The sequence below is a fragment of the Saimiri boliviensis genome, chromosome X (genome assembly GCF_048565385.1).
Source record: "Saimiri boliviensis isolate mSaiBol1 chromosome X, mSaiBol1.pri, whole genome shotgun sequence".
In the NCBI taxonomy this organism is placed as follows: Eukaryota; Metazoa; Chordata; class Mammalia; order Primates; family Cebidae; genus Saimiri; species Saimiri boliviensis.
Window position 1 is genome coordinate 105,470,297 of NC_133470.1, and position 72,089 is coordinate 105,542,385.

Here is a 72,089-nt window from a genome sequence, read left to right on the forward strand (position 1 = left end):
ATATTTTGAACAGCCAACTCTTTATTTGATGTGTGTTTTGCAAATATTTTTTCCCAGTCTGTGGCTTGTCTTTTCATACTCTTAACAGTGTCTTTCACAGAGGATAAGCTTTTAATTTTAATGAAGTCCAGCTTATTCATTTTTCCTTTCATCGATCATGATTTTGCTGTTGTATCACCAAACCCAAGGTCACCTAGAATTTCTCCTACATTATCCTCTGGAAGTTGTTTGGTTTTGAATTTTACATTTAGCTCTATAATCTATTTTGAGTTATTTTTTGAAGTATCTAGGTTCGTTTTGGGGAGAGGGAAGGTGTTTATCCAGTTGTTCCGTCACCATTTCTTGCAAAGGCTGCAGTTTCTCTACTGAATTGGTATTGTTCCTTTATCAAAAATTACTTGATTATATTTATGTGAGTCTATTTCATGGCTCTCTATTATGTTTCATTAATAAATTGTTCATTACTTTGCCAATACCACACTGTCTTAATTACTGTGGCTTTATATTAAGTTTCCAAGTTGGGTAATGTGAGTCCTCTTACTGTTTTTCTCCTTTAATATTGTGTTGACTATTCTGAATCCTTTGTCTTTCCATATAAACTTTAGAATCATTTTGTTGATACCCACAAAATAACTTTCTAAGATTTTTATTGGTATGGCATTGAATCTCTAGATCAAGGTGGGGAGAACGGAAATCTTGACAATACTGAATTTTCCTATTCATTTGCATGGAATGTCTCCATTTATCTAGATTTCCTTTGATTTGCTTAATCAGTTTTGTAGTTTTCCAAATATAGACCTAGTATACATTTTGGTAAAATCACACCTAAGCATTTCATTATTTTGTGTTCATGTAAATGATAATATGTTTTTAATTTCAAATTCTAATTTGTTATTGTTGGAATATAAGAAAGCAGTTGACTTTTGCATTTTGGCCATGTATCCTGCAACCTTGCTATAATAGTTTATTATTTCCAAGTTTTTTTTTTTTTTTTTGGTTGATTCTTTGGGATTTTCTATATAGACAAACATGTTATCTATTAAAAAACGACAATTTTATTTCTTCAATCCCAATCTGTATACCTTTTATTTCCCTTTCTTGTCTTATTACACTAGGTTGGACTTCCAGTATGATGTTGAATAGTAGTGGTAAGAGGGATCAACCCTTATCTGTTCCTGATAATAGGAAGAATGCAGCTGATTTGTCACCATTAAGTCTGGTGTTAGATGTAGGTTTATTCAAGTTGAAGAAGTTTTCTCTATTCCTACTTTTCTGAGAGTTTTTATGATTAATCAATGATGGACTTTGTCAAATGCTTTTCCTGTATCTAATAATATGATCATATGATTTTTCCTTTTTTTTTTTTTTTTTGCCACAAATGCATGGTATTTATTTTCAGTTAACCCCACAAAGGAAAAAGAAAAGATAAAGAAACCTTATATGTACCTTTAGGAAACTATCCTCACACAAAATCAGGTACTATTTATATCTAACAGATTTATATCTAACAGACAATGAATATCCTCTTGAATGACATATGCAAAGACACTTCATATAGAGCAAATAGAACATATGTTTCATTGTTCTTCCGAAATGCATTATTTCTCTTTTCTTTATCATATAGACATACTACTTATTTTCAGCTATAATGTTAGGGATATTTCTGTAATTCCTCTCCATTAATGTAAATAACTTCCTGACTATTCTTCCTTTTAAATGTCTCTAAAATCCATCCTCTTCTCCCCAACCTTCTTTTCATTGTCCACCATCTCCTGCCTGGACCTATGCAGTAGTCTTTTACTGTGTCGCTGCCTCTGATCTTACATTACCTCTAGAAGGATTTTTCCATTGACAGATTATTCTTGTGCTACATTAGACTAATTTCCGCTCTTTTAATGGGTATTGCTACCTCACACATTTCAGCCTTTATGTATTTGAATCTTTCTGCCTGGCATGCTATTTTATTTTTTTATTGCATTTTAGGTTTTGGGGTACATGTGAAGAACATGCAAGATTGTTGCATAGGTACACATGTGACAGTGTGACTTGCTGCCTTCCTCCCCATCACCTATATCTGGCATTTCTCCCCATGCTATCTCTCCCCAACACCCACCCCCCACTGTCCAGTAAGGGGATTGCTGGGTCAAATGGAATTTCTATTTCTAGGTCCTTGAGGAATCGCCACACTGTCTTCCACAATGGTTGAACTAATTTACACTCCTACCAACAGTATAAAAGTGTTCATCCTCTCCAGCATCTGTTGTCTCCAGATTTTTTAATGATTGCCATTCTAACTGGCGTGAGATGGTATCTCAATGTAATTTTGATTTGCATTTCTCTAATGACCAGTGATTATGACCATTTTTTCATGTTTTTTGGCCTCATATATGTCTTCTTTTGTAAAGTGTCTGTTCATATCCTTTCCTCACTATTTTTTTTTGGGGTGTACTTATAGTTTGTTTATTCTCTTTTTTTTTCTTTTTTTTTATTGCATTTTAGGTTTGGGGGTACATGTGAAGAACATGCAAGATTGTTGCATAAGTACACACATGGCAGTGTGGTTTGCTGCCTTCCTTCCCCTCACCTGTATCTGGCATTTCTCCCCATGCTATCTCTTCCCACCTCCCCACCCCCCGTCCCTCCCTCATTTCCCCCCAACATACCCCAGTGTGTAGTGCTCCCCTCCCTGTGTTCATGTGTTCTCATTGTTCAACACCCGCCTATGAGTGAGAACATGCAGTGTTTGATTTTCTGCTCTTGTGTCAGTTTGCTGAGAATGATGGTTTCCAGGTTCATCCATGTCCCTACAAAGGATCTTTGCTCACTTTTGAATGGGCTTGTTTGTTTTTTTCTTGTAAATCTGTTTTAGTTCTTTGTAGATTCTGGATATTAGCCCTTTGTCAGATGGGTAGACTGCAAAACTTTTTTCCTATTCTGTTGGTTGCCGATTCACTCTAATGACTGTTTCTTTTGCCGTGAAGAAGCTGTGGAGTTTGATTAGGTCCCATTTGTCTATTTTGGCTTTTGTTGCCAATGATTTTGGTGTTTTGGTCATGAAGTCCTTGCCTATGCCTATGTCCTGAATGGTTTTGCCTAGATTTTCTTCTAGGATTTTTATGGTGTTAGGTCTTATGCTTAAGTCTTTAATCCATGTGGAGTTAATTTTGGTGTAAGGTGTCAAGAAGGGGTCCAGTTTCTGCTTTCTGCACATGGCTAGCCAGTTTTCCCAACACCATTTATTAAACAGGGACTCCTTTCCCCATTGCTTGTCTTTGTCAGTTTTGTCAAAGATTGGATGGTTGTAGATGTGTTGTGTTGCCTCTGAGGCCTCTGTTCTGTTCCATTGGTCTATATCTCTGTTTTGGTACGAGTACCATGCTGTTTTGATTACTGTAGTCTTGCAGTATAGTTTGAAGTCTGGTAGTGTGATGCCTGCAGCTTTGTTCTTTTTGCTTAGAATTGACTTTGCTATGCAGGCTCTCTTTTGGTTCCATATGAAGTTTAAGGTGTTTTTTTCCAGTTCTGTGAAGAAGATCATTGGTAGCTTGAGGGGATAGCATTGAATCTGTAAATTACTTTGGGCAGTATGGCCATTTTCATGACATTTATTCTTACTAACCATAAACATGGAATGTTTCTCCATCTGTTTGTGTCCTCTCTTATTTCGTTGAGCAGTGGTTTGTAGTTCTCCTTGAAGAGGTCCTTTACATTCCTTGTTAGTTGTATTCCTAGGTATTTTATTCTCTTTGTGGCAATTGTGAATGGGAGTTTGTTCTTGATTTGGCTCTCTTTAAGTCTGTTATTGGTGTATAGGAATGCTTGTGATTTTTGCACGTTGATTTTGTATCCTGAGACTTTGCTCAATTTGCTTATCAGTTTCAGGAGATTTTGGGCTGAGATGATGAGGTCTTCTAGATATACAATCATGTTATCTACAAATAGAGACAATTTTACTTCCTCCTTTCCTATTTGAACACCCTTTATTTCTTTTTCTTGACTGATTGCTCTGCCTAGAACTTCCAGTACTATACTGAATAGGAGTGGTGAGAGAATAGGTCTGGTGCCATATTTCAGAGGGAATGCTTCCAGTTTTTGCCCATTCAGTATGATATCAGCTGTTGGTTTGTCATAAATAGCTTTTATTATTTTGAGATACATTCTGTCAATACCTAGTTTATTGAGGGCTTTTAGCATAAAGGGCTGTTGAATTTTGTCAAAGGCCTTCTCTGCATCAATTGAGATGATCATGTGGTTTTTGTCTTTGGTTCTGTTTATGTGGTGAATTATGTTTATAAACTTGCATATGTTGAACCAGCCTTGCATCCCCGGGATGAATCCTACTTGATCATGGTGGATAAGCTTTTTGATGTGCTGTTGCAATTGGTTTGCCAGTATTTTATTTGAAGATTTTTGCATCTATGCTCATCATGGATATTGGCCTGAAGTTTTCTTTTCTTGCTGAGTCTCTGCCGGGTTTTGGTATCAGGATGATGTTTGTCTCATAAAATGATTTGGGAAGAATTCCCTCTTTTTGGATTGTCTGGAATAGTTTCAGAAGGAATGGTATCAGCTCCTCTTTGTATGTCTGGTAGGATTCAGCTGTGAACCCATCTGGACCCGGGCTTTTTTTTGGGTGGTAGGCTCTTAATTGCTGCCTCAACTTTAGACCTTTTTATTGGTCTATTCAGGCTTTCAACTTCTTCCTGGTTTAGGCTTGGGAGGATGCAAGTGTCCAGGAATTTATCCATTTCTTCCAGGTTTACTAGTTTATCTGCCTAGAGTTGTTTGTAATAATCTTTGATGATGGTTTGTATTTCTTTGGAATCTGTGGTGATATCTCCTTTATCATTTTTTATTGCATCTATTTGATTCTTCTCTCTTTTCTTTTTTATTAATCTGGCTAGTGGTCTATTTTGTTGATCTTTTCGAAAAACCGGATCCTGGATTCATTGATTTTTTGAAGGGTTTTTTTGTGTCTCTATCTCCTTCATTTCTGCTGTGATCTTAGTGATTTCTTGTCTTCTGCTAGGTTTTGAGTTTTTCTGATCTTGCTCCGCTAGCTCATTCAATTTTGATGATAGGGTGTCAACTCTAGATCTCTCCTTGCTTCTCATGTGGGCATTTATTGCTATATATTTTCCTCTAGACAGTGCTTTAAATGTGTCCCAGAGATTCTGGTATGTTGCGTCTTTGTTCTCATTGGTTTCGAAGAACATCATTATTTCTGCCTTCATTTCATTGTTTATCAAGTCAACATTCAAGAGCCAGTTATTTAGTTTCCATGAAGCTGTGCAGTTCTAAGTTAGTTTCTGAATTCTGAGTTCTAACTGGATTGCACTGTGGTCTGAGAGACTGCTTGTTATGATTTCCGTTCTTTTGCATTTGCTGAGGAGTGATTTACTTCCAATTATGTGGTCAATTTTAGAGTAGGTGTGATATGTTGCTGAGAAGAATGTATATTCTGTGGATTTGGAGTGGAGAGTTCTGTAAATGTCTATTAAGTTTGCTTGGTCCAGGTCTGAGTTCAGGTCCTGAATATCCTTCTTGATTTTCTGTCTGGTTGATCTGTCTAATATTGACAATGGGGTGTTAAAGTCTCCCACTATTATTGTGTGAGAGTCTAAGTCTCTTTGTAAGTCATTAAGAACTTGCCTTATGTATCTGGGTGCTCCTGTATTGGGTGCATATTTGTTTAGGATCATTAGCTTTTCTTGTTGCATTGATCCTTTTACTATTATGTAATATCCTTCTTTGTCTCTTTTGATCTTTGTTGGTTTAGAGTCTATTTTATCAGAGACGAGAATTGCAACTGCTGCTTTTTTATGCTATTTGCTTGGTAAATCTTCCTCCATCCCTTTATTTTGAGCCTTTGTGTATCCTTGCGTGTGAGATGGGTTTCCTGGATACAGGACACCAATGGGTTTTGGCTTTTTATCCAATTTGCCAGTCTGTGTCTTTTGATTGGGGCATTTATTGCATTTACATTTAGGGTTAATATTGTTATGTGTGAATTCGATCCTGCCATTTTAGTGCTAGCTGGCTGTTTTGCCCCTTAGTTGATGCAGTTTCTTCATTGGGTTGATGGTCTTTACCATTTGGTATGTTTTTGGAGTGGCTGGTACTGGTTGTTCCTTTCTATGTTTAGTGCCTCTTTCAGGAGCTCTTGTAAAGTAGGCCTGGTTGTGATGAAATCTCTGAGTACTTGCTTTTTCTCAAAGGATTTTATTTTTCCTTCACTTACGAAGCTTAGTTTGGCTGGATATGAAATTCTGGGTTGAAAGTTCTTTTCTTTTAGGATGTTCTATATTGGCCCCCTCTCTCTTCTGGCTTGTAGGGTTTCTGCTGAGAGATCTACTGTGAGTCTGATGGGCTTCCCTTTGTGGGTAACCTGACCTTTCTCTCTGGCTGCCCTTAGCATTTACTCCTTCATTTCAACCCTGGTGAATATGATGATTATGTGCCTTGGGTTTGCTTTTCTTGAGGAATATCTTTGTGGTGTTCTCTGTATTTCCTGGACTTGAATACTGGCCTGCCTTACTAGGTTGGGAAAGTTTTCCTGGATAATATCATGAAGAGTATTTTCCAGCTTGGATTCATTCTCTCCATCACATTCAGGTACACCTATCAGACGTAGATTAGGTCTTTTCACATAGTCCCATATTTCTTGGAGACTTTGTTCATTCCTTTTTATTCTTTTTTCTCTAATCTTTCCCTCTCATTTTATTTCATTGAGTTGATCTTTGACCACTGATATCCTTTCTTCTGCTTGGTCAATTCGGCTGTTGAAACTTGTTTATGCTTTGCAAAGTTCTAATGTTGTTTTTCAGCTCCATCAATTCACCTACATTCCTCTCTAAGTTGTTTCTTCTCGTTAGCATGTCGTGAAATCTTTTTTCAAGGTTCTTAGTTTCTTTGTATTGCGTTAGAACATGTTCTTTTAGCTCACAGAAGTTTTTTATTACCCACCTTCTGAAGCCTGATTCTATCAATTCATCACACTCATTCTCCATCCAGCCTTGTTCCCTTGCTGGTGAGGAATTGTGATCCCTTGTAGGAGGAGAGGGGTTCTGGTTTCGGGTGTTTTCATCCTTTTTGCACTGGTTTCTTCCCATCTTTGTGGATTTATCCACCTGTTGTCTTTGTAGTTGTTGATTTTCAGATTGGGCCGCTGAGTGTACATCCAGTTAGTTGATGATGAAGTTATTTCTTTCTGTTTTGTAGTTTTCCTTCTAACAGTCTGGCCCCTCTGCTATAGGACTGCTGAAGTCTACTCCAGGCCCTGATTGCCTGGGGATCACCTGCAGCGGCTGCAGAACAGTAAGGGTTGCTGCCAGTTTCTTCCTCTGCTATCTTTGTCCCAGAAGGATACCTGCCAGATGTCAGTCTGAGCTCTCCTTTATGAGGTGACTCTTTGGATATACGGGGGTCAGGGAGCTGCTTGCAGAGACAGTCTGTCCTTTATAGGAGATGAAATGCTGAGCTGTGAGTTCCTTCATTCATTCAGAGCTGCCGAACAGGTACGTTTAAGTCTGCTGCAGCAGAACTCATAACCCCCCACTTTTTCCCCCCAGGTGCTCTGTCCCAGGGAGTTAGAACTTTATTTATGAGTTTCTGTTGTGCTGCTGCCTTTTTTCAGGGCTGCCCTGCCCAGCGAAGAGGCAGCCTAGTCACTGCCTGGAGAGGCTTTGCTGAGCTGCTGTGGGCTCTGCCCAGCTGCCACGTGAAGTTCCCTGCAGTCCTGTTTATATGGGTATAGTTAGAACTGCCTTGGCAATGGGGGGCCACCTCTGTAATGGCAGACTCTCTCTGTAGTGGCGGGCTGCCTCGGCAATGGCGGGCTGCCTTGGCAATGGCAGGCTCCCTCAGCAATGGCAAACCACCTCCGTAGTGGTGGAGTGCCTCAGTAATGGTGGACGCCCCTGCCCCACAGAGCTGGAGCTTTTCGGGTTCAGCTGTGCTTGCTGTGAAACTCTCAATCCAGAGCCTTTCCAATTGCTGTTTTTTTGTGGGGGTGGGACCAGCTGAGCCTGATCACCTGTCTTCCTGCCTCAGAGCCCCCCCTTTTTTTTTTTAGTTGAATGGTCGACTGTCTCCCAGGTGTTCCAGTCGCCTGTTAAAAAGGTGCCAAGATCTGTGTATTTTCCCATGCGGCAACCCACAGTGCCAGCTGAAACAGCAGCGAGGAGATTTGTGGCGCTTTTTTGCCTGGAAATCTCCTGGCCTGGCTCCCTGTTTCAATGCCCTTTTTAATCAGATGAATGGGTGACTCTGCCTTCCTGGAGCTCCAATAGACAGCTAAACTGATGCCCAGACCTGTGTGTTTTGTATGGAGAACCGCCGTGTAGGGGTGCTGGCAAAATAGCCATGGCAGCCAAAACAGCTGCACAGGCCAAACCAGCCACGCTGGCAACTCATGGGGCTCCTCTGCCTGGGAATCTCCTGGTCTGTGGGCAATAAAAATCCATCTGGAAATGTGGCATCCACTCAACCTCTGCACTTTCACTGGGAGCTGCAATCCTGAGCTGCTCCTAGTCAGCCATCTTGGATCACTACCATGATTTTTCTTCTTTAGCCTATTGATATGATCAATTACATTGATTTTTTAGTCTTGAACCAGACTTGTATATCTGGAATAAATCTCACTTGGTTATGTTGTATAATTGTTTTTATACATTGTTACATTCAATTTGCTAATGATTTTTGAGTATTTTTGAATCTATGTTCATCAGAGATATTGGTCTATAGTTTTCCTCTTTCTGAAATGTCTTTTTCTGGCTTTGATATTAGGGTAATGCTGGCTTCATACAATGGGTTAGGAAGCATTTTCTCTGCCTCTATATTCTGTTAGAGATCGTAGAGAAATAGTATAATTTCCTTCTTAAATACAAAGTAGAATTTACTGCTGAACCTATAAGGACGTAAGTGAGGTTTAACTGGCTCATGGTTCCACAGTCTGTACAGGAAGCATAGTTGGGGAGGCCTCAGGACACTTACAGTCATGGTGGAAGTTAAAGGGGAAGCAGATACATCTTCACATGGCTAAAGGAGGAGGAAGAGTAGGTGAAGCAAGAAGTGCTATACACTTTTTAAAAAACGAGATCTCATGAGGACTCATTCACTATCACAAGAACACAAAAACAGCAAGGTGAATGTCCACCCCTATGAGTCAATCAGTTCTCACCTGGCCCCTCCTCCAACACTGAGGATTGCAATTCTAAATGAAATTTGAGTGGGGACACAGAGCTGAACCATATTAACATGTTTCTTCATTAGTTTACTTTTGTCTGTGTCTTTATATTTAAAGTGGGTTTCTGTAGATAACATATAGTCAAGTATTGTTTTTTTTTTTTTTTTTTTATCAACTCTGGCACCTTCTTTTTAAATTGGTATATTTAGACTATTGACATTTAAAGTAATGATTGATCTAGTTGGATTAGTATCTGTTATATTTGTTACTGTTTTCTGTTGGTTACCCTTTTTTTATTGCATTTTTGGTTTTGGGGTACATGTGATGAACATGCAAGATTGTTGCATAGGTACACACTTGGCAGTGTGGTTTGCTGCCTTCCGTCCCCTCGTCTGTATCTGTCATTTCTCCCCATACTATCTCTTCCCACCTCCCACCCCCCGCCCCTCCCCCATTTCCCCCCAACGGACCCCAGTGTGTAGTGCTCCCCTCCCTGTGTCCATGTGTTCTCATTGTTCAACATCCACCTATGAGTGAGAATATACGGTGTTTGATTTTCTGCTCTTGTGTCAGTTTGCTGAGAATGATGGTTTCCAGGTTCATCCATGTCCCTACAAAGGACGTGAACTCATCGTTTTTGATGGCTGCGTAATATTCCATGGTGTATATGTACCACATTTTCCCTATCCAGTCTATCATCGTTGGGCATTTGGGTTGGTTCCAGGTCTTTGCTATTGTAAACAGTGCTGCAATGAACATTCGTGTGCACGTGTCCTTGTAGTAGAATGATTTATAATCCTTTGGATATATACCCGGTAATGGGATTGCTGGGTCAAATGGGATTTCTATTTTTAGGTACTTGAGGAATCGCCACACTGTCTTCCACAATGGTTGAATTAATTTACATTCCCACCAACAGTGTAAAAGTGTTCCTATTTCTCCACATCCTCTCCAGCATCTGTTGTTTCCCGATTTTTTAATGATCGCCATTCTAATTGGTGTGAGATGGTATCTCAATGTGGTTTTGATTTGCATTTCTCTGATGACCAGTGATGATGAGCATTTTTTCATATGTTTGTTGGCCTCCAGTATGTCTTCTTTTGTAAAGTATCTGTTCATATCCTTCGCCCATTTTTGAATAGGCTTGTTTGTTTTTTTCTTGTAGATCTGCTTTAGTTCTTTGTAAATTCTGGATATCAGCCCCTTGTCAGATGGGTAGGCTGCAAAAATTTTTTCCCATTCTGTTGGTTGCCGATTCACTCTACTGACTGTTTCTTTTGCCGTGCAGAAGCTGTGGAGTTTGATTAGGTCCCATTTGTCTATTTTGGCTTTTGTTGCCATTGCTTTTGGCGTTTTGGTCATGAAGTCCTTGCCTACACCTATGTCCTGAATGGTTTTGCCTATATTTTCTTCTAAGGTTTTTATGGTATTAGGTCTGATGTTTAAGTCTTTAATCCATCTGGAGTTAATTTTGGTGTAAGGTGTCAGGAAGGGGTCCTGTTTCTGCTTTCTGCACATGGCTAGCCAGTTTTCCCAACACCATTTATTAAACATGGAGTCCTTTCCCCATTGCTTGTTTTTGTCAGGTTTGTCGAAGATCAGATGGTTGTGGGTATGTTGTATTTCCTCTGAGACCTCTGTTCTGTTCCATTGGTCTATATCTCTGTTTTGGTACCAGTACCATGCTGTTTTGATTACTGTAGCCTTGTAGTACAGTTTGAAGTCCGGTAGTGTGATGCCTCCTGCTTTGTTCTTTTTGCTTAGAATTGACTTGGCTATGCAGGCTCTCTTTTGGTTCCATATGAAGTTTAAGGTGTTTTTTTCCAGTTCTGTGAAGAAGGTCATTGGTAGCTTGATGGGAATAGCGTTGAATCTGTAAATTACTTTGGGCAGTATGGCCATTTTCACGATGTTGATTCTTCCTAACCATGAACATGGAATGTTTCTCCATCTGTTTGTATCCTCTCTTATTTCGTTGAGCAATGGCTTGTAGTTCTCCTTGAAGAGGTCCTTTACGTTCCTTGTTAGTTGTATTCCTAGGTACTTTATTCTCTTTGTAGCAATTGTGAATGGCAGTTCGTTCTTGATTTGGCTCTCTTGAAGTCTATTACTGGTGTATAGGAATGCTTGTGATTTTTACACGTTGATTTTGTATCCTGAGACTTTGCTGAAGTTGTTAATCAGTTTCAGGAGATTTTGGGCTGAGATGATGGGGTCTTCCAGATATACAATCATGTCATCTGCAAATAGAGACAATTTGATTTCCTCCTTTCCAATTTGGATACCCTTTATTTCTTTTTCTTGCCTGATTGCTCTGGCTAGAACTTCCAGTACTATATTGAATAGGAGTGGTGAGAGAGGGCATCCTTGTCTAGTGCCAGATTTCAAAGGGAATGCTTCCAGTTTTTGCCCATTCAGTATGATATTGGCTGTTGGTTTGTCGTAAATAGCTTTTATTGTTTTGAGATACGTTCCGTCAATACCTAGTTTATTGAGGGTTTTTAGCATAAAGGGTTGTTGAAGTTTGTCAAAGGCCTTCTCTGCATCAATTGAGATAATCATGTGGTTTTTGTCTTTGGTTCTGTTTATGTGGTGAATTACGTTTATGGACTTGCGTATGTTGAACCAGCCTTGCATCCCCGGGATGAATCCTACTTGATCATGGTGGATGAGCTTTTTGATATGCTGTTGCAATCGGTTTGCCAGTATTTTATTGAAGATTTTTGCATCTATGTTCATCATGGATATTGGCCTGAAATTTTCTTTTCTTATTGAGTCTCTGCCGGGTTTTGGTATCAGGATGATGTTTGTCTCGTAAAATGATTTGGGAAGGATTCCCTCTTTTTGGATTGTCTGGAATAGTTTCAGAAGGAATGGTATCAGCTCCTCTTTGTATGTCTGGTAGGATTCAGCTGTGAACCCATCTGGACCTGGGCTTTTTTTGGGTGGTAGGCTCTTTATTGCTGCCTCGACTTCAGACCATGTTATTGGTCTATTCAGGGTTTCAGCTTCTTCCAGGTTTAGGCTTGGGAGGATGCAGGTGTCCAGGAATTTATCCATTTCTTCCAGTTTTACTAGTTTATGTGCATAGAGTTGTTTGTAATAATCTCTGATGATGGTTTGGATTTCTGTGGAATCTGTGGTGATATTCCCTTTATCGTTTTTTATTGCATCAATTTGGTTATTCTCTCTTTTCTTTTTTATTAATCTGGCTAGTGGTCTATTTTGTTGATCTTTTCAAAGAACCAGCTCCTGGATTTATTGATTTTTTGAAGAGTTTTTTGTGTCTCTATTTCCTTCAGTTCTGCTCTGATCTTAGTTATTTCCTGTCTTCTGCTAGGTTTTGAGTTTTTTTGATCTTGCTCCTCTAGCTCTTTCAATTTTGATGATAGGGTGTCAATTTTAGCTCTCTCCTTTCTTCTCATGTGGGCACTCATTGCTATATATTTTCCTCTAGAGACTGCTTTAAATGTGTCCCAGAGATTCTGGTATGTTGTGTCTTCGTTCTCATTGGTTTCGAAGAACATCTTTATTTCTGCCTTCATTTCATTGTTTATCCAGTCAACATTCAAGAGCAAGTTGTTCAGTTTCCATGAAGCTGTGCGGTTCTGAGTTAGTTTCTGCATTCTGAGTTCTAACTCGATTGCACTGTGGTCTGAGAGACTGTTTGTTATGATTTCTGTTCTTTTGTATTTGCTGAGGAGTGATTTATTGCCAATTATGTGGTCAATTTTAGAGTAGGTGTGATGTGGTGCTGAGAAGAATGTATATTCTGTGGATTTGGGGTGGAGAGTTCTGTAAATGTCTATTAGGTTTGCTTATTCCAGGTCTGTATTCAGGTCCTGGATATCCTTGTTGATTTTCTGTCTGGATGATCTGTCTAATATTGACAATGGGGTGTTAAAGTCTCCCACTATTATTGTGTGGGAGTCTAAGTCTCTTTGTAAGTCATTAAGAACTCGCCTTATGTATCTGGGTGCTCCTGTATTGGGTGTGTATATATTTAGGATCGTTAGCTCTTCTTGTTGCAGTGATCCTTTTACCATTATGTAATGTCCTTCTTTGTCTATTTTGATCTTTGTTGCTTTAAAGTCTATTTTATCAGAGATGAGAATTGCAACTCCTGTCTTTTTTTGCTCTCCATTTGCTTGGTAGATCTTCCTCCATCCCTTTATTTTGAGCCTTTGTGTATCCTTGCATGTAAGATGGGTTTCCTGGATACAGCACACTGATGGGTTTTGGCTTTTTATCCAATTTGCCAGTCTGTGTCTTTTGATTGGGGCATTTAGTTCATTGACATTTAGGGATAGTATTGTTATGTGTGAATTTGATACTGTCATGTTGATGCTACCTGGCTGTTTTGTTGGTTAGTTGATGCAGATTCTTGATTGTGTTGATGCTCTTTTACCATTTGGTGTGTTTTTGGAGTAGCTGGTACTGGTTGTTCCTTTATATGTGTAGAGCCTCTTTCAGGAGTTCTTGTAGAGCAGGTTTGGTGGTGATGAAATCTCTGAGTGCTTGCTTGTTCACAAAGGATTTTATTTTTCCTTCGCTTATGAAGCTTAGTTTGGCTGGATAGGAGATTCTGGGTTGAAAGTTCTTTTCTTTAAGGATGTTGAATATTGGCCCCCAATCTCTTCTGGCTCGTAGGGTTTCTGCTGAGAGATCTGCTGTGAGTCTAATGGGCTTCCCTTTGTGGGTAACCCGACCTTTCTCTCTGGCTGCCCTTAGCATTTTCTCTTTCATTTCAACCCTGGTGAATCTGACGATTATGTGCCTTGGGGTTGCTCTTCTTGAGGAATATCTTTGTGGTGTTGTCTGTATTTCCTGGATTTGAATATTGGTCTGCCTTGCTAGGTTGGGGAAGTTTTCCTGGATAATATCCTGAAGAGTATTTTCCAGCTTGGATTCATTCTCTTCATCACATTCAGGTACACCTATCAGACGTAGATTAGGTCTTTTCACATAGTCCCACATTTCTTGAAGATTTTGTTCATTCCTTTTTGTGCTTTTTTCTCTGTTCTTGCCTTCTCTTTTTATTTCATTGAGTTGATCTTTGACCTCTGATATCCTTTCTTCTGCTTGGTCAATTCGGCTGTTGAAGCTTGTGCATGCTTCACGAAGTTCTCGTGTTGCGTTTTTCAGCTCCATCAATTCACTTATACTCCTCTCTATGCTGTGCATTCTCGTCAGCAGTTCATCCAATCTTTTTTCAAGGTTCCTATTTTCTTTGCGTTGGGTTAGAACATTTTCTTTTAGCTCACTGTAGTTTCTTACTACCCACCTTCTGAAGTCTGATTCTGTCATTTCATCACCCTCCTTCTCCATCCAGTCTGGTTCCCTTGCTGGTGAGGAGTTGTGATCCCTTTTAGGAGGAGAGGTGTTCTGGTTTCGGGAGTTTTCATCCTTTTTGCGCTGGTTTCTTCCCATTTTTGTGGGTTTATCCACCTGTTGTCTGTCTCTGTCCCAGGGAGTTGGAGCTTTATGAGTTTCTGTTGCACTACTGCCTTTTTTGATTTTTCTTTCAGGTCTGACCAGCCCAGCTAGCAGCAGGCCTAGCTACTGCCTGCCTGCAGGGGCTTTGCTGAGCTGCTGTGGGCTCCACCCAGCTGCCCTGAGCTCTTCCCTGTAGTCCTTTTTATATGGGGGTAGTTAGAACTGTCTCGGCAATGGTGGCCCCGCCTCTGTTATGGTGGACTCTCTCTGTTTTGGCGGGTTGCCTCGGCAGCCTGCCTCCTTGGAGGTGGAGAGTCTCAGTAATGGCGGAAGCCCCTCCCCCATGGAGCCAGACCGTCCTGGTTCAGCTGTGCTTGGTTTGGAGGGCTCAACCCAGAGGGTTTCCAATTACTGTTTTTGTTTTCGTTGTTGTTGGGGGTGGAGGGGTGGGACCAGCCCAGCCTGATCACCTGGCTCCCTGACTCAGAGTCTTTTCTTTTAAGTTGAATGACCCTGCGTTCGGGTCGCCTGCTGAAAAGGCGCCGGGATCTCCCGTGCTGCGACTCAGGGAGTCAGCTCGAACTGTGGCGCCGGCTCCTGGCAGATTTTTTGCCTAGGAATCTCCTGGCCTGACTCGCTATTTCAGATGAATGGGCAACTCTGCTGTCTCAGGGCTCTGCTCGCCAGCTAAGAGGGCTCCCAGACCAGTGTCTTTTGTATGGAGAACCGCAGCTACAGGGCGTGGTCACAGCAGCCGCGCGGGCGGAATCAGCCTCACGGGGGCCAAAACAGCCACACCGGCTGCGACTGCGACGCTGGCGACCCCTCTGCCTGGGTATCTCCTGGTCTGTGGGCAATAAGAGTTCGTCTGGAAATGCGGCGTCCACTCACCCTCTGCACCTTCACTGGGAGCTGAAGTCCTGAGCTGTTCTTAGGCGGCCATCTTCCCAGCATTCCCCCTGGTCACTCTTGTTCTTTTATCTTTTTTATCTTCCACTGGTTTTCAGTCTTCTCTGGCTTTGTTGAGTTTTTCATATAATTCCATTTTTCTCATCAATTATAATGCTTTGTAAAAACTATTTTAGTGATTACTCTTGAATTTGTAATACAAATTTTACAAATGATCTATGTCCTCTTTTAAGTAACCATATACCACTCCACATTTAAAGAAAATACTGTGTAACAAAGTAGCTCTGAATTCTTCCTCCCATGCCTTATAACATTACCAAAATTCATTTCACATTTCATAAGCAACGAACACTGAATACATTATTGCTAGAATTTTTTGAACAAACTGTTATAACTAAAAATAAGAAAAACAACATTATTTTACCTTCATTTATTCCTTTGTAATGTTTTTAATTTCTCTCTATAGATGCAAGTTTTCAACTTACATAATTTCTCCTCTTTCTGAAGAATTATTTTAATACTTCTTGCAATGCAGTTCCACTGGCAACAAATTACCTCAATGTTTGTTTGTCTGAGAAAGGCTTTATTTCCCTTAACTTTTGAAGGCAAATTATTCTGGCTACAGAATTTTGGGTTGGTGGTGTTTTTCTCTCAATATGTTAAATATTTTACTGTATTCTCTTCTGGCTGGTATGGTTTCTATGGTTTCTGAAAAGAAGTTCAATGTAATTTTATCCTTGTTCTTCTGTAGGTAAGGTGGATTATTTTAGCTCTTTCTGGCTTCTTTAAAGATTTTCTCTTTGTCATTGATTTTCTACAGATTAAATGTGATCCATCTAAATGTTTTTGGTATTCATTATGCTTGTTTTCTCAGCTTCCTGGATTTGTGGTTTGGTGTTTACCATTAATTTGGGGAAAATTGTTAGTATTGTTTCAAATAATTCTTCTGGTTGTTTCTCTCATTTTTCTCAATCTTATATTCCTATTATGTACATTTACTAGTTGTCCTAGTTTTTGAATAACGTGTTCTGTCTTTTTCTCTTTGCCTTTCCATTTTAGAAACTTCTATTATTATTCTTCAAGCACCTCAGTTTTTTCCTTGCCTGGGTCCAACCTACTGATAAGCCCACCAAAGATGGGCTATCAAGAAGAAGTAAAGATTCTTTACTTCTGTATTAGTGTTTTTGATTTCTAACTTTTTCTTTTGATTCTTTCTTAGAGTTTCCACGTCTCTTTTTACATTATGTATTATTGCATTTGTATATTTTCCCTATAAAGCCTTTAGCATGTTAATCATAGTTGTTTTAAATTTCTTGTGATTATTGCAATACCTCTGCTATATCTTAGTATTCTCTTCAATCTGTTTGTTGGTCTCATAATTTTTCATAATTTTTTTTGAAAATGTGCCTTGTAATTTTTTTTGTTGAAAGCTGAATATGATATGCTTGCTAAAAGGAACTGAGGTAAATCGGCCTCTAGTGTGAGCTTTGATATTTCTCTTGATAGGAGTTAGGTTGTATTAACTGTTTTCTGGAGCTGTAAATGTCAGAGTCTCAGATTTCATTTAGTGTCCTTGCTTTTGTGGCTCCTATTATCTTTGGACTTCCCTAGAGACTTCTAAAATAAGGTCTGTGACATGTAGTTCTTTCTGTTGTAATTCTCTGTTAATATGCAGTAACCCTATTGATGTGGAGATAAAGTGTGAATGGAGGCAAAGTTTGGTATAATCCTGAGTATATTTCTCTCTTAGTCCATTTGGGCTGCAAATACCTTAGACTGGATAATTTATAAACAACAGAAATGTGTTGCTCACAGTTTTGTAGACTAGGAAGTGCAACATCAACTTGCTAACAGATTCAGTGTATGATGAAGGTGCCCTCATAGAGGGAAACTTCTAGTTGTGTCTTCACATGGCAGAAAGGACAAACAAGCTCCCTTTAACTTTTGAAAATTAAATTATTAATCCCATCCATTAGGCAAGAGCCCTTATGACCTAATCACCCCCCAAAGGCCCTACCTCTTAATACTAGCACCTTGGGGGTTAGGTGTCAACATATGAATCTGGAGGAGACACAAACATTCCGAATATAGTAATCTCAGTCTTTTAGTGAGCTGGTGTCTCTGGAATTTGCCCTTCAAAATTAATTTTCAGTTAGTCCCACCTTCTTTAGGTGAAGCGGAGTGTCTAGGTGGGGCTTAAGTTGGATATTTACTTTCCCCCAGTTTGGTGAGTTTCTCATAAATCTCCAATGGGTTAAGCTTTAGAAAAATAGTTTTCTTTGAGGGTTGGCCTTGTTAACAAAAGGTCCCGAACAAAATGGTCGGGAAATATTATAAAATGACTTTTCTCCTGTCCCTGGCAGAGGCACAGTGAATTTCTCTCAGATCTTCACTGTGAGTACCTGGTAGGGCTTGTAGCTATAAAACTTACAAAAGAGTGACCCCAACCCCCTCAACAAGGACTTATCACTGTGGATTTTTCATTCTCAAACTTACCCACACTGATTGTCCAGTTACAGTTTAAGATTTTCTGCCCCAATACTAGTTCCTATGGAGATTTTTGCTCCAGTAAGCTGGGATTCTCTGTATCTGCTTCCCTGACTCTGTAGTTTGGGGATTATTGATTTGCCCTGTGATATCAATGCTCTGATGGATCTAAGAAGATTATTGCTCATCTGAGGAGTTACCACATGAGGAAAAACAAGAATAAAAGATGGAAGAATATCATTAGGAATAGTAATATTTGTGACATTTTAACTTATTTTGGTCACATTCTCTTTTCTTTAATTTATCTGTAGTCTGGAAAATCAACAGTCTCATGATCATGGTAGGTTTAAAAAGCAGCAGCCTAAAAGTAACTGGAGGGCTATAGAAAGGATTTGGAGTTCTCTAAAAGTTCAGTTCTAGGGGAGATTTCACTATTTGAACTTCCTTGCAGTGCTTTAAAAGGGTCCCACCACAGGCTTTTTCTTTATTTAACTTGACTCAAAGACACCTCCGTGTGAACAGCACCATACACAAGACAATTGTTGAATTGATCAAAAGTCTTAAAAGGAAAACTGGGCAGCAAGGCATCCAAAAGCTCCAATATATTCCTAGAATTCTAGAAGATCATATGCATGTGTAGAATCGTGCCCATGCCAGAAAGACTAAGAAAGCCCTAAACTTACACCTCTGACAGACCTGATAGCTCTGCACAAGTATGAAATCAAAAGATAAATGTTGCAAACTGCCTGCCAGAGCATGTAAGAGTACCCTCCCACACATACATCTTGAAGACACAAATAAATTGAAAGTAAAGAGAGGATAAAGACACCCTATGCAAACAATAACCAAACTATAGTGGCTACACTATTAAAATATTTACAGAAAAAGTAGGCTTTAATACAAAAATTGTTACTAGAAATGAAAAAGCACATTTTATAATGATAAAAGTATCACTCCACCAAGAAGACATTATATGTGCACTTAACGGAGCCCCAAAACAAATGAAGGAAAAACTGACAAAATTGAAGGGATAAACAGGCAGTTTAAAAATAAAAGGTGGAGACTTCAATATTCTACTTTCAATAATGAATTAAACAACTATCCAGAATGTAAAGAAAGAGAAAAATTAAAACATAACAAAACAGCTATTCCTAGCAGACGTCTATAGAACCCTCCACACAAGACCAGAAAACAGATTATTTTCAAGTGCATATCGAACAGCATCCAGGATAGATTATATGCTAACCAATAAAAAAGTTTTACCAAATTAAAAAATACTGCAATAATGTGAAGTTCTCTTATCACCATTGAATGAAATTAGAACTCAATAGCAAAAAGTTTATAAATTAAAAATATGTTGAAATTGAATGAAACCATCTATTTCTAATAGGTCAAAGAAAAAAAAATCACAAGGGAAATCAGAAAATATTCTGAGATTAATGAAAACAAAATCACAACCTGCCAAAATTATATGATGAAGTTAAAGTTGTCTTTAGAAATTTAAGATTGTAAATCTTCATATTAAAAAAGAATCTCAAATTAATAACCCAAATTTCCACCTTAAAAAAAGTAGAAAAAGAAGAGCAAACTAAACTCATAGCAAGCAGAAGAAAGGAAATAATGAAGAATATACAGAAATAAATGAAATACAGAATAGAAAATCAATACTGTGAAAATGGCCATACTGCCCAAAGTAATTTATAGATTCAATGCTATCCTCATCAAGCTACCATTGACTTTCTTCACAGAACTGGAGAAAACCACCTTAAACTTCATATGGAACCAAAAAAAAAAAACCAAAAACAAAAACAAAAAAACAAAACCCCACATAGCCACGACAATCCTAATCAAGAAGAACAAAGCTGGAGGCATCACATTACCTGACTTCAAACTATACTACAAGGCTACAGTAATCAAAACAGCATGGTACTGGTACCAAAACAGGGATATAGATCAATGGATCAGAACAGAGACCTCAAATAATGCCGCACATCTATAACCATCTGATCTTTGACAAACCTGACAAAAACAAGCAATGGGGAAAGGATTCCCTATTTAATAAATGGTATTAGAAAAACTAGCCAGCCATATGCAGAAAGCCGAAACTGGACCTCTTTCTTACACCTTATACAAATATTAACTCCAGATGGATTAAAGATTTAAGCATAAGACCTAACAGCATAAAAATCCTAGAAGAAAACCTAGGCAATACCATTCAGGACATAGGCATAGGCAAGGACTTCATGACTAAAACACCAAAAGCAATGGCAGCAAAAGCCAAAACAGACAAATGATATCTAATTAAACTTAAGAGCTTCTGCACAGCAAAAGAAACAAGCATTAGAGTGAATTGGCAACCAACAGATTGGGAAAAAGTTTTGCAATCTACCCATCTGACAAAGGGCTAATATCTAGAATCTACAAAGAACTTAAACAAATTTACAAGGAAAAAACAACCTCATCAAAATGTGGGCAAAGGATATGAACAGACTCTTTTCAAAAGAAGATATTTATTCAGCCAACAAACATATGAAGAAAAGCTTATTATCACTGGTCATTAGAGAAATGCTAATCAAAACTACATTGAGATACTATCTTAAACCAGTTAGAATGGCGATCATTAAAAAATCTCGAGACAACAGATGCTAGAGAGGATGTGGAGAAATAGGAAGGCTTTTACAGTGTTGGTGGGAGTGTAAATTAGTTTAACCATTGTGGAAGACAGTGTGGGGATTCCTCAAGGATCTAGAAATACAAATACCATTTAACCCAGCAATCCCATTATTGGGTATATACCCAAAGGATTATAAATCATTCTATTATAAACACACACACACATGTATTTTCGTTGCAGCACTGTTTACAATAGCAAAGGCTTGGAACCAACTTAAATGTCCATCAATGATTTACTGGATAAAGAAAATGTGACACATATACACCATAGAATACTATGCAGCCATAAAAAAGTATGAATTTGAAGATGGCAGAATAAGAACAGCTCTGGATTGCAGTTCCCAGCGAAAATGCAGAGGGTGAGTGATCACCACATTTCCAAACAGATTTTTCCTGCCCGCAGACCAGGAGATTCCTGGGTGGAAAAGCACCATGAGTTTCCAACCCTGCTGTTTCAGCCGGCCCACCAGGTCTCCGCACAAAACAAATCCGGGCCCATTTCAACTGGCAACTGGTATGCCTGGGAGACAGTCTACTGTTCAGCTGAAAAAAAAGGGGCTGAAACAGGGAGGGTGATCTGGCTTGGTGGGTCCCACCCCCACAAAGACCAGCAATCTGAAATGCTCTGGATTGAGAATTTCACAGCAAGCACAGCTGTACCCAGGATGGTCCAGCTCTGTGGGGGTAAGGGCGTCCGCCATTACTGAGGCAGTCCACTATTATCGAGGCAGTCTGCCATTAACGAGGCAGTCCATCATTACTGAGGCAATCCACCATTACCAAGGCAGTCCACCATTACAGAGATGGTCTGCCATTACTGAGGCAGACTGCCATTACAGAAGCAGTTCTGACTATACCTCTGTAAACAAAACTGCAAGGAAGTTCACACAGCAGCTAGGCAGAGCCCACAGCAGCTCAGCAACGCCTCTGCTGGCAGACTGTGACTAGGCTACTTCCTTGCTGGGCAGAGCATCTCTGATCAAAGGCAGCAGCTCTTTAGTCCATTTTCACGTATTTTGGAGAGTATGCAATTTGTGGCCATCTATTCAGAAATAATTAAGTAATCTGGGTAATTTTCATGACATGATAGCTACTTCAAATCAAGTTAGAAAACTATTAACACTTAAGAGGTGTTCCTTAATTGGCAACCTGGAAAATCTTTAGCTCAATTGGTTGAGTACAGTCTTAATTTTTGCTGCTTATATCTTATCTAAAACTGAGGTGTGAGAGGGAAGAGTGATATGTATAATAGCTTAAATAAAATATATTGCATTCGCCTCTCCAGATTTATATTTTAGCAATCAAACTGAATCACCAGAAAGATGTATATTTAGACTACATTATTTGGTCTTTTTATAGAATTATTTTAATGAAATTACCCTTTGACATATGCTATGAGCCTACATTGAAGTATATAATTAAAAAGAATCCTAGAAACTAGCTACTTATTGTACTTTACTGACAGAAAGCTTTTGAGGATTTTCTCTGTGATACATTTTCCAATTTTCTAAAGACCCACTGCAGACATTTCTCTCTGCATTTTATACCAGGAAAACTGTTTTCCATGAACATTTTGTTTCATACTACTATTGCGAACAGAGGGGCTCTTGCCCCTTTGCTTTTGCTACTGTGTAGATCCAAGCTAAATGTGTGGGTCATTTCTTACCATTGTGCAGAGACTGTTATATAAACTTTGCATATTAACCTCACTCATGGCTTCATGTGTATCTTGCATTATGTTTAGTTATGTAATCTGCTTCAAACAACTTCTTCCAGTGATATAGTAATAGATAAATAGACTGATTTAGGAGTGGGAAAGATTGGTGGACAAATAGATCCTGGCCTTAGCATCAGAGAGATTCATTATGCCAACCACAAACTTATTCTTACTCCACAAAAGCCATTTCACGAATTTATGCTGTTGCCCAAAAGGGATGAAAAGAAACCATGATTGACTCAGTGCAAAAAAAATCTACATGACAGGAGTTACAACTCACACACATGTCCTTCAGTCATTATTGTTATACCCTGTTTATCAGTGATATGAAGCTGTATTCTTATGGGCTGCAAGTCAGTCTATGTTATTGTAGGCATGATTTCTATTAGTATTATGAGCTTGAAATATGAAAGCAACTTAAATTGCCCAGAGTTGTCAGGTGACATGGGGATTTCAGAACATGTATCAACTCATTTCAGCAAAATTAACATTTTTGTTTGAACTATCCAGTTAAATGAAAAAGTTGAAGGATAATTGCTTCAGTGATTTGTAACATTTTATGGAAAGTTGATGAAAATGTTCTGGTTGTCCTTTCAAGATATTAAAAAAGGCATATTATTCTCGGTATATTGTCTGTTCCTCCTGGAAATGAAAGGATTGACTGATCAATGGATTGATTGAAATTTCTACTTTTTATTAAATTGTTTGATGTCATGGCAACCTAGGCTTTGTCTCTCTCTTAAGACAGAAGCAGATCATGACATTTTTATTACATGTCTTCAAGAATGACAGCCATGACACATCCTCCCTTGACAGAGAAAAGTGTAATAATGTTCCCAGATGCCTAAGGTTCTGGCACTTGCATCACCAGTGAAACAGGTGGTCAAATAACTGATCTTTTGCTATATACGAGAGTACCAGGACAGGACTCTCATACAACATCACCCCACCAAGTAGTCTTTAGAATGACCACGCAATTCTTCACTTTCTTTGGTGAGCTCAAGATGTGGTCAACAGGATATGAAATGTCTGGATCAAAAAAGAAGAATCTCAATGGAAAATTTCTGTTCCAGGAGCTGTGGCTCAGGCCTATAATCCCGGCACTTTGGGGGACCAAGACATGAGAAAGCTTGAGGCCAGGAATTTGAGACCAGCGTGACCAACATGGCGAAACACTATCTCTACCAAAAATACAAAAAGTCCAGGGTGTGGTGGTGTGTGCCTGTAATCCCAGGTACTCAGAAGACTGAGGCATGAGAATCACTTGAACCCAGGAGGCAGAAGTTGCAGGGAGCCAAGATGGCACCACTATACTCCAGCATGGGCAACAGAGCAAGACCCTGTGAGAAAGAGAGAAAGAGAAAGAGAGGAAGAGAGGAAGGAAGGAAGGAAGGGAGGAAGGAAGGAAGGGAGGGAGGGAGGAAAAAAGGGAGGGAGGAAGGGAGGGAGGGAGGAAGGAAGGAAGGAAGGTAGGTAGGTAGAAAGGAAGAAAGGAAAGTAGGGAGGGAAGGAAGGAAGGAAGGCAGAAATTTTCTTTATGGTAGGTCCAATTTTGCACCAAGTTATTTGTCTTTTTAAAAACTTTTATTTTAACTTCAGGGGTACATGTGTAAGCTTGTGTGAAGGAGGGTTTGTTGTACATATTAATTCATCATTCAGGTATTAAGCCTAGTACTCATTAATTATTTTCCCTGATCCTCTCCTTCCTTCTGCCCTCCACCCTCCAATAGGCCCCAGTGTCAGTTGTTCCCCTCTGTGTGTTTATGTGTTCTCATCATTTAGCTCTCACTTATAAAAATGAGAACATGAGGTATCTAGTTTTCTGTTCCTGTGTTAGTCTGCAAGGATCATGACCTCCAGCTACTTTTCTTCTTGCAGAACTTCCTTGAATATGTTTCACAGAGTATTACTGTTGGTGACAAATTATCTTTATATGTACAAAAAGCCACCATTTTGTCTTAAAAATATAGTTTTTTAAATATTCAAAAAAACATATTTGTCATTGTATAAGAATTACCAGTATGGTGACTGATTGCCTTCACAGTCTATGCTGGATCCACATAAAAATGAGAATACAGAACTACCCTTTGTGAACACTGAGTTGTGCTTGGCTGGCCTTAACAAGATAAGGTTGATCTGGTAGATTTGATTTCTGAGAGTGGAGGGGAATGGCCAGAAAGTGATTTGCTCATGAAACTTCCAGATTTACCCCCAAACTCTGTTCTCAAGTTTAGTCGTCCTTATCTCAGTCAAGGAAACCCTCATGAAATAAGTTATTAAAGCAAGACAATTGGGAGTCATCTTTTTATCCTCCTTTGCCTTTACTTCTTATTTGAAACTCATTAGTAAACACTGCATATTTACACATAAAGTTTCTCTTGTATGTCTCACTATGTTCCTCTCTTATTACCTTTCTCACACTATTACATATACCCCAACCACTGACGTGCTAATTTTCCCTTGCCTTCCATTTGAATTGATTTTCCACTCCAAAACAAGAACGATCTTTAAATAACTATAAATCCAAATTCATCAGTGGTATGCTTATATTATAACAGTGTATTTCCATTGCACTGTAGAAGCAATACTAAAGTAAAATCATAGGTAGAAGGTGTGTGAGGCAGTGGCAGGGGGGCTCTCCTTACTCATTTATTCTGGAGCTCCCTCTTGGGTTGGCCATATGATAGCTCATGATGCCAGATGGTGTCAATGAGTCATCTCCAGAGTGTTGACTGAATTTCTGAGGAGGAGCTTGTACTGAGACAGGGACATGATGTCACTGGATTCCTCTTAGGAACAGAGAACAAGAGGACCTGGGTCAGGGGCTGAGACTGTGACCAGCCCAGTGACCAGAACAAAGTCAGGAGGACCGTGCAGAGAGGCAACCTGCCACCTCGAGCAACTTTGCTTGGCAGCCAAACTGGTTGAGAGCTCTACACAAAGGCAATGAGCTCGGTTTCAGTGCAGGTGGAGTTACAGGTGTCTTTCTTTCCCTGTGGCAGCAGGCAAGTGGAGAAAGACTCGTGGCTAAGCAGATTCAAACTGTGAGGTTTCACAAGGGGCAGGGAGACACTAGACTTCCGGCAATAAATAGAGCAGCCCAAAAGTCTGCAGCAATCTGGCAAAGTGAGCTCTGGCCATTAGCAAAATGGGTGGGCTCTAATCTGAACTGCTCACTTTCTTTCTTGAAAAGTTTCCTCTTCCTGCAACTAGCATGTAAGTGGCAGTGTCACAGCCCTGTCTAATTACCTCTGCCCTTGGTGACTCTGAATCCCAAGGGGTGAGGACTCAGGAGCCACTCTCCCACCCCCAGGTCAGAGAAGAGCATTCACTGGCATCTTTCAAAAGATGAGTCCATTTTAATAGGGTGCTCCCATCTCTAGGTGAGTGTGGAAACACTGTACAGGAAAGAAAATAATTGCATTTTCTCCCAAAGCTGCTGGAAATAATTTCTACTTTAATGGTGAAAACAGGACTCTTTGTATTTCTGGGCGTTTTACATTGCAGGCTGTAATGAGCGAGAAAATGTCTTTCTTTTAATAGCTAATCCTCTGATGCTTCGTGTCTGGGAAGGTAAGCTGATGTGGCAAATTATCATTGTCAAAGAGAGATTGAGCCAGGAACAGCATCATTGCTTTGTCCACTGTGTCACTTAGCTCTTGTGAGCGTAGCAAGAAAATTGGCGCTTGTTCGCAACAGCACATTTTTTTTTCAGAGATAGACCATCACCAGGCACAGGCCCACTCAGATCTAGGAAGAGAGGGGAGTCATCCTGCAGCAACTTCTTCCAGGGTCACCAAACTACTTTATCTGAACTTACTGGTGTAGTCGCCATTAAGAAGCACCCCATCCTCTTTTCCTTCTCTACTTGTCCCAGCTACTCCCAGGAGTCCCATGGCGCTGGGTGAGTCGTTGCACATGGTGAGGATGATCTAGAGGTTTCCTCCCAAGAGCAGGGTTTCACTAGGGAGAGGGCAGGAGCCTAAGTAGGCAGGGAGAGATGTCAGAGGGAACTGGGCATGAAGCTGCAAATGGACAATCCTCAGACCACCTGCCCAGAGTCCTAACTTTCCCTGGGACCAGTGCCACGCACTTGCATCCTCTTGCCTTGGCCCCTTCTTCCAATTCCTCTTCCTTAGGGGCCTTATTTTTCCTTCATAGATACATTTATTTTTCAGCCGTGTCAAGATAGAGTTGGGGTGTTCTTTAATCTTAAATGCTTGACTTGTTCTTTTTTCTTATATGAGTGGAAGCGGCCTTTAATCTTTTGGTTCACATTCCATACATGTCGGGGGAGGGGGTCCATGTTTATAATTAACCTTCTGTGATATTTTTGATGTCCTTTTACTTTGGAAGTCTTATTTCACAACAAGTGTTTCTGAATGCCCTGCATTTCAGGTATTTAACATCTTAACAAGTCAGATTTATACATATTTACCATATTTCCATCAGTTTTCAGTAGAACACCGTATTTTACTGTTTTTCCACAATGCATTTTTGAGATGTATTCCACAATTTTTTTTTATTTTGACAGAGTTGTGAGATATCCTCATCAGTATGAATAAAGTTAAATGTTGTAATACCACTGTCATTGAAATGTATTTCTTGCATTGTGACTTAAGCATACACAGGACTTTTTTCTTCTAAAGCTTGCCAGATTCTCTAGATCAGACCCTTCTTTTATTCTGAACACCTGTCTCTGAGATGGTTGCCTAATATATGCATACTTTTTTGGGTTACATGGACTTTTTTTTACAAGTGAATTTTATGACCCAGTGAATCAGTGAATGCTTTAAGAAGATCTATATTAAATTAATCTGGATTTAGGTATAAAGCATTTATTATGTAAGTGTTTCACTATGCTTCACTATGAAGAAGAGAAAAAAATACTCTTGCCCATACATAGTCAAAACGTTGAACTAACATTATTTCTGTAGACCTTTCCTTATTTTTTTCATGGTAAGAAGGAAAAGATGTAAAGCCAAGGTAACTGCCTGAAGATATGGACATGATGTCACTGGGTTCTTCTTCCAAACAGAGAACAAGAGGCTTGTTTAGCTTTCTGCCTGACTCCCAAAAGAATATTAAAAATAATACACTACACAATGTTTAAACATATTTAACTCTATGAGAAAGAGCCCATTTTAAGGTCTTATTTCTGACTCAAATGCTGTGGTCATCCTGGAATAACCTTAATATGCAAACTCTTCCTATGAGATTTTTGTTCAGCTTACTCTTACAAATGTTGCAGACTAATATTAAGCATTGGTGTTAAGCAATATTTTCGTCAACAAATTTACCAAAATAGAACCCGAGAATGTTGAAGTCAGAGGCCACCTTTGAAAGCATATGTTTTAAGTTCCTTATTTCACAAATGGAGAATCTTGAGAACAAGGGCGAAGGCAGTCATGGAAACAGCGGCAAAGTCCAGAGCATTGCTCCATAACAAGGGGTCTTTGGCCTTGTGTACTTACTGATTCAGCTCATGCCAATAAGTCTTATTATGGTATTCGTGACTAAGCCTATTAAAATGCTTCCTTAACCCCAGATCTCATTCCTCTTTCACACTGTAGACTCACACTGCTAATAATGTGCTTTGGTATCTGGTTAATTTCACTTTGAGGCAAAATTTAAAAGAGAAGAGTTTTGGATTTGACAGTGGATCTGAGAGACAAGTGTTTCACTTAGCCATATAGCAATAGACATGTAACAGGATTCCAAACTGTACTTTAATATAAATCTCAATCTTCATCCAAAAAATTTTCATGGTCCTCAGTTTTGAACTATAGGAATTTTGTGAGCACGATTTAAACACGTGCTCTAGAATCTAAACCATTTGACTTATATTCAGCTTGTGACAGTCATCTTTGATTCTGTCCTTTATGGGAGCCTCTATATCAGTGGCTCCAACATTGACTCCATCAGAATCATTGTCTATACTTTAAAAGATGAAACGTGCTAGGTAGTATATGAATTAATTTGCTGATATGAAATTTGAGGCAAACTAATCTATACTGGCAGACAGCAAATTAGTGGCTGTCTAGGACCAAAACGGGATGAATTGACTTAAATGGGACAGAAGAGAACATTCTGTATTTAATTGTGGGTGGTAGTTACATAGATGTATATATTTGTCCCTACTCCTTGAACTTTCACTTCAGTTGGGTGCATTTTTAGCTGATAATTATACTTCAATAAAGTTAATTACCTCTCAAACAAACAAAAAATGTAATAAGGGCCTACATGCAGAGATTCTGGCTAAGTGAATTTTTCATGAGTTTCCACTATCAACATATGACATTCAAATGAGAAACCATGGTTGAGAACTTCTCTTGTAGATACCGGAGTCTAAGGTGAGCTTTCTCTAATTGACCTGTGAGGTTTCAAATCAAGCATTTTTATCTCCCTCATTTAAAATAACACCATAAAATACCATTTTCAAAGGCAGGTTTAAATTAATTGACCTGCCTTGATAGTATTAGCAAAGACTTCTTTGATGACTATGAAATGTAAAGTGTACATATACATATTTTTTCTTAAAGTTTTGTGCTCCCTTCCAGGAATGTAAGCAATTTCTCTGTCCTGAATTATTGGTTCGGCTGCATTGCTTTCTGTTCCTATCACTGTCCCTATTACTCAAAACGCACTCAAGTGAGTGCTGCATGCTTGAGGGACACTTTCTTTGGGTGTGCAAGAACTGCCTAATCTTTTTTTTTTATTATTGCATTTTAGGTTTTGGGGTACATGTGATGAACATGCAAGATTGTTGCATAGGTACACACTTGGCAGTGTGGTTTGCTGCCTTCCGTCCCCTCACCTGTATCTGTCATTTCTCCCCATGCTATCTCTTCCCACCTCCCCACCCCCCCGCCCCTCCCCCATTTCCCCCCAACGGACCCCAGTGTGAAGTGCTCCCCTCCCTGTGTCCATGTGTTCTCATTAGAACTGCCTAATCTTAAGCAAATATGCATTTTTGGAAAGTGTAAGATGTCAGCCTAAGTAAGTCAGATACTGTGTAGGAAAGCACTGTGAGACAAAATCTTAGAAGGCATTGGGAATTTCAATTCTATGGTATTGTTGAATTAGCAGATATCATCCTTTGTCTCAGAATGGTACCTTCCAAAGCACTGAGAATGTCAGTTTGCGATCTTGAGGCGTCTTAAGTCACTGAGTCCTGAGCCCCATCCAGGAACTGTAGATGTAGTCGGTGTATATCTGGACTTAGTACTCAGTTCCCTACATGTATTTCTCACCCTGTATTGAGACTACTTCACCTCTAACCTGTGGGCTCCTTCAGGGCAGGAATTATATATTTCATACCTGTGTTACCAGTTTACAAAATATTGCATGGCATAGGCAAGGTCCTAGGTCATGGAATAAGATAATGAAATTCAGAAGCCAACCACTTGTAACTACATACTGAAATATACAAAATACAAGTGAATTAGAAAATATAGTGACCTTCATAATTAAGGCATTTGTTCTTAACACTGTTTCCTCCTTTTGGGTTTTTTTGAGGTTATTTTCTTCAATGTTGGATTACATAACTAAAGATTATGAAAATGTCTCAAAGCATCTGCTGCATACAAAATATCAGGCTATGTTTTATGTAGGAATAGTGAGAGGCTATGGAGTTAATGTCTTGGGACAATGAAATGATCTGGCTGACATCACATAGCAGGTTAATCACTGTTTTCCTGGATGAGAGCTAAAGGAAGGTCTGTGCTCCAGGCTTCTAAAAATAAAGATCTGCATTCTTGTATTTGACAACACTCCATATTCCAAGGTAATATCTCCATATCTCTATTGACTACTGTGTGTGTACAGAAATTCTAACTGTTGTTATTTTTACCAATAAAATATTCTTCTGTTGAGCTAATAAGATGCAGCAGTTGTGGTCAGGGATGCACTAAAGAATCACATTTTGCTTATAAAAATTGATGACAAAATTTGTTTCATCAGGAATTACATACGATCCCCAAATTCAAGTGATCCCCTTTGGGCGCTTGTCTTGGCATATGCAGTTCTTTCTCTGTGGGAGAATCCCTTGACCTCAATAGTGCGAGACAAATTTGGACAACATGGTGCAACTGCATCTCTATCAAAAATCTAAAATATAGCTGGGCATGGTGGTGCGCACCTGTAGTCTCAGCTACTCAGGTGGCTGAGGAGAAAGTATCACTTGAGCCTAGGAAGTCAAGGCTGCAGTGAGCTATATTTCCACTGTACTTCAGCCTGGATGACAGAGTGAGACCCTGTCTCAAAAAGAAAAAAGAGTAACTATTTTTCATGTCTAGAAACATCAAAAATGCAGAACATTTCTGCGTTTTTTTTTTTTGTTTTGTTTTTTTGTTTTTTTTTTTAATAGGGGAAAGCGCGAACGCAGTCCCCCACTACCACAAATTATGCAGTCGGGTTTCCCACATTTGGGGAAACTGCAGGGGTCAGGAGTGCAATGGATAAGCCTCGCCCTGGGAAAACCACCTTACCACCTTCGTGATCATGGTATCTCCCCTGCCAGGTAAGTATTCTGCGTTCTTTAGATATACTCTCTTATGAGTTGTCTTCTACAATCATTTATTGCCAAAATTTTAGTAATTACCCCTCCTGTATAACTGTGCACTAAGGTGACTTTTTTTTTCTTTTTTAAAAAACATTTATCGTGCTTGCTTCGGCAGCACGTATACTAAAATTGGAATGATACAGAGAAGATTAGCATGGCAACATTTAAAAAACAAAAAACATTTATTTTAAGTTCTGGGATACATGTGCAGGACATGCAGGTTTGTTACATAGGAAAATGTGTGCCTTGGTGGTTTGCTATCCCTATTAATCCATTGCCTAGGTATTAAGCCCCACATACGTTAGCTATTTATCCTGATGATCTTCCTCTCCCACCTCTGCCCAGACCCCAGTGTACATTGTTCCCCTCCCTGTGTCCATGTGTTCTCATTGTTTAGCTCCCACTTATAAGTGAGAACATATGGTGTTTGGTTTTCTATTCCTGTGTTAGTTTGCTGAGGACAATGGCTTCCAGCTCCATCCATGTCCCTGCAAAGGACATGACACCATTCCTTTTTATGGCTGCATAGTATTCCATGGTGTTTATGTACCACATTTTCTTTATCCAGTCTATCATTGATGGGCATTTGGGTTGATTCCATCACTTTGCTCTTAAGAATAGTTATGCAGTCCTATTTGTAAGAAACTGGCTTCCTGATCTTTAGCAGCATTAGTCCCATTTCCATACCACCATGTACTTCTTCCTCTAAAGTTTATCCTTTATAGATTTATTTTTTAGTTTTCTGTAATTATATTATTATGTATCAAAATATATTTTCTATTATGGATTCAAGGAGCTAAACAGTGGGTTCACATAGACATAAAATGGAAATGATAGACACTGGTGAGTCCAAAATGGGGGAGGGTGTCGAGGGAGTGAGGGTTGAAAAATTATCTTCAGAGATTTCTGCTTGTTCCCACTCACAGTCTCCAAGGCACTGCTGAAATTTTTGGCAGAAACAATTCCCTTCTCCTATTGGGTGATACGAATGCTAGTATTTTTGTTCTTTGTGACTACTGAATGCAAACTTCTATCCTCCCTGGGCAAGGACATTTATATGCCAATCAAGACAACCCATGCTCTATCCTGTCACTGTGTCCCACGTTTTTTGTATCCGACTAGTGACTCCATGTTACAAGCATAGGAGTTATTCATACTATGTTTTTAGGAGGTTCAGTCTTTATATTTGGTTTGTATAAGTTGACATCAGCGCAGCGTTTTTGATGACAATTTCTCACTCTTGGTCCTCTCCTGCTCAGACACCTACATAATGAATTCTTTCTTCTTTTTCATTGGGTGCTTCATCTAGATGCGCTCTTGACTGGTCATCCTTGTCTCCCACACATTCATCATTGTCACTTTATTGGGGATCTTCTCAGTTGTAGTGAAATCCAAAGACTTTCCTGCTTCTTCTTCACATTTAACTGCTATCATTCTCTTCAATGGAGACATTATATTTATATATGTGACATTCTTCCAACTATGTTCTGGACCAAGGCCAGGCTATATCCATTTTCTACATGGTAAGAATTCTTTTGTTAAGCCACATTATCTATTGTTTAATAAAAATGCAGGCAATTAATTTTATTGAAAATGCTTCTTTATAAAGTTCAAGGCCAGTCTGGGTAAGAACTGCACAAGAAGATGCTTAAGAAATTTCTTGTTTTAAAAAATGTTTAATACATAAGTATATTACTTTGAACTGAAATTTTCATTTCATTCCTCCTACTCTTTTAGTTTTTTCCACATCTGTATTTATTTTCAAGTTATTTTCTTTCCTTCTTTTGGACAGAGTTTTAAATCCCTGTCCCTCTTGAGGTACACGTCCAGATGACTTGCAATATAGGTAATGTTCTTTTGGACCTTCAGCCTCTAAACATGTGAAGAATAAGGAAGGAAGAAAGAGAGGGAAATTCACATTTAATAAGAATATAAGATGTGCCAGGTACTTTATACCCAATATTTTACTTAGTCTATAAAGCAAATCATTGATATAATTATTATTAACCTCACTTTTCACATGTAGAAATTGAGGACCAAATAAGTGAAATGACTCACTCAAGGTCATATAGCTAAGAATTGGATTGAGAATTATATAATTAACAATTAAAGCCAGCTCTGTTGGATACTATGTCTATGAATTTACCTTTCAAAAACTCCTTTACCTTAATTTCCAGTAGGCATTCCATTCTGTTCTCAATTAAAATGCAAAAGCACCATTCATTTTTCAATGTGTGTTTTTTCCTTTCGTTGCTAAATGGTCTATACAAGACTATATTAGACTGTAAGGTCCCTGGGACAAGAGCTATCTTCCTTATATGGTATTGGGAGCATTATGAACAGCTATGTATGTAACAAAGGCATTGAGTTTCCTCATTTCTTCATACACAATCACATAAGTGTGTCACATTTTAAAAATATTTTTGAAGCATCTCACTATTGACTCAATCTACAAATGAATTTGTTCTGGCCATGGAATATGCAATCAGATCTACTGAAGATCCAGATATTTTGGGATCAGGTGATTGATTTATCTAAAATTCCAGACTCAGGCATAATTCTGCCCAAGATCTTGGACTTAGGGGCAAATTTTTATTCATTTTGTAAGTAGTTTTAGCCCTTACTCTGTGAAAGGGTCCAGGATGGAGAGTCTCTGTCTTCTTCAAGCCACATTTTCAGAAACGCTTCCTTCCCTCCAAAATGGCAAAATCAGCAGCATAGAGGCAGGGCCTTTTCTTTGGTAGTTATATTTGCAATACAGACACTATGGAAAAAGATTTTGTGTCATCTCACCAAGATCTTAGGCTGAACTGAACGCAACTTGCTCGGGCCTCTTCTGGCCTTGTGATAGGTCCTGGGAACTGCAATCTTATTTTGTTGGCATGGCAACATTCCATCTCTTTACTTCCTTTTTTGTGTATCTTTATTATTGCTTGTCTCTCATCAGCTTGGTGAGTGTGTTAAGAAACTGCATGTATTTGTCCTACAACAGGAATCTTGAGTAGTTTAGAAGGGACTAGGGAGACAAGGAGATCTTCTTCAGGGCATGAACAAACTGTAGACAGTCACTAGTATAAATTCTTGCATCCTATTAGAGACCATATTTCTATATATGCCCAAGTTAAAGTGAGGAGTAGACTGAAAGGTCCCTTGCCTCAGCTTTAAACACAACAGCTCTGCTTCTATCTTTTTAATATGCACTAACTTTCCCCTTAATTCATCTTTATATAAATGCTCTAGATTAAATACACTATCCATTCCCTGTGTAAAACTTTCTGACCAGTGGTAATGCCCCAGTGAATAACTGTAACTAGTTGGCTAGTCTCTCTCTCTCTCTTTCTCTCTCTCTCTCTCTCTTCTGAGACAGGGTCTTGCTATGTTGCCCAGGCTAGAGTGCAGTGGCATGATTACAGCTCACTGCGGTCCTGACTTCCTGGGCTCAGGCAATCCTCTCGCCTCAGCCTCCCAAGTAGCTGGGACCGTGCCTGGCTATTTCTTGTAAAATTATTTTGGGTAGCTATGGGGTCTCTCCATGTTGCCCAGGCTGGTTTTGAACCCTTGCTTCAAGCAATGATCCCACTTCAGTCTCCCAAATTGCTGGGATTACAGACATGAACCACTGTGCCAGCCAGTTGGCTATGCTCTAATATGCCCACATCATTATGGTACTATGCCACCGATCCTGTCTTACCCTATGAAGTGGCAATTGTGTTTTCCCCAGAACCTGTTTGTGTTACTTGCACTTGTTTATCATAATTTTATTTTTAAAATTTTATTTAATTGTTTTATTATTACACTTTAAGTTCTGAGATACCTCTGCAGAACATGCAGATTTGTTATATAGGTATACAAGCACCATGGTGGTTTGCTGCACCCATCGATCATTCATCTACATTAAGTATTTCTCCTAATGCTATCCCTCCCCTAGGCCCCCACCCCCTGACAGGCCCTGAAGTGTGATGTTCCCCTCCCTGTGTCCATGTGTTCTCATTGTTCAACTCCCACTTATGAGTGAGAACATGCAGTGTTTGTTTTTCTGTTTCTATGTTAGTTTGCTGAGAATGATGGTTTCCAGCTTCATCCATGTCCCTACAAAGGACATTAACATATTCTTTTTCATGGCTGCATAGTATTCCATAGCATATGTGTGCCACATTTTCTTTATCCAGTCTATCATTGATGGGCATTTGGGTTGGTTCCAAGTTGTCGCTATTGTGAACAGTGCTGCAGTAAATGTATGTGTGCATGTGTCTTTATAGGAGAATGATTTATAATCTAAATTGCCTAACTTAAGTTTAAGTAAAATTACATGAACCAATGCAATATGAAGACAAAAGAAAGTAGTTTCTGTAAAAATTAACTTGCGTGCTTTGAAAAGACTCAAAAAAGGCAGGTCACTAAAAATGTTGTATTGAATTAAATGTGAAAGATTGCGGACAAAATTGAAAATTACCTAAGAAGAATTAAACATGTAGCTTGCTTTGTGATTGTCTTTAAGTTCTTGCTCTCCTTAAAAGAACTGAAACTGGAAGCCAATGCTGATACATCATGAATGATACAGTTTGAGGAGGGGCGATTTTTATAGAAATGGTTACACAGAACTCAATCAGTTGATCCGTAGTCAAAGGAAATATCCTGGCCCTACATGTAAAGATTAGCTAAGGAATATATCTTTACATGGAGTAAGTCAATATAGCATATTCTGAAAAAAAGTATTAAGGTTATGTATGTAAGGAGGTTTAATGACTCGTTGCTTTAATTGACTTTTAAAATTAACTAACCAATATAAAATCCAGATTGAACTGGCTAAAAACTTCATAATACAGACTCCTGCTTAAAATTTTATCTTGAAAAAGACAAAGGAGAAGGATGAGAAGGAGGAAGGAGGAGGAGGAGGAGAGGAGGAGGATGAAGAGGAGGAGGAGGAGGAGGAGAAGCAGGAAGAGGAGAATAAATAGAAGAATCATCCAGTGCTTCTCTAACTGTATGGGATGACTAGTTTTTTTTTTTTAATTTCCAAGTTTTCATAGACAAATGCTTTTATAAAATAAAAATTTCAGGGAATGTGAAATTTCTCCATGTTTCTAAATGCTCGGTCTCAGTTTCTAAACTTATCTCATATGTAATATCTCTATTGGCCAGTAACAAATAGTTGTGTGATCGGAGTAGATCTGTACACTACATTTTGAGCAGTACTAAGTAGATCCAATGTGGTGCCAGTGTAACCACAAAGCCATGAATCCATCCTTGAAAGATGTCACAAACAAAGAGCCAGGTTCATGAAACCTGTGCAGTTTGACTCAGTGGGGTACATCTCGGTGGTACCAGGTGCATGAATAGCCTAAAGTTTCCTTCATGACCAAATGTTAGGATATTATAAAGATATGGCATAAAAGAACCCTGATATCATCCCCAAACTTCCGTTTTGTATGACTTCCATACACATACAGAAATCCTTATTTACCTCAAGTCCTTCTACTATTGTATGTTTTATAACTAATTTTCTTTGTCTCTCTTGATTATTTTGGACTCGTAGAACCTACCCTGTATGGCACTTTCTTAGCCTCCTGTCTAATACATAACTCCAGAGTGTCCTATGTATATGACCAACGGGGGGAGCTGGGAGGCAGATGTTAGTATAACTGAGTCATGGATTATATCAGTGGGAGAGTGAAGCTCAGAGATAATAATTACTCATCTAGGATAACCTAACAGGTAGGCACAAGATAAATTAATATTTTCATTCTGAAAAATGCTAACTTTTTAATTCAATTTATCTTATTGAGCACCCACTCTGTTCTCAGCATTATACTCAGACTAGAACTACAGAGATGAATAAAACACAGCTTTGCATAATTCCCCCAAAGAGCTCAGGGCATGTTGGATAACACCACACATATCCTGATAATTATAATTCATTTGCTAAGTGATATAATAACAAGTGCTATAGAGGAGAAAAGTAGGTAATTTTATCTAGAAACGTGTTAGAATTATGGAAGAATTCACGAAGGATGTACCACTTGAGATGGAGCCTTAAATAAATTGTTGAATATCTGTAGGAAGAGAGAGTAGAACAGGGACTGGACATAATATGTAGACTAAAAATCATGGCAAATTCATAGACTGCTCAAAGAATGACAAAGTGTCCAGTGTAGCTAGAATGTAGGATGTGCCAAGGATTGTGGGAGTTAGTGAGTGATGGTTCATACTCCTGGAATTATAGGTGGGTCCAAGCGATAGAGGATCTTTAATGCTGAAGAACTTTGACTTTGGTGGGGAGCCTTGTTAGGGCTCAGAGAAAGACAAGTGACATGACTGTTCTTGCCTTATTTTTTTCTTCTCTTGGTACATTATTTTTCTTGCCTAGCATGTGGGTACACTATAATATATAATATTTACTTTAAAGTGTTATTGTGAGAATCAAGTTATAGTTTGGAAGTTGTGAACTTTAACATGGTATTATCTAAAGGGTCTTTTGAGATATCATCATCATTTCTTCTCTTCCTTTTTTCTTCCCTTCCTTCTTTCTTTATCTATAATCTAGCATGTAAGGTTTGATAGAGGGAGGAGACAGAAACTAAAAAATAGAGAACGATTGTTAAGTGCGATGCAACCATGAGCATATTCAGGGAAAGTTCTGTATGTGAGTGGTGAAGACTGTGAAATAAAGGAGCATTTTGTTTTGTTTTGTTTTGTGTTTTTTAAATGGGAAGATGAGTCTGATCTAGAGTCTTGGGTCTGGATTAAGGGCAGGAACTGGATGGGAAGGAAATTGCCAAGGAAGCACAGTAGCCTGAGATTCTGGATCCTCTATGTGTTCATCAAATCTAAAAAGTTCATACAGGAATTTCTATGGCAGGGCGCACCATTTCCAGAAAAACCTTGTCTGCTGAGTGCTCTACTCAGGGCCCCTTTCATGTCCTTGTTCCTTAGACTACAGATAAAGGAGTTGATCAAGCAGTTACAGTTGTATACATGATAGCAGCTACCTTATTATTCCTTCCTGCTGAGTAGGCAAAAGAGGAGAGAAGGTAGACTCTAATGACGAACCCACAGAAGATCTGGAATACAACTGAGAGATGGAAACCACATGCAGAGAATGTTTTCTGCTTCCCATTGGCTGATGGAGACTGCAAGCATATTGCTGCCAATATGGGCATAGAAGACAAGAAATGAAGGTGAAGGGGATCAAGATAATTACTTCCACAATGACAATAATTATTAAGTTGCCGATGTGGGTGTCTGAGCAAGCAAGTCCTAAAATGGGTTCCAGGTCACAGAAGAAATGTGAAATTACAGAAAGTTAAGTGACTCAGCAGGCTGAGATGCAGTATTGGGACAAGGTTGGGGATCACCCATGGAGTCACAACCAACAGGGCACAGATCTTAGGACTCAGTAATACCACATATAGTGTAATGGGTGACAGACAGCAATGTATCAGTCTTATGCCATGTCTGTCAACAGAATATTGTCCAGATTCAACAGGAACATTTAAAACTACATTTGTGCGGGGCATCCTTTAAAGGATATGATTAGATTCTGGCTTTGAATATCTGCCGAACTTTTGGGGACTGTAGTGGTTGTAAAGCAGATGTTAGTGAAAGATAGATTGTCAAGGAAGAAGTATATGGGGCCATGGAGGTGAGCATCACTGATAATGGCCAGGATGATAAGTAAATTTCTTACCATAGTGACCAGATACGTGCATAGAAACAGCATGAAGATAAACTGCTGCTCTTTAGACCTCACCATGAGTCTCAGGAGAAATAATTCAGAGATAGTGGTTCAATTTCCTTTGTGAATGGTTCTGCTGTGTCTAAAAGGGGAAAAATTTTAACTTCATTGTAAAATGGTAACATGACACAAAAGCCAACGAGTGTATTATACTACATTATAGAACAGAATGAGACCTTGGAACCAGAAACTCTTGGGTCATATTATCCCCCTACTAAAATACAAGTTTCATAAGGGCATGGATTTTATCTTTTATGTTCAGTGCTGTACATCAGTACTAAAGACAGTGACTGTCACATAGTAGGTGATTAACAAACATTGGTTGGATTTATACAGGAATGAGTGAATAAATGAAAAGAAGAATATTCGGAATTATAGCTCACTGTCTTCATGACATTGTTATTTGTACTTTTCTAAAGCTATTTAATCAATTTTGAAATGTGGAGAATACCCACTTTACAGGAGTTTTGTGAGGATTGCAAGGACACCTGTAAAATGCCCAGGCCTACATTTTAGCTATTACTACACTAATAGCAGCTGCTATCATTCACTAATTTAGGAGAATTACAAACTCTAAAGGCAAAAATAAATCTCCAGAGATGATCTGAATCAGTCCCTGCCGTTGGGCATGCAAGTGCCCAAATACACCACTGATCACTTTTCCATGCTCCAGAGACAGAGACTCCACAATCCCCTTAGAGCATCTGATTCAAAATTTTATCCTGTATGAAATTCACTACTTCCTGAAATCTTTGTTTTCACATTTCAACAAGGAAAAAGTAGTTATCTATATTAAATGCTGCTGAAAAATAATGTCAAATATCCACTGAATTAAGTAACATATAGGTAGTGTTTAGTGTCTTTAACAAGATCATTTGTAGTGGAGTTGATTGGGCATAAACCAAAATGAAGAAAGCTTAGGGTTAACACTTTAAGAGTTAGTGTTTATTGAGGTTAACTATGTTGTACGCATTCTTCCAAATGCATTACATGGCCTATCTTATCAAATATTCACCACAACTTTATGAGTTAAGTAGGACTACTAAGATGTTCAATTTACAGATAAGGAAATCAAGGATTAAAGAGGTTGAATAAGTTCATTAAATTGACATATCGTCAGTATAGTGGAGTTAGGATTCTGAGCTCAGTCAGTCAAATTTCAGAGCCCTCTTGCTGAACTACTTTGCTATATTGCTACTATACTACTATGTCTTCATGTATGTGAAGGAGGGGGTCAAGAAATAATATTTATTGAGAATCACCTATGTTCTGGGACCTAAGATCAGGCTAAGCTGATGGCACAAAGATAGTAAGTGCTGGAGCTAGGCTTTGAATCTTAACTTGAAAATCTTTTTGCTATATCTATACAAATCCAAATAGAGGAAATGGGCTTACAAATGGAAAAATTCGTCTTTGCTTATTCCACTTTGTACCTCATCTAAATCGTTCTATATGCTACTGTGAGATCCATTATGCAATGGCTACTTACACAGAGGCCTGCCATGTCTTCATACCACCTTCCCCGTCTAACACTAAACAGCCATTGTTTAAATTCACATACTTTTGCAGGCTTGCTGTTTTACTTCATGCCTGCTATGAAAAAAGAGGTTGGTAGCACTAATGAATAGTTGAAGCAAGACTGCAGGAAGAATGTTGCACTTAGTTAACAGTGCATTTTTTTCTAAGTACTATAGCAGTACTCATTTGCATACTAACAAATAAATGTGCTAATTATAAATCAGGCAGGATCAGGTCTGGTGGGACCTCTGCTTGGCAACACTTAGCCATTTTGTTTGTACAGGATGTACTGAAAATAATAAAGTGGCATATTATTATGTACATGTGATCTAGGCTTTTCATTAATGTAGATTGTATTAGCAAAGTTTAGCAGCTCACATTCCTGATCCGACCTTCAAGGCACCATATCAGCTAGTTTTGTTTGATTGTTCTCATCTATTGTGCCCAAGCTGACACCATCTTTTACAATTAAGTGTATGTCTATCTTCAGTCTTTCAACCTTTATACTCAGGTTGCTAATTTGGTACAATACTTCTCCAATGAACTTGGGAAGCAAATGTTTGTATTTTGGGTTTGAGATTCCCTTCCTATGGAACTTTCCAGATGTTTTATAGCTAATAGTTATTTGTACTAATATTTGTAGCAGTTCTACTTCCTCCACTTAAAAAATTGTTAGTGATTTTCCCAGCCATGGATGTAAAGCTTTCCTCCTTCTAATGCAGAAAAAGACAGAGAAGAGGTCTGGAACAGTATTGAAAATCTCACCTGCTTATGTTGTCTCTGCACCTGAATTTAGAAAAAGAATCACCCTAGGACTCAGGTCACAATCCTCAAGGCTCCTTATTAGAAACAACTGCCAACTCCATCATCTATGGACCAAGTCCTTTCTACTGGCATATATTGGTATTCACTGATATCCTGAGATGTAATATCTATCTATCTATCTATATATGTATATATATTTATATACACACACATATATAACTAAGAATAAAATTAAACCTTAGATCTCTGTTACATTTATACTCTAGTTAGAAAACTAAAACATCAACATTTGAAGAAAAATTTCACCCTCCTTTATACCTAATAGTTGCCTTTAGCATCTCCATATAATCCAATAATGAACTGACTCAGGTAATATTTAGAGAACATGAAGAATGAAAGCAACTGGGTGCGGTAGCTCACGACTGTAATCCCAGCACTTTGGGAGGCCGAGGTGGGCAGATCACCTGAGGTCAGGAGTTCGAGGCCAGACTGGCCAACATGGTGGAACCCCATATCTACTAAAAATATAAAAACTAGTTGGGTGTGGTGCCAGGCGCCTGTTCCCAGCTACTTAGGAGGCTGCAGCAGGAGAATCGCTTAAACCCGGGAGACAGAGATTGCAGTGAGCTGAGACCATTGCATTCCAGCCTGGGCAACAAGAGCAAAACTCCACCTCTAAATAAATAAATAAGTACAACAAAAAAGAATGAAAGCAACATTGGAGTTCTTATTATTTGTCAGGCACTGTTCTAAGCCCTTCATGTGTAATAACTCATTTATTTTTGTAATAAAATTATGAGGTAGGTAAAATTATGATCCTTTTTTCACAATGAAGAAACGGAGGATAGAAAAATGTTATGTGACTTACCCAAGCAAGGGCTTCTAGGTTCTTAATCACTGTATTACACTATCTCTAAATAATCATAAGGGAGCTCTAGAAAAAAAAAATCCCACCCAGAGAGCTTCATCAAAAATTATCTTCTCAAAATTCCATCTTATCATTCTCACTCCCTCCAGTCTCAGCAAATATCTCTACCACCTACTCAACTCTACCTCCAAACTTCCACCACCAAATCTAGAGACAATTCTACCTCGAAATTTAGATGTAGACATTTCGACTCTTCTCTTTTTCCTTCATTTTACCATGGAGGTATATACTTTTTTCTATTAAAAGAAAATCCCTCCACCTATATTCTGGATTCCATCCCCTTTTGCCTTCCCAAAAGCCTTAAGGTATCAGTTAACTGCTTGCTTGTCTATATCTTCAACCAATATGTCTCTACTGGGTTCTTGCTTAGGCTTTTAAACATGTTCTAATATTTCCAATAAACAGACAAAACACTCTGGATTCTTTAGCCCTCTCAGTTACTCAGCAATCACACTGCTACCATTAAACACAAATTTCTTGAATTGTCTACATTTCTGTTTCCACTTCTTCGCTTCAACCCACTCCAATCTGTTTCTTGCCCCACACAACTTCACTTAAATAGCTCTTGATAAGGTCACAATGACACTCACATTGTTAAATTCACCCTTCTTGGCAACTCAACAGCATTCACCTCAGATAATTAATCTCCTTTTTAAATATATTCCCTTTCCTTTGATTTTGCAAATGTTACTCCCCTGGGTTTCCTTCTATCTCTTCCACCATTCTATCTCCACCTCTTTTCATGGCTCTTCTATATAACTCTTACATGTTTGTTTTGATTTCACAGAGATTTTCTTACTCACTCTACTCTCCTTAGAATAACATTATCCACTTTCATGACTTCAATTACCATATTTATGATGATGACTCTCAGTTTCTTATATCTGGTTTAGCTCTCTCTTCTGAGCTTCATAGCCATACACCTAACTTACTATTTGCTATTATCTTCACTTGCATATCTCATAAGTACGTCAAATTCAGTATTTTCCAAACCAAACTTATTATCTACTCATCCCACTGCCTGAAACCAATCTTGGCCCCCCTCAATTTTTCCTTACCTCAGAGAATTCTAGCACTACCAATTTTTGTCATTTTTGACACCTCTTATTTCTATTTCTTAAGATGCAATTATTTAAGTCCTATAGATTCCCCATCTTTAATATCTCTCAAATGTATCCGCTTTTCTCCATAACTCCATTCCAAGTCATCAATGATGCTTCTGCTTGTACTTTTCTTCCTTCCAAACAGTCTCTATGCTAATGCTTTTTAGTGACTTCCTGTCCCTTGTAGTTTAAGGTCCTTAATTATTTTTCTTCAACTTTTACTCTAAGTTCAGGAATACATGGGCAGGATGTGCAGGTTTGTTACAGAGGTAAACGTGTGTCATGGTGGTTTGCTGCACAAATCATCCCATCACTGAGGTATTGAGCCCAGCATCCATTAGCTATTCTTCCTGGTGCTGGCCCTCCCCTCACTCTTCCCACAGGCCCCAGTGTGTGGTTCTCTTCCCTGTGTCCATGCATTCTTATTGTTCATCTCCGGTGTTTGATTTTCTGTTCCTGCATTAGTTTACTGAAGATAATGTCTTCCAACTCCATCCATGTCCCTGCAAAGGACATGATCTTACTCCTTTTTATGGCTGCATAGTATTCCATGGTGTATATATACCACATTTTCTTTATCCAATCTATCATTGATGGGCATTTAGGTTGATTCCATGTCTTTGCTACTATGAACAGTGCTGCATTGAACATACACGCACATGTATCTTTATAATAGAATGATTTATATTCCTTTGGGCATACCCAGTAATGGGGTTGCTGGGTCAAATTGTATTTCTGCCTCCAGGGCTTTGAGGAACTGCAACACTGTCTTCCATAATGGTTGAACTTATTTACATTCCCACCAGCAGTCTAAAAGTGTTCCTTTTTCTGCACAAACTCCCCAGCATCTATTGTTTTTGAGTTTTTAATAATCGAAAGTTCTTGAATTATTAAGGAAGCCTGTAAAGCCTGGTCTTCTTCTGAATCCTTATGTTGTGCTACTTTCTCCTTCTTTTGGTTTCCTCGGGAGCCTCAAGTCTCTTCTTTCCTCACTGTTTTTTTTCCTATGCTTGTATTCTCTGTCTGGAAGGCAATCACTCCTCATCAGCTAAATCATGTTCTGACTTTAGATCTTAATTTAAATATTCCGTCTTTAAGTATACTTTCCCTGACCTCTCAAGACTGGGTTAGATCCTTTGCAGTGACCTCCCATAGCCACCTGTACATCTCTTAGAAAAAATATTTATGTCAACTACTTATCTTTTCTACAATTTTGTAAATTGTATGAGGATAGGCACCATGTCTTTCTTCTGCTGTATCCCTGATGCTTACCACAATGCCTGAAAAATAGTTGGTACTCAATAATTTATAAATTTAATTAATAGAATAGAAATTATATATAGAAGAATTATTCTGGGGTGGCAGTGGGGAATCATGGAAGACTTTAAGGAGGAAAAGACTTTTGAACTGAGTCTTGAAGAATGATGAGGGGGTTGGGGCATTCTAAAATTCAAAAAATCATTTGTAAAGATAGAGTCGTAGAAATTTTAAGGCCTCAAAGTACAAGATGTATGCAGGAACTTAAGAGTTGTCCAGCATGGCTATAGCACAGAAGAGAGTGGTGGAAGGTAAGATTAGCAAGATGTGTTCATGATGTGAAAGTCTGTATTAACCATCTGATTAATAATGTCTGGTAGCATCTGAGAAAAACAGCAAGTATTATTCTGTGTTGTGGAAAATTCAGAATTCAGAGCAGACTGAGAAGTACCAGAAAAGGACTAACATCAGAAATACAAAGCAAAATGGCTATAAATAATTGTGTTTTTTTTTTCCCTTTGTGTTTTCACTTCTCTCTTCGGAGGCTTCCTAGCGACCTGACTCCCTGTGTCTCGTGACCAGAGAGCATGTCTGGGACCTGCTTAACATTCTAAGCCACTAGAGAGATGGCTGAGTATAAAGGCAGAGGAATGAGGCATCATGTCTGACTCTTGCAGACCTGTCAGCACAATTCCCTAGGCCAGCAGAAAAATTGTGTCTGTTCATGCCCCTTTTGCGTTCCTTTTTCAGCTTGGTAAATCACATTACAACTTTCATTGGATTTGCCATTTCTTTAGGAGCCCTGGACTTTCTAGAGGAGATTTGTGAATCTTTAGGCAGTTGGTATTCAGTATTGCTATGCCTGATTTTTTTAAAAGAGGCATATTTGGAAACAGAGGACACTGATACTGACCTTTTCTGTGAGTGGCAGCCTTTGCATATGTCATAGCAAATGCATTTAGGAATTGTTCATTTGTGGGGGCTGTTCAGAGGCAGGGGAAGGGAAGTGTCCTGGGAATTGACAACAAGTAGCAAAACAGTGCAGAAAGGCAAAGGGACATTCAAACATGATGAATGACATCATTGTTGCTTTGAAAATATTGGTACTTCCTCATTTGGAAGTTCTTGAGTTCTTGGTTGAATACACGTTTGTTTGTTTTGACACAGAGAATCATAAACATGCCCGGGGTTTTAGTTTCACTTGTGTTATGAACTACCTGAGTGACCTTTGTAAAGTCCTCTCTGATTATTCACTTTGTCCTCTGTAAAATGAGAGAGTTAGACTAAATTATCTCTACATTCCCTTCCCACTCTAATATTTGACAATTCCATGATTTCCAATTGGGTACATTTATGCATACTGTGGCAGAAACATGATTGCATACGACTTGAAGATGGGTAGAAATAGTACAATTTATTTTCAATGAGCACAGTGCGTTTTATTTATGTATTTTGATATATAATTCATGAAGTTTCCCAATTTCCAGCTAAGAGAGTTCATGACAATAAAATTACATTCTGCCAAATCAGTTCAGCTGTGCCGTATGTGTGGGTAAGGGGCTTATTACAGAAGAGTGTTTAGCTAAGAGAGGTCACCTGGAGATGGTGGTGGAGGTACACTCTTGTTTGAGGTGAAGAAATGGGAAAATAGGGAGAAAAAGGATACAACAGCTTTAAGTAATCTGTCTAATAAAAGTTTGTGATAAACGCTAGAAACATTTAACAGGTTGTTAACTAAATTGAAGCCACTTATTCGTTGCTTCATTCATGGGAGAAGGAGACGATATTGCGGTTCTTCTTTAGGAATAGGGAAAAAGAAATGAAGCGAGAGAAGCAACCTTTAGGTCTCCTCTCTTCTCCAATTCTCACCCAGCTGGCAGAGGGAAGCCAAAGGGTCCAATGATGCCCCTTCTTACTTTTTTCTCTTCTCCCACCAACATCCTTAACAGAAATAATAGGAAATGCTGGGAAGAAGGGAACAGCAAAGGTCATTTTACTTACAGCATCCCTGTTCCATCCAATCTCGGGTACCAAGCTCATTGCTTGCCATCTCCTATAAGAGTTCTTATATGTAGATGTTCTTGAGAAGAATTACATTTTCCGTCATTCTGAGCTCACACCTTAATGATCCCTTTGTAAAGGTTTTGTTGGCAGCAACATAAGGGAGAAACTGGGATATGGGGGAATATTAAAGGGTACTTAGAAGTGGGCTATCTGGGCATCAAAGTTAAACCATTTAACTCTCAGTGTTGCAGAATCATCACATTTTACTATTCAGCATGTGATATTTGGTGCATGAACTACATTTTGTCAACCCTTAGTTCTTATGCTTCCCCACAACTTCTGATTATTATATCAGTGAAAAGAGATGTATGAAAATGAAATTTAGAGCACATAAAGCACAGGCAGTCAAGACTATATTCAGAAACAGCTATATGGAACACACAAGTTAGTTGGAAAGAGCGAACACATGCACATTGATAATTTTGCATCCCCAAATTGTGTTTTCGAAGGCAACAACTGAACAATGGCAAAGTGGAGCAATTGAGTGGTCAATGTTGGGTGGGTTTTTAATCCTAAAAGCCTTCCTGGAGCACTTGAGTTTTAGGAAGGTGACAGTTTCCACATCCATAATTGCTTCCTAATCAGGAAATCATTGGGGCTCTTTTCTAATCAATGTTTCAATCTCAGTAGTAATCTTGATATTTTCAAATGTTATATGGAATTATTGATCTATGTTAAGTAATATTTATGGTGATGTGGGACTTAGGGAGCATGCTGTCCTTGAAGACAACTGTCAGGGGAACAAAGTGCTTGCAAACTTTTAATTGGCTTGAGAAAGGATAAAATTTTGCCACCTGAGGTGCCAAGGGAACAAGTACACAGTGTGCTTCTTCCCTAATGATGCTTGGAGGTTGGTGGACGGAGGTGGGGGGTTCTAATTTTCAGTTACTGGGATAGAGTATCCAGAAAGATGGAAATAACAGTGAAGTACAGAGTATGAGTTACAGTGACCCAGCATTTTAGCAGCCTATAAATCTCTGTTGAATTATCTCATAACCAACCTGAGGCCTGGGTCTATTCAGAAAATATCCAACTACTCAGAAGGAAAACTTTCTGCTGCAAGATAAGAACTATGTGTCTCAAATCTGGCTTGAAAATCAAGGATTATTATATTCTAAAGTGTTCCATAGTGAGACTATGAGCATATTACTTCCCTATGATGGGTATTAGATTTTTTATCTATTAAACATAAGAAATCCCTTCCCTGTTTATGGAACTTAATCCCATTGGAACACTTTAGAATATGATAATCTTTGATTTATCACAGAGTAGTTTGGAAGGGTAGTAGGATGGAGAAGGGAGTGCTGGGAGTTGAAAAACTGGAAACATAAGAGTTCTTCAGTGAGCTCCACAGATATACAAATCTAGAGGAAAATGTGATTAGGGCCTCTATTCAGTCAATTGCATCCCCTAATAATCCTGCCTGCCATGTTGTCACTTTCCTCTGTCAGTTTCCTTACTGCTGTGGGCTGAATTGTGTTTCCTCAAATTCAAATGTTGAAGCCCTAACCTCACAAATGATTGTATTTGGAGATTGGAATCTTTGTTTAGGCTTAGATGAGGTCATGAGGGTGAGGCACTCAAGAAGGAATTAGTGCCCTTATTAGAAGAGAAACTAGAGAGCCCTCTCTTCTCCCTCCTACCCCACAACCAGGTGAGGACATAATGAGAAGGCAGATGATAATCTGCAAGCCAGTGAGATAACTCTCGCCAGAAACTAATCATGCTAGCAACTTGATCTGGGACTTCCACCCTCCTGAGCTCTACAAAACTAGATTTATCATGTTTAAACTACCCATCTATGGTATTTTTGTTATGTCAGCCCAACTAAGTAGACTAAGACAATTGCTACCTCCCTAACAAGGCCTGTCATATGACCTGTAAGGAAAGGAAATCCATTATCACCAATCTGAATGTTCTTGGGAATCCAAGAGACTCTGTATCTCCGGGGGTCTCTTGCAGGGGCAATCCAAGTTATTAATTCCATATAGTGAATATTCATCACATGCATAGAATGTGTAATGATCAAGTCAGGGTATTTGGATTGTCTATCACCATAGTATTTATCATTTCTATGTGTGGGGAACAGTCAAGCCCTCTCTTCCAGCTACTTTGAAAAATATGATACATTGTTGCTAACTGTAGTCACCCTACTCACCTATCAAGCATTAGAACTTATTTGTTTTATCTAATTAATTGTATGTTTGTAAACATTGACCAAATCTCCATCCCCTCTCCAATGCACACACTGTTTCAAGCCTCCGATATCTATGATTCTATTGTTTATCTCCATGAGATAAACTTTTTAATCCCTATATAAGCAATATTTGTCTTTTTCTATATGGCTTATTTCACTTAATGATCTTCAGTTCCATCCATGTTGCTACAAATGACATGATTTCATTCTTTTGAATGGGTTAATAGTATTACATTTTGTGTATACGTCATGTTTTCTTTATTCATTCATCCATCCCTTGACAGACACTTAGGTTGACTCTGTGACATTGTTTTTAATTTTTTAATTTTAGGTTCAGGGGTACATATGCAGTTTTGTTATATAGGCAAACTTGCATCATGGGTGTTTGTTGTACAGATTATTTCAGCATCCTGGTGCTAAGCCTAGTATCCAATAGTTATTTTTTCTGCTTCTCTCCCTCCTCCCACCCTCCACCCTCAAGTAATTACCTGTTATTCCCTTCTTTGTGCCCATGGGTTCTCAACATTTAGCTTCCACTTATAAGGGAGAACATGTGATATTTGGTTTTCTGTTACTGCCTTAGTTTGCTAAGGATAATGGCCTCCAGCTCCATTCATGTTCCCGTAAAAGACATGATCTCGTTCTTTGTTATGGATACATAGAATTCCATGGCGTATACATACCACATTTTCTTTATCTAATCTGTCATTGATGGGCATTTTCATTGATTACATGGTATATATGTATCACATTTTCTCATTCAGTCTATTATTGATGGGCATTTAGGTTAATTCCATGTCTTTGCTATTGTGAATAGTGCTGCAATAAACATACATGTGCATGTGTCTTTATGGTAGAATGGTTTATATTCCTTTGGGTATATACCCAGTAATAGGATTGCTGGGTGGAATGGTAGTTCTGCTTTAAGTTCTTTGAGAAATCTCCAAGCTGCTCTCTATGGCGGCTGAACTAATTTACACTCCCACCATCAGTGTGTAAGTGCTCCCATTACCTCCGTCCCTCTTTCTCTCTCTCTTTCTCTTTTTCTTTCTCTTTCTTTCTTCCTTCCTTCCTTCCTTCCTTTTCTCTTTCTCTCTTCCTTGTCCTTTCCAATTTTCCTTTTTTTTTCTTTCCTTTCTTTCCTTTTCTTCTTTTCTTTTCTTTCTCACTCTGTCATCCAGGCTAGAGCGCAGTGGTGTGATCTCAGCTCACTGCGACCTCCTCCTCCTGGGTTCAAGTGATTCTCCTGCCTCAGTCTCTCGAGTAGCTGGGATTACAGGCGTCCACCACAATGCCCAGCTAAATTTTTGTATTTTTAGTAGAGATGGGGTTTTGCCATGTTGGCCGGTCTAGAGCTCCAACCTCCAGCAATCCGCTTGCCTCAGCCTCCCAAAGTGCTGGGATTACAGGCGTGAGTCACCGTGCCCAGCTAGAGTTCCCTTTGCTCTGCAACCTCACCAGCGTCTGTTATTTTTTGACTTTTTAACAATAGCCATTCTGACTGATCTGAGATGGTATCTCCTTATGGTTTTGATTTGCATTTCTCTAATGATGAGTGATGTTGAGCTTTTTGTCATATGCCTGTTGGCTGCATGTATATCCTTTTTTGAACAGTGTCTGAGGGCAGCAGGGGCAGGACGACTGCAGAGGCAATGGCAGACAGGTTTTTGTGTCCCGTAGGAGCTCCATCTCTAAGAAACGTGGAGCCACAGTTACTGGGAGTGTTCAGTGAGTGGGGTCGGGTAGCTGCACTGCTGGCCTAGCTTGTTGGGGAGTAGGGTGCTGAAGGCTCACAAGGAGGAGAGATTCGTCTCCTCTTCATATGGTGACTGTGGTGTGCTAGATGCTCAGGTGTAGCCCCCAGGCTCTTTGTTTCTTTCCCAGACTGACTGCAGCAGGGGAGGAAATGCTCCTGTGGCAGTGGCAGAGGGGCTATTGGATGCCTCTGAAAACCTCTCCCTAGGAAAACTCCAGGCTACTGCCAGTCAGTATGCTCAGCTATGGTTGGGACGACAGTTCTGTGGTCATGAGCCAGGGGCCCTGACTGGTGGAGTGGGAGGTGGGGGTTCCCAATGAAAAGGGACTGGACTTCTCTCCATATGGTGGCAACAAAATGCTGGAGGTGCCAACGTATTGACTAGGCCTTTTGTTCCTTACCCAATCCCAGTGTTGTTATGGTGTTACCACTGCAATTGCAGTAGTGGACTCTGTGTCTTTGCTATTACCTGCAATAAACATGTAAGTGTAGCTATCCCTTTGATATACTAATTTCTTTTCCTTTGGATAAATACTCAGTAATGGGATTGCTGGCTTGTATGGTGATTCTATTTTGAGTTTTTTGAGAAATTGTACTGTTTTCTATAATGGTTATACTAGTTTACATTCCCACCAAGGTTGTATAAGTTCCATTTTCCTCACCAGCATCTGTTATTTTTTGTCTTTTTAATAATAGCCATTCTAGGATCAGGCATAGTGGAGCACCCTCATAATGCCAGTACTTTGGGAGGCCTAGACAAGTGGGTCACAAGATCAGGAGTTTAAGACTAGCCTGGCCAAGATGGTGAAATGCTGTCTTTACTAAAAACACAAAAAATTACCAACCCAAATGCCCATCAATGATAGACTGGACAAAGAAAATGTGACACATATACACCGTGGAATACTATGCAGCCATAAAAAAGGATGAGTTCATGTCCTTTGTACGAACATGGATGAATCTGGAAACCATCATTCTCAGCAAACTGACACGAGAACAGAAAACTGAACACCACATGTTCTCACTCACAGGCGGGTGTTGAACAATGAGAGCACATGGACACAGGGAGGGGAACATCACACTGGGGTTGTTGGGGGTTGGGGGGCTAGGGGAGGGAAAGTGGGAGGTGGGGAGGTTGGGAAGGGATAACATTGCGAGAAATGTCTGATGTAGGTGATGGGGGGATGGAGGCAGCAAACCACCATGACATGTGTGTACCTATGCAACAATCCTGCAAGATCTGCACATGTACCCCAGAACTTCAAGTACAGTTAAAAGAAAAAAATAGGAACTCCGTCACCTAAAAAAAACCAGTAGTGGTGGCGGGCGCCTGTAATCCCAGCTACTCGGGAGGCTGAGGCAGAGAACTGTTTAAACCTGGGAGGTGGAGTTTGCAGTGAGTCGAGCTCATGCCACTGCACTCCAGCCTAGTGACACAGCGAGACTCTGTCTCAATAATAATAGTAATAGTAATAGCCATGCTAACTGGTGTATCATGATATCTCATTGTGTGGTTTTGATTTGCATTTTCCTGATGATTAGTGATGTTGAACATTGTTATATACCTGTCGTCCATTTATATGTATTCTTTTGAGAAATTATTCTTGTCATTTGCCCACTTTTTAGTGGGGTTATTTGTTTTAACATTGTTGAGTTTTTTGAGTTCCTTGTATATTCTGGATATTAGTTGCTTGTCAGATGGATAGTCTGCAAATATTTTCTCATTCAACAGATTGTCTCTTCACCCTGTTGATTGTTTCCTTTGTGGTGCAGAAGCTTTTGATTTTAATATAGTTCCATTTGTCTATTTTTGGTTTTGTTTTTTGTGCTTTTTGAGGTCTTAGGCATAAAATGTCTGCCTAGACCAATGTCCTGAAGTGTGTGTGTGTGTGTGTGTGTGTGTGTGTGTGTGTGTGTGTGTAAGTTAAAGCAAGTTTATTAAGAAAGTAAAGGAATAAAAGAATTGCTACTCCATAGGTAGAGCAGTGGCATGGGCTCCTCAACTGAATATATTTATAGTTATTTGGTGACTATATGCTAAAGAAGGAGTGGATTGTTCACAGGTTTCCAGGGAAAGGGTTGGGCAGCTCCAGGAACTGAAGTCTCCTCCCCTTTTTATCCCATATAGGGTAACTTCCTGAAGTGTTTTCCCTATGTTTTCATCTCATAGTTTTATAGTTTCAGGTCTTACACTTAAATCTTGATATAGTGGAGATGTTTGTCTCCTCCAGATCTCATGTTGACATGTGTCCCCAGTGTTAGAGGTGGGGCCGAATAGAAGGTGTTTGAATCATGGAGATGATCCATGTGACCTGCCTGCTCCCCGCATCACCTTCTGCTATGAGTAAAAGTTTCCTGAGGCCCCACCAGAAGCTGAGCAGTTGCTGGTGCCATGCTTGTACAGTCTGCAGAACTGGGAACCAAATAAATCTTTTTTTTTTTTTTTTTTTTTTTTTTGTACATTATCTAGTCTCAAGTATTCCTTCATAATAAACACAAGATGGACTAATAAAAGTCTTTAATTCATCTTGAGTTGATTTTTATATAAGGTGAAACATAGAGGTCCAGTTTTATTCTTCTGCATATGGAAATCCAATTTTCACAGCACCAATTATTAAAGAGACTGCACTCTGAAAATGGTTCCTTGCTGTAGCTGCTTAGGACCTGGGGTGACTGTGGGACCCATAACAAGCTCATTCCCTAAAACAATACCATCATGTTGTCTCCAGGCAACTCCCTATGTTAATTTCAGGCCCGTGAATGTCTAGGGTTTTTTCTGTGGCTAGGATTTCAGGAGTTCACAGTGGGAATGTAATCTGCTGGGGGTCCCTCCTTACTCTTTCCGCACAATGGGGAGTATCTCTAGGCTTTCAGCCAACCTCAATTGAGCAGGCTGCCTTGCTTTCCTCTCTGTCCTTGCTTTAGGTGTTTCCTGTCAATTTTCTCTTGAATTCTAGCATTCTCTCTTGGATGATCTACTTGAAAATGAGAGAATTTACTCATTATTTTGCTGCTGCTTAGTGGAGGAGGTGAGCACGAGATGCCTCTAGTTAGCTATTTTAAAACCCCTGCTAGAACTCTCAGTGAATACTTTAGATAAGCTGATTAGGAAATTTTTCTCTGAGAAAGTGACAAATGAGCTCAGACCTAGGTGATGAGGAGATAGTCATGAAAAGATCTTAAGGAAAAGACTTACAGGTGCAAAAGCCCTAAGTTGTAAATGTGCTGGGCATGCACATAGAACATGAAGAAGATCAGTGTGGCTAAAAGTAGTGAAAAAGACTAATGATGAGGTCAAAAGACAGTGAAGGGTCATATTACGGACAGTTCAGAGGCAGTGTGAAGAATTTAGATTTAATTTCTTCATTTCCTCAATGCTGGTTTAAAATTCCAGTTTATATACTCTGGTTTTTCTTCATAATGAATAAATCTTTCGCCTTTTACTAAAATTCCAGTTTATTACATCTGCTAATCAGCTAATACTTGCTCTTTTGCCTTTCTATTGCTATCTCATTCTCTTTCCTGTTTTCCTTTTTCCTCATGGTTTTATGACACTAAAATAATTATTTTATGTCATTTATAGATAAGCATGAGTGCCTGGTTCATTCTCTTTAACTATAAAGCCTTATTTATTTTTCATCATGGTATTTAACATTTTTCTTATCGTATTGCCCTTGCATTATGTATTTATATGTTTGCTAATTATGTGTCTCTGTCCACTAGTATACATGTTTATGAGAACAGGGATATTGTCTGTCTTGTTGACTATACATCCCTAGCATCTAGGACATGATAGATATCCAGTAAGTATTTTTTAATAAATTAATCTTGCATATTTTATTATTTTGAAAAATATATATTTTTAGTCATAACATCTGATAGCTTTTGTGGGAAAAACAGAAATATACATATAGCAAATTAGTCAAATAAAAATGAGATAATTAGTGACTCAAAGAAAAAAGGTGTACAAGATAAATTATACAAATATACTACATAAAATTTCAAGTTTCAGTACATATTCTTGTTTTCATCTAAAAAGATCAACTAGCTATACATAATTGATTTTCAGGTATAACGACAGCCAAATGGAGATAAGTTAACAGGTTCTTGTAGTAGTCCAGGTGAGAAAATATTATGACCTGTTAAAGTAGGGTACAAAGAATTGACCAGAATCAAGAGGAATTTAGAAGATAGAATTAGAAGGATTTGGTTAAATTAAGGTTAAGAGAAGAGGTGAAGTAGAAGGAGATATAACAGTATTAAGGATTACTTGTTGGATTCTGGCCAGAGAGTGCTACCCTTCATTCAGATGATCAGATTAACTAGAAGGGAGACAAAGGTAGATGGCAAGACAAATAGTAATATTCATTTGTCTTGCTGTTCCCTCAATTACTCAAATGTTTTTGTTTAGTTATTTTGTCTTGAAATTTAGAAAAAGTGTTTTAGCTTGAGTTACTCAGATTTCCAGTATTCTGTTTTTCTCTTCTTGATACACTTAGCTAAGTAATACGGTATATAAAATATCATTATTATTTTTGTCTGTTAGCAGACTGTGCTATTAACCACAAACTGTTAATAGCAATATGGCCTATTGGAAAGAGTATCAGTTGGGTGTGTAAAATATACCATCCTGGGGATTTGATGACCTAGATTCTAGACAGCTCTGTTGTTAACTCCCTGTATGACTTTGGACTAATCATAAACTTCATTTTCCTTATAGGTAATATCAACTTGTTAATATAGTAATTATACTCTTGATAATCCATTCTCTAACTGAAAACGTGGAGAAGATTCGTTTTATTTTTAGATACAGAAAGATTATTTATAGATAAGAAATGTACAAATATGTTCTGGAGAGAATGTTCCAGTATGTTGGCCTATGAAGCAGTTAAGTGTGGCTACCATTTGTTGACAATTCATCACGTGCCATTTGCTTTACCTGTTTTCTTATTTAATCATCACAATAAGCATATAAGGGATTTCTAGTTCCATTTTATAGAGGAAAGGTGAGGATTACTCGGCCAAAATAGCACTGCTAGTTAGTGGTAAATCCAAGATTCAGGCCCAAGTATTTTTGCTACAAAGCCAATATATTTTCTACTTTGTAATACTACCTTTTGTGCATAGCTGGTTGTCTCTGAAATAAGCCTCCAAACATTGACTCATTGAATCTTTTTTTTTTTTTTTTAATTTTTTTTTGACTCATTGAATCTTAGAAGTGGAAAAAAACCTCTGCAAATTGTCTCTCCAATCTCTTGCCTTACAAAAGAGGAAACTGAGGACCAGAAAGGGGTGTTATTAGCTAATGGCCAGACAGCTAGTTAGTACCACAGCCAGGTTCCATCTCTTCAGACAATCTGACCACTGCTCCTTCTAATTTGGGAACCTGAACACAGTGCCTGATTCGAATCAATGCAGATCTGTTTGTTCCATCACTGATTTACTGATTTCACAGGGATGTTAGGACAATAAAATTATTATAATAGGGTTGAGTGGCATTTAGATAAAAATAAATTGATGGGAGGATTTTTTTAAACCTTTGCACAAACACAAGATATGATTAAGAAAAAGGGAGCCTATTACACAGTAACCTTTCAATTAACCTCAGATTCCCTCAGGGAGGAATGATTCTTTATTACATGATGTGTATTGTTTGTCTTGAATATGACACAATTGGCCCATGAGTGGCCATGTATACTGAGAGAAGTCCAAGAAGCTAAATGCCTCAGTCTTTCCAGGAGAAATAATCAGGGGAGATGGGTGAAATGTTAAAGGTCTCCTTAAAAAAATAACAAGAAATTGTGGATGAGTATAGCAGCTTCGTGCAATTTGTTGAAGTCCCACAAAGAGTGGAGAGGGCATCAACAATGGGATGGGCCTTTTCACTGGGAGCCACTGATTTTGTGGCTCCCAGTGAAAAACTGGACTATTTTGACATGTCTGCCTGGGACCTATAACTTAAAAAACCTCAGGTAGAGAGACAAGTTTTTCTTTGAGTAACTCTAAATTGCTTTTCACATTTCTATTTTATGTTTGCAGAGGGAACACACAATAAATTTGGGTAAGAATGTAGCAGGCAGAAATCAGAGCTGATGAATTCCAAGCTTACATAAACTAAGGTTCCCAATCCCAGCTGCTGTTCTTTTTCCCCGTCAGTAGACTTAGTAAAACAAGACTGACGTTCTGAGCCCTCCTAACTCCTGTACCATTACTCAGGGATTTGGGAAACTAGGCATTGTGATTGTTTTGTTGAAATAGAAGAGGATTTAGTGGGCTAGGGTGTGAGGGGGAGAGAGGCTGAAGGTATTGTGGGAGTGGGGGGAGACAGTGACACATCAAGCAGATAATTTGTGTTCCTATGAGATATAAGAGTGGAGGAAGCACAGAATACAGCCCCCTGCAGTAGCCACAAACAACTACGACTCTTAGTTTCTGAAGACATTGCAGGAACCCAGTGCTCACAGCCCTCCTGACCCTGAGAGTTTAATCCCAGAGAAAGATCAGAGCAAATGCCTGTAAGTTTGACTTAGCACTCACCTTTATACAGTATTGTTGACTTTTTAAAATTGTGGAACTTGAGCAACCTTACTGAATCAAACATTGTGGATATCCAGCATGCTGAGTGCCTGCCTAACCTTTTTAATGTACAGACATGGTTTTATGCGCCTTGAAGTTAGTTCGCAAATATATTTCTTTTGGTTGTTTCTGGTGATTACATAGAAATTTTGCCTGTTAATATCCAAAAGTGTGTTTATCCGTCTCCCATTTATTGGGTATTTGGAATTTTTCATAGAATGTCCTTTTCTCTTTTAACCACTCTCATCCTTTATCAAACTCTACTCACCTTTCAAGGCGGATGTTTAGTGCTACCTCCTCCATGAAACCTTTCTTCTCCCCACGCCTACTCTGATCCACTCCCCAGGAATAAAAGCAGTCCCTATTCTTTATTCCTGTAGTACTTTGCCTTTATTTCCATGAAAGAAAAAGCTAAACATACAATTGCCTTCCCTGTTATATTATAGGTTCTATGAGGACAGTGATTGCAGTGCCTTATACGTAATTGAATCCCCTAAGCATATAACATGGTGATTTACAGATATATGTATACAGTAGAAGAATATTTAAACAGCAACATAATGAACACTTTTGCACAATTTATTTTCATTTATTGTATATCTTTGGAAGCATATTTCTAAATGAAATTACCTGGGCAAATTGTCATAGTATGTTCTGGAAATGAACATTGCCAGTAACAATTTACATGGTGACCTGTTTCCTGACAAATGGTTGTCTTTACTATATACATGACTACCAAGTTGTGGAAAGCTTTGTGTTTTAATTTGTATTTGGCTGAAGTCGTATGTTTTGTTATACAATTATATACTCAGTGTATTCTCTACTGTGCATGTTATCCATTCTCTTTGACCATGAGAACTTATCTAGTAAGCCTCACACATTGATCTTATACATTTTATTATTTATTTGTTTTGACTAGTGTGTTTTATTAGGCTGGTGCAAAACTAATTGCAGTTTTTGCCATTACTTTTATGGCAAAAACTGCAATTACTTTTGCACCAGCATAATAAAAGTTCTGCTCACTGCATATTTTTCCCTTTTGATTATTTCTTTTTTTGATCTTCATTTTACTATAGTACAGTGTGCAAAGGACTTTTAGTCATATATTTTAACCCACCATCCTAGTTCTGACCACATCATTCTGGCTTTGATGACACCTCATTTTTTCCAATGGCCACAATAGCTAGAGAGACAATGCTGTTCTGTTTTTCTGGTTTTGCAGTTTATACATACTACATATCTAGCTTCACTTTTCTTACTGATTTTCCCAATAACATTTATTTGTTTTTGCTCTCTTTATGTGTGTGTTTTAGTCTACCAGAAAAGTTGTTTTTTTTTTTTAAATAAGAGTTTGGCTATTTTTCTCTAAAATATACTATTTCCTTGATCAATCTTTGTTTTTGACCCAATGCCAAGCAGTCTTTGTATATGTGTGGCTTTGTAATAAAGTTTAAAATCTGAGAGGCTATCTACCATCATTACATAAAATAATATATTTTGGCATCTTTGTCTTTCTATTCTTCCAGGTGAATTTCACCATAAATTTGTCAAGATCTGTAAAGTATCCTGTAGAATTTTTAGATTGCATTAAGTCTGTATATTAACTAAAGAGTATTGTCTTTCTCACAGTTTTAGCTTTGCCCAGCAGGAGTACTGTGTGTCCATTTATTCATATCTTTCTTTATTTCTCCAATTATGATTTTAGCATCTGAATATGTTTCTTTTGTCACTGTTAAATTTTTCAAAGTACTCTTAAATTGATAATCTCATTCAGTCCTTACCAGATCTCTGCTGTAGGTCAGTAGAAAGATTAGATGTATCCAAGGATGACCGATCTATAATGAACCTTTTTTCCCCCAATATTCATCGTGACTCTTTTTTAGTAACAGCTTTATTGAGATACAATTTAAATACCATACAACTCACACATCCAAAGTATACAATTCAGGCCAGGCGTGGGGGCTCACCCCTGTAATCCCAACACTTTGAGGGGCCGAGGTGGGTGTATCACTTGAGATCAGGAGTTTGAGATCAGCCTGGTCAACTTGGTGAAACTCCATCTCTACCAAAAATACAAAAATTAGTTGGCATAGTAGTGGGCACCTATAATCCCAGCTACTCAGGAGGCTGAGGCAGGAGAATCATTTGAACCCAGGAGGCAGAGGTTGCAGTGAGCCGAGATCATGCCACTGCACTCTAGCCTGGGCAACAGAGTGAGACTCCCTCTCAAAAAACAAAAAGTATGTAATTCAATAGTTTTAGGTATATTCAGTGGTGTGTAACCATCATAATCAATTTTAGAAATTTTCATCACCTGAAAAAGAAATTCCATGCCACCCATTCCTGTACCACTCTTCAAGACTCTGGTAACCACTAATCTGCTTTCTCTTTCTATAGATTTGTCTATTTCTGAATATTTTATCTAAGTTGAATCATACAATGAAAATGGACTTTTAAGGAGCAACAAAAGCAATGTTTATTAAGCACCTAGGTATCTGTTAAGCACTTTACGTATTTTTTCTTATTTAATCATCAAAATAATCATTTAAATTAGGCAAACTTATTTCCATTTTAGATAAGCAAACTGATGGCAAAAACTGAGCAATTTGCCCACTCATACTATTAGGATGTGCCTGGATGCTTTGACCAGATCCTTGACTGTGTTCTTTCTGCCTTAAGGTAGTTAGGAAATTTGAAAAACATCCCTCCCATGCTCTTCCCTCAGTGGTCTTTAGTGTCTTGAACAGAGACCAAAAGTAAATATGACATTTCTGATGCAGTGAGGGCTGAAAGAGCAGACAGGTGGAGTGGTTTGTGTAGCATAGACTCACAGAACCACAGAAATTTGCTTTCCCAGCTTCTCTCCATTAGGTATTGAGAATAACCGGTGATTTGTGTACAGTATGATTCACAGAGCCATGGGAAATTAGAGCTCATGGTTGGAAAGAGCCTCAGAGACCACCTAGTCTAGCTGCTCCATTTTATTGATGAAGAAACTAGGACCCAAAAAGAGTAAGCAATTTGCTCAAGATCATATACCTCAAACACAGCAACAGAGAATGACCTTTTATCTGATATTGGAAGAATAAATATACCAAAGGTGAGAGTTCTCTCCAGAATAACTTCAGAAAACAAGTTAAGAAAGAAATGAGATAGTGCTACGTCACTGAATTAGGTCAGGAGATTTGGGTTCCAACACCAGCTCTGTCACTAGTTCACTGTGAGATCTTCAACAAGTCCCTTGACCTCTCTGGACTTGCTTATTTCTTCACCTGGAAATGGGTGGGTAGGAATAGATGCTATTTTGGAAGCCTGACACTTATTAACCACTCAAGAAATTTTATTGAATAGGTAAATAAATGAACCATTACTTAAATTTTAAATGTTAGGCTATTTTTGAAAGATTCACAATGAACTACATACTAAAGAACTGATAAAGGGGTAATCAATATTTTTCAAGAACCAGTACTGAAAATATAAATGTTTCCTGGGACAAATACACGAATGCACTTTTTTTAAAACATGAAGGGTCCCTTCTTCAGCAAATAGGAGTGCTTGATTATTTCCAACAGATAAACATCCAAGATACATTAGCCAAAATAATAACAAAACTGTTCTGGGTGCTATCATGACACTAGTGAAGGCAGTGGCACATGTGAATGTGAGTATGAAATAATTTCCTTCATAAATTCATAATTTTGTTCTTTATTTCCTTTGGGAAGAAAAAGAATTCTATCTTATTTTGAATAAAAAAGATTTCATCATGTTTTAGGGGCTAATAGAGAGTCACTTAGTCATTCAAGTAGTATTTATTAAATACCTACAGAGCATGGGAACATCAAGAAATAGAGTTATCCTAAAATGGGAAATTTTTAAAATGATACAAGAACATGAAACTAACATTAAAAACTATTTTTTATGAGACAATAAGTGAACAGCTTAGAGCTGTTTGTTTCAAGCCTCCCAGGTTGAAACTTTCACAGTAGAGAGGCAGAGCAGATGATGTGTGTGTAGGGGGTGAGTGGGAAGGCAAAGAGCACAGCTCTGTAAGCAGGAACCGGAGGAGGCAACAGAAAATGATCATCTTGCCATCTTTCTCTTCCCTCTCCCACCTTCCATGATGGAATAATAATAGGGATCCATTCCATGTGTATTGTATCACCCTTCAGAGTTTACTGAGTACTTTCACATTCATTATCTTATCATGCCAACCCTAAAAGAGAGCCATAGTAAGTATTGTTTTTTACTGTTTTTTACATGAGAAAATATGGGGCTCAAAGAGGTTAAGTGGCATTTCTATAGCTGAATGACAATACAAATTTGTACCAGGACTAGAACTCAAGTCTTTGTCTCTGAAAACAGTTCTCTGTCTATCATCTCCATTCAGCTCTGAATTTTCTCGCCGAGTCTCTCCATTTAATGTTTAAGTTGCTGAATGTTCCTCTGGGTGCGGTGCTGTTTCGAGTAGCAGCAGCAGCAGCAGCTGCAGCGGCAGCAGAAGTTAACCCTCACAGTTTGGGTAGAGCAAAAACAAGTGAATTGCCATCACAAGTGAAAGACCCTTCTTTTCATCTGTTCTGACCAAACCCGGTGTGTGCATGTGCACGTGCACGTGTTTGTGCCTGTGTGTGTGTCTTCGAGTGTGTGTGTGTGTGTGTGTGTGTAATAGGGAGTGGACATGGAAATTATACTTCAGCATATTTCAGGGAGTCTGTCAAAGGTTCACTTCTGTTCATCTAAAATAATAATAATGTAGACACATAATTCCTGTTTCTATTTGGTAAAATAGGGAGAAAAAAAGTAGTAAATGGGAGTGGTCACGAAAAAATGGAGAACATAGAAATCAGTGAGCATCAAATATGTACCAAGTGCTTTATCTATAACACTTCATTCAATCTTCACAATTGCCCAGTGACATGGGTTCTACTAGTGCCCCTACCTTGCAGATTAGTAAATCAAAGTTTAAATTGGTTAAGTCCTAGGTTACAGAGCTAGTGATCTCCTGATCCAAGATTCAAAGAGATTCCTATAGCTCCAGAATTGGTTATTTTAACTACTGCCAAGTAAAGATCTTGTGTCTTATGGTGAATGGAAACAGCAATGACTTTCTTTTTTTCTTTCTAAAAATTATTTTAGATTTGGGGGGTACATAGGCAGATTTTTTGTTATATGGGTATATTGCCTAACACTGAGGTTTGGGCTTCAATTGAACTCATCACCTAGTTAGTGAAACTAGTACGCAATAGGTAGTTTTTCAACCTTTGCTCCAATCCTTTCCTTTCCATATTTAGAGTCCCCAGTGTCTATTGTTTCCAAGACTTTCCTTTTAACCAATAGTCAGAGACTCAAAGGCCCCCCTATCTACCTTTAGCCAAATACAGCAATCCCTTCTAGACATCACTTACTGATGTCCATCCAGTGAGCCACAGGGGCTCTGAGTTAGTTTAGATTTTATAAATGGAGGTGGACTCATCTATTCTCTTGTCTGGTACTTCGCTCAGGGCATTTACATGAGGGAGCAAGCCAGGATCAGAGATAATCTATCACTATAGGAGAGAAGAACAGAGACCATGCACTTAGCCCCAGTGGCACCTGACTCCAACCATTGTGCAATCTGGTCCTTTGCTCAGACAGGTCTGCTCAATAAGTCCTTGTAGAATTCAAGGTCAGTTTTGCAGCTGCATTACCTTTACCCCAAACATGGTTAGAGGAATCAGCAGGTGATGATCAGCCAGGAGCTACATGATTTCTGAGAGGTTCGGTCATTCTTTGGTTTCTCTTTCATAGGATACAAGTGATGCCTTCAAACTTGAGTTCAGTTTCTTACAGTCATTTAGGAGCATGCTGGTTTTTGCAATAATCTACCAGTGAAATTACTATCAAGGTCTTGGAAAACACTGTACTGGTCAAGAAGAATAGTGAGTATTGGTGACTTCTGCTGTTTCAGAAATAATGTCACAAATATTGAAGGGGGAGCTGTCTGTGAAGATAGAATAAGTTAATATTTTTGCCCTATTTTTACCTCATTTTCAGTAATTCCTTGGACATGATTTGGAAAAGGGAGAGAGAGTGAGATGTAATTATATAACATGGATTTTGTTCTAAGAGTTTGTAGTCTGTTTCGGTAAAGAACACCTCTTGACCACACCCATTTTCTTTCTCCCTCACTTATTTATTCCTTCGATAAATATTATCAAGCACCTTTTGCAGACTAGGCTTTTACTTTTTTCCTTGTGTGCCCTTTATTTTCTGATTTTTTTACCTCCTTTCCCCACCATCCCCCTTTCTTTCAGCATTTACATCTTCAATGTTATGCCTGGAAAATGGTGATAATATCTGAGAAGTTACTTCAAGTAAGAATGTAGATGAGAGGCAAGGTTTGAGAATTTGGGGATTTATGTGTTTTATGTGGTAGTATTTTATCCGTATCATCCAGTTTTCTCTTATTTTCTCACTTAAAGCACGTCTAAAGAACTTTTAACTACTCCAGAATCATTCTCAGCTTGTGCCATTGCAAAATTCACCCATGATGACTGACTTCATCCTTCTCGGCATGACAGATAACTCTCAGTTTGAAGTCCTGTTATTTGGAGTCTTTCTTACTGCTTACGTCATCACTGTTTTGGAGAATCTAGGCCTGGTGATTCTGATCAGAGTCAGCCCCCACCTCTACACCCCATGTACTTTTTCCTCTCTAATCAGTCCTTCCTTCATGTCTGTTTCTCTTCCATCGCAATCCCAGAGACTTTAGCAAATTTGTTTTCTATGCTGCAGTGTTTCTTTCCCTTTCCTGTAAACCCAAAGGAGCTTGTTCATAATCTTTGCCTCTGATGAATGCAATTTTTTAGCTTCCACGGCCTCTGACTGCTATACTGTCATTTGTCACCCACTGTTCTACTGCATTACTATGTCAAGAGGCCACTGTCTTTTCTTGGTAGTAGGATACTACCTTGGTGGGTTAGTTAAGATGGTCACTGTGACAACTTCCATTGCACAACTATTGTTCTGTCAACCAGGTATCCTTCCTGCCTTCTTCTGTGACATTCCCTCATTGTTGGCACTGGTTTGCTCAGATTCCTGGATCACCCAGATCTTGGTGGTTGGCTATGGGAGATTCATCCTGGTCATCTCCATTGTGATGATCCTTGTCTCCTACATGTCTATCATCACGACTATCCTGGGAATTCTCTCAGTTTCTGGAAAACAGAAAACCCTCTATACCTGAACCTCCCACTTGACTGCTGTTGGCCTGTACTATGGAACAACTATGTACACTTACTTGCTGCCCCCTTGACATGGATCCAGGGCAGGAAATCAGATGGTCTCAGTGTTTTATACAATGGTGATCGCCATGTTTAATCCTCTCATCTATGGTTTGAGAAATAAGGAAGTGAAAGTTTCCCTGTGGAAAACACTAAGACACAGTTGTTAATCTTCCATTGTGTGTCTCAAAAATGCAAAATATTCTGTGGAGACTTCCTCGTGGTTTTATTCACAGTGCTGTTCTTGCCTGTAAATGAAGTCTTGTTAAGAACAATGGAATTACTCTAGCTAATAGTTTAAAAGTAGCTGTCTAGATAAACAGCAACACAGTAGGCAGGAATTATATGAACAAAATAATATATATTTTCTGAAACAATTGCAGACAATTGTAAGAAACATTTAGGAAGGAAATATGTATATGGGTATAAATATGTCAATTTGAGTGGTAAACCTGTGTGATAACCCTAGTCATGAGTTAAAATAATTTCAAGATGACAAGGTTAGGACTTATATAATATAATTTGACTATAAGTTATAGACGAGAACATGGATGGAAGCTGGGATGCAAACAACTTTGCTGCACCATGTATGTCCTTATATTGAGGATTTACTTAGTGCTCCAAAGACTGAATTAAGTTCAGTGCATATCTGTCATAAAGATTCAGGACACTTTTAAATGTTTTTATTCCAAATGCTCTACCAGCACCGCACTGTGAGGCTGTAAAATGTAAGCATATACATGATTTCTCATGTACAATTATTGAGATTTATAGGGGTAAATCTTAAATAGGGTGATAGCTAAATAATAGATTGGGCTCACTAATTAGAGTTTGGAAATCCTTTGTCAAGAACAATGAATCATTGGTTAGTAGGAACTCCAGGCCTGAATTACAGTTATGGCTTTTCTATATGCAAATTCTGAGTGGACCTGGGCCAGGTCCATTGCTATTCTTGAATATACTTCTAACAGACAATGCAAGTGTAAATAAAACCCCAATTAATTCATTAGTCCATGGCTAGCTCATCCTCAGAATTTGTAACATTGCATGAAATTCCTGGATATTGCTATTTTGTGTAAATATATTGAACATTAAGATATTCTTGAAACCATACAATCCCGTGTATGAATAGTACAAAACCTTAAGCTCTTTTATAAATGAGAAAACTAATGCCTAAAGAAGAGAAGGTGATCAAAACCAAACAACTAGTTGGAGAGAAAGAATCAAATTGGTCAAGCTGCAATGAAGATCAGAAAGTAGCATTTATCTATGTCTAGGTTAGTGCCTAAATCTATATCTATAACTAGGGATCTTTGAGTTCTAAGAATAGTTTGTCCCCCAGGCGCGGTGGCTCATGCCTGTAATACCAGCACTTTGGGAGGCAGAGGCAGGCAGATAACGAGGTCAAGAGATCAAGACCATCCTGGCCAACACAGTGATACCTCATCTCTACTAAACATACAAAAATAAGACAGGTGTGGTGGCGGGCCCCTGTAATCCCAGCTACTCGGGAGGCTGAGGCAGGAGAATCACCTGAACCTGGGAGGTAGAGGTTGCAGTGAGCCGGGATCACACCATTGTACTCTAGCCTGGGCAACAAGAGCAAAACTCCGTCTCAAAAAGAAAAAGAAAAGAACAGTTTTGCTTTCTTTTTTTTTTTTTTTTTTTTGAGATGGAGTTTTGCTGTTGTTTTTCTTCTGCCTCTACTCCCAGAAACTCTGTAGCCTTAGTAGCCATCTCCCAAGAAACAGCCTTAGTAGCCATCTCCCAAGAAACCTTAAACTCTAGTTTTGAGGGAGGTGGTGAGGTTTACTTGGCAGCCATGTGAAACCCAGTTCTCTTAGAGTGTCATATCCTTATATGCAACTACCAGTCGGAACCTGCAATTGGTAGTTTCTCAGGCACTTCATATTTAGTCTCTCAAAAATTTAACCTTCTAAACCTGGTGCTCTTCTTCCCTTGCCCCTACCTAAGTGAGTAGCAACATCCAGCTTTATAAGCCCCAAACCCGAGTCAATCCTTAACACTTCCTCTCCATCCACTTGCTACAGCCAGTCATTCACCAAATCCTGTCAATTCTCCCTTGCAAATACCTCCACTGTCACTGGCACATTCTTTTCTTCCCGGGATTAGCTAAATGGTCCTTTATCCCTTCTTCCTGAATCCACCCTGGATTTTGTGAAATCTACTTTCACACAACAACCACAGAGGTTTAAATGTAAATCCGACCACATCAGCCTTCTTCTACCCTCCAAACTGCTTAAAATTTCCACATTTCTCTTTGCCTATAAGATAAATTCCAAACTCATAAATATGACATGTAAATCTCTCCATGCCCTGTTTGTCCCCGTTCTATTCATTTGTTAAATCCAAACTTAAATCCTATCTTCTTTTCTAGGTAGCTTTTCCTGACATTTCAGAGGAAAGCGAGTGTGCATATTCTGTTTTCTCATTGCACTTTGGATGCCTTTTATAGCATTATGACGCTTGCCCTTCTAATAAAACTCTTTGTGGGATTTTCTGATAATCTGTTCTGTCCACCTAGATTGAAACTAAATGGATAGAGCCATGTTTGTTTGTTTGTTTTTGTCTCCCACCTAGGTCCCACACAAGGCCTGATTATCTGGTAAAGGTTCAAAAAACATTAGCAAAGTTGAAATTCGCTCACAGCTAACCTTCCTTATTTGTCCATTTTCTCCACCGGGCATGGTTATACTTTGTTGTGTAATGGAGGAAAGGTAGAAAATCTTACCTCCTGGGACACCAGCTTCTAGCTGGTCCTCCTGGTTTGGCAGATGTTTCCTGTTGACACTGTCACTCCTGAGTAAGGAATCTGAACTTCTTTTTGTTCATTATTTTTGCCTTCCAGCTCCATACTACCCAGGTCAATCCCTTGTTCTCCCTGGATTTCTGCTCTTCTGTGGTCACTGGCTCAGAGATGTGCCAGATTTTTTGGGGGGAGGAGGTTGGGTGATAGAGTCTCACTCTGTCACCTAGGCAGGAGTACAGTGGCACGATCTCGGCTCACTGCAACCTCCACCTCCCAGGTTCAAGCAATTATTTTGCCTCAGCCTCCTGAGTAGCTGGGATTACAGGCATGCGCCAACACACCCAGACCCGCTAATTTTTGTATTTTTAGTAGAAACGGGGTTTCACCATGTTGGCCAGGCTGGTGTCAAACTCCTGACCTCGTGATCACCCGCCTCAGCCTCCCAAAGTGCTGGGATTACAGGCATGAGCCACTGTGCCTGGCCAGACATGGAATAAAAATTCATTTTTCCTGGAATAAAAATGCATTTTTTTTTTTGCCTTTGTGAGTTTCATGGTTAGAAATTCTCAGAATCAGAAGTCAGAGGTAAAAGGGCCCATAGAGAGAATTTAGAATGATGGATTTTAATTTTTTAAGTGTTGGAATGATTTTTTCAAAACAATTTTAAATACAGAACACAAATTTTAAAAAACATGAAAGTGGAAGAGGTTTGGCTGAAGAAAGGATGGGGCACCCATAGCCTAGTTCTCACTTCTCCATCCCTGAGGCACCGCTACAGAAACTCAAGGACAGTTTGAAAACACTAGAGTAATCAAATCTGCTTTTTTTCCACAAATGAGGAAACAGCATGCCCAAAGAAAGGCATCATTCTGGAGATCACTCAGCTAGTCAGTGGTAGAGGCAGAATTAGCATTCAGGTTTCCTGATTCCTGACCTCAGAATACTGTCTACTACAGCACTTTCGTGTTGTGTGATGCTTAACACAGCTGGGAGGGTAAACAAAATGGGCCTTATCCGATTGAATTGCAGACACTGACTTAGCGTCTATCTCTTTGGCTAGTAAAAGTGTCCGCCACCCTCCAAACACCCCTAGAAATACCAGAGACAACTGCAACCTCATCAGCCTTCCTCATTTCTACATGGGAGGTGGTAGATTTTAGAGGATACCAAAATTCTTTAATAATAGAGAGTCCTTATAGTCAGGACTAGCTACATAGTTTGTAGGCCCAGTACAAAATGTAAATGTGAAGCTCCATGTTCAAAGAAACAGGAAAAAGTACTATTAAAGGTTCTCAAATATAAAGCTCTTTTTCTTTCTTCTGCAGTCTCTCCTTCAACCTGTCATGCTGTTTTTAATTTGTTATTTAAACACCTGCACAGGCACAGGGCTATTTGTGGAGCAAGTGCAGAACTTCCTAAGTGGGCAGTGACTCTGCCCAGTGACTCGCTGCCCATGTGTGTGACTCACTCGCTACTGGGTTCTTCCTTACATCAGCTTCTGCACAGATAGATGCATCATGCTCTGTTCAGCTTGGAGGAAGTGAAACCAGACATTCCCATTCCCATGGGCAGGCTGCCCCAACCCACTGTGGTCAGGCAACCATCAAGAGTATTACAACTTCTGCACAGTGTGTACTAGGTGTCTGGATTGGTGTGGGCAATAGGCCCTGCTGAGTAACCTGCCAAATGCACCATGGCACTGCTCACTTGGGGCCAGATTGCTGTTACCATGTCCAACTGTAAGATTTTGCAGGGTGTATATGTATGATTCCAATTCTCCTTGTGCCCTGGCTCAGTTCTCTTGTGTGGAGGGTTGTAGCTGTTACTGGGCAGGATAGAGAAGGGGAGGCTGGATGGGGTCCTGGGTACTAAGGGAGAAGCGAATGACAGCTAAAAACCTACCCCAGGGAAGTGGAGAGGCGGTGAAAAGTGGAACTATGTGTTCTCAGAGATTCCAAACTCCCAGTGCATACTCGATTGTCCCACTGGATTTTGCATTTCACTTAAAATAATATTCAAATTATTAAAAATTTCAAGGCAGTGACATTAAACCGTAAGTGCAGAGCACTCCTGAGCTCAAGGTCCTGTGCCATTGCCCCAATCACATGCTCATAAAGCCAGCCCTGCTCACAGAGAGGGGTTTCTTTTATCTTTATCAGGTGGTAGTGTGTAGTGGTTAGGAGCGCAAGCTCTAGAATCAGAGTGCCAGACTTTGGAATCCATTTCCCTTACTTCCAAATTCTGTGATGTTAGACAATTACTTAACCTTTTTATCCCTCAGTTTTCTTATTTGTAAAATAGGAATAATAAGATTACTCACCTCTTAAATCTGCTGTGAGGTTTAAATATGATGATGCATTTACATTGCTTAGAACAGTGCCCAGACATGGCACACATTCAGTTACTGTTTCGTGTTATCATTTATAGCTTGCCGGATTCAACATTTTTTAGATCTCCAATACAGGTATCAGGTTTTATTTGCTCTGAATAGGCTGCAGACCTGTATTCCAAATGGTATTTACCCAGCTTCTACAGCATATAACCAGACTTGGTCTCCAGTGGCCTCTCAGGCTTAAGGGGAACTCCACTAGACCTGCACAAACAAAGTGAACCCAATGAGGTTTCTCTGGTAGAGTGTTTTCCTTCACAGGCTCAGCCCCCATCCAAGTCAGTGTTTGGCCTAACGGTGCTAGGTCTCAAGACCACCAAATTCAGCCTCAGGGACAACACATCCACTACTGCTGCTTGTCCAACACCAACAGGTTCTTAGGAAAGGAGTATCCTATTGTCTCATAAATCGTGGTCCCTGGTCATTTGGATACTGGAAACAGCTATGTAAGTGAATCTCTGGGGTCTCTACCTCAGTCCTGCTGCACTAGTGCCAGCCCTTTAAGGCATGGACATTCTAGGGGACTTGGAGTCAGAACAAGATTTTTAACCAGGGGAGCCTAATCCAGGCCTTTAGGGGGTAACAAGACCTCTTGAAATGAGAAGATGAGGTGGGGGGCAAGGACTCTATGAGATACGTCAGCAACTCTGTCCCCTTGGGTGTTCCAAGAAGATAAATACTGACTTCTGTCTGCATCTGCTGGTGGCAGTAGCAGGAGAAGCTGAGCCTTGCATTTCAGGGAGCTCTCGGCACATCTGCATGCCCTCCTCTGCCCCCAGCACACACTCAGGGTGGGCTCAGTCAGCTTTCCTGATGGAGGAGGGGCTGCTCCAGCTATTCTCGGCTGGGCATCCCTCCCTGGCATTGTTCTGGGTAGTGGCGCTCGGAGCAGCATCTAGTCCTGGGCTCTCTGATGGAAGGACCCTACCAAGACAGCCCCCCAGGCTGGATCTGGGGACCTGAGCAAATGAGCAGGTACTGGGGAAAGGATAGTTTGGGGGCCTAGTGGCAAGATGCTATAGCCCCAAAGGCAGGACAGCAGAGTCAACTGGCTGTGTGGTCTCCAGCTTTGATCCAAGGCAAGGACATCCCAGAGAGTCCTTTGGCCCAGAGCGGACACTTCTCCTGTCAGCCCGCTGGGCTTCTTGGAGGAATCCAGTCAGCGGCATCGGATTCAGGGAGGAATGTTCCAGATCAGCCTCCTGGGTAGTGAATGGCCTGCTGGCCAAACTCCCATGGGTCAGGAAAACTGGCTGGTGTAAACCTGGCATTCATTGCAAGGGCCTCGAAGCTTGGAACTGGCTGAGGTCTATCTCACACTGCACGAGTGACAATCTAAGGGTGGAGTTCTCAGACCCAGGCACTAAGAAGGGGCAGTAGGGAGAGATACTAGGCTTCTGAGGAGTAAGCAGCCATCTCGTATAATTCTTAAAACGTGACTAGGATGAGATTTACTACAAAACAGAAATAACCAAGTCCATCAGCAAACAGTTTTTTGCGTGCACATCATGTGCACTGAATTATTCTTGGCTGTGTAGCAGTACAGGAAAGAGAGTGGGGAGGGGGTGAGAGATGCCAAAGGAAATAGGAGACATGGCCTTTTCTCTTGGGGAACATTAAATATGGGACTCAGAAGAGAAAATGTTTCAGCGCTTGAAGAAAATGTCAAATAGAAATTGGTTTTACTTGAAAAGTAATATGTAAAATGATTCTTTCAAATTCAGTAAGTTTCCACTTTCATTTTAATTTTGGAGATATGTTCCTACTTTAAAAAGTAACCTCAATTCATAACAATGAAGGTGTTAATTTCTCTTCAGTAAGAATTGTCACCTTTTCCTCACATGCTGGTTGACCTTGATAACTAATTGAATTATCTAAAATTACTTTTTCCTGAGTATAAAAGAATTATGCACTCATTATTGAAAAACTGGAAAATATGGAGAAGTAAGGGGAACATATAAATTGATCAATCTCAGTACCTAGAGACAACCACTGTTAGTACTTTGGTGTCCTTGTAGTCTTCCTTTTAAAATATATTCATAGGGGTGTGTTTGTGTGTGTGTGTGTGTGTAAATGTGTTTGTAATAGAATAATAATATAATACTGTTTTTTACCCTGGTCTTTTTACTTAAAATATATTGGGAAAATATGCACATCAATAAGCATTCTTTCCTTTGAGTTTAATGATTGCACACTACAACAATGTATGGATAAACATGGTTGACTAATCGTTAACAAAGAGCTTTGAAAAGACTGATAGGAAGAACGTATAGCTGACAACAGCTTCTATCAATGTGCTCAAAGCAAGAGTGAAATACACTATATGGAATTTGACTGCATTTTATTAAATGCAAAAATAAAAGCATAGGCTAAATGATGTCACTGGTGAGAATTGCCTTCTATGATCAAATCTCATGTAAGCACAAAGGCGTTAAATGAAACTTTAGTTTGAACAGGTGGAAAAGAGAAATGACTGGAATTCTGAAGATTTTTACCAGACATTTGTCCTCAGATTATGCAGTGGAGCATGCAGATTACCTTGGCATAGGTGCTGAAACCAGCCTATCTCACCCCAGTAAATGTCCAACCCTGAGTCTACAGCACAGGCTGAGAGCAGTCAGGTGGGAGGTGAGGGGTAGAAGGACATGTGCATGATCTGGAGCAGAGGGCCAACTATGTTAAGAATAATGGGTCCTTATGGATATGGTACAGAGGGAACTCAAGGCTTCCAAGTGACAGAGGAGCAGGAAAGCAGACCAACTTGACCAAAGGAGGAATATGACACAAGAAGTGATCC

At 39.2% G+C, this 72,089-nt stretch overlaps 1 non-coding gene and 1 pseudogene across 1 annotated transcript; one reads left to right on the plus strand and one right to left on the minus strand.

The window, feature by feature from the left end:
- Nucleotides 1-30,774: 30,774 nt before the first annotated feature.
- Nucleotides 30,775-30,938, minus strand: LOC120361978 (U1 spliceosomal RNA). Its single transcript, XR_005578000.1, has one exon. It is a non-coding gene; the product is annotated as a U1 spliceosomal RNA (small nuclear RNA).
- A 133-nt stretch (nucleotides 30,939-31,071) lies between these two features.
- On the plus strand, nucleotides 31,072-31,162 carry LOC120361935 (U6 spliceosomal RNA; annotated as a pseudogene).
- The last annotated feature ends 40,927 nt before the right edge of the window (nucleotides 31,163-72,089 follow it).